Source organism: Siniperca chuatsi, linkage group LG10 (assembly GCF_020085105.1).
Source record: "Siniperca chuatsi isolate FFG_IHB_CAS linkage group LG10, ASM2008510v1, whole genome shotgun sequence".
NCBI classification, from domain to species: Eukaryota; Metazoa; Chordata; class Actinopteri; order Centrarchiformes; family Sinipercidae; genus Siniperca; species Siniperca chuatsi.
The window spans coordinates 14052398-14124486 of record NC_058051.1 but is presented as its reverse complement, the minus strand read 5'-3'; the positions used below and the strand labels follow the sequence as shown (position 1 = coordinate 14124486).

At 38.9% G+C, this 72089-nt stretch overlaps 1 long non-coding RNA gene across 2 annotated transcripts; it reads left to right on the top strand.

The window, feature by feature from the left end:
* Window positions 1-15418: 15418 nt before the first annotated feature.
* LOC122882815 lies at window positions 15419-56108 on the top strand. Of its 2 annotated transcripts, XR_006379464.1 has the most exons (5): window positions 15419-16563; window positions 18204-18260; window positions 41516-41563; window positions 51628-51713; window positions 54799-56108. It is a non-coding gene; the product is annotated as an uncharacterized LOC122882815 (long non-coding RNA). The 2 variants fall into 2 exon arrangements; XR_006379465.1 differs by lacking the exon at window positions 41516-41563.
* The last annotated feature ends 15981 nt before the right edge of the window (window positions 56109-72089 follow it).

The following is a 72089-nucleotide window of genomic DNA, read 5'->3' as shown; positions in this document are numbered from 1 at the left end:
TGGCCGACCCGTCTAGCCTCAACAGTACATACTTTTGTTTTATGTCACATATAGTTTAGGACCAGACAAGCTTTCTTTGTGACTGTTCTTGTGAAATGAAATTCTTTCCCCTGCAATGCATGCAAGCAAAAGGAAGGTGAAAATGACATGTGAGCGCTGAGATGGATAAGGAGATGTGAAGAGTACACTAGAGATTGTTCATAATTATCATATATCATATAGCGACATTCTCTTTCCCAACTATGCTTTATTTCATTTCCTGTTTGTTTGCACCTAGAAAAATGTGACTCTTTCAGTTTTCTGCTCTTTTTTGTATTGCTTTCATGAACTGGTGTGGGAATTGAGAAATAAAGTAAACAGTCAGGCTCAGATTCCATTTCTTATTTAAATGCTCACATTGTCTGCGCCAAAACCATGATTTCCCTCCTCACTCTGCTACACACAAAGCCCACCTTCCCAGGTGCCTGCTACAGATGGTGATAAAAGGTATTTGCTTTTTGAAGGCGTTGTCTTGGGTTTTTGTGTAAATCCATTATTTAGGATTTCCTTGGTTGGATGTTTATTGTTATGAATTTTGAGAAAACTTCCTTGTTCCTGGTGGTGTGACGCATGAAGGAAAGGCCCCCCTGGATATTTCATCTGTGCAACTGTGCAAATTCAAAAGTTTTCATGAAAAGTGAGACAAGAATGAGAAGAGTTTGATTGCAGTATTCCTGCATCACTGAGGCCCTGCAGGTTTTCATCCTAACCACCAACACTGCAGCTGCTTATTTAGCTGATTGACACAGTTCGAACCAAAGAGAGGGGATATCTGTTAAAATCATCTGGGGTTTGGTTGGAAAATAAACTCACAGCTTTCTGGGACATAGTGGCACATTGCTGACACACAGATGTAAGGATCAAATTGTCCTGGTGGCTAATTTGGCAAAGGTACTTACCATGCAGTTTGGATTCAGAGTATAGGACCTTTGTCACGTCCATATTTCCTCTCTCTCTTTGCTGTAAAGTTGCCAAAAAAAACCCCCAACAGAAATGCACCTTAAAAACAACTGAATAAGAAGAATAACATTCATGCCACAAAAACAGATTATTTTGTAAGCGTCTCTGTTAACAGGGGCCACACAGACTGAGTGGCCAAGGGCTTATTTAGTGGGTCGGGCCCTTAACCAAAATCTGAATTTAACACCCATTAAGCCCTGACTGTCAGAAAAATGTGTCTTTAGTGGATAATTTAACCAGTCACAGATTACCCTGCTGGTACCTTTTTGAGAGAGGACACCTGATTTTTCACATGAAATAGAATTAAAGGGATATTTCATTAAATATTCATGGAATGTGTCCTTTAACACAGCTGGCAAATTCTAGTTTACCAGCCTTCAGAATTATTTGAGTGTCACATATTTAACTTAAAAGGACTCTCAAAATCATTTGTGCAAAAATGTCGCAGCAGTCTTCTCACTCTGTCTGCACATTATTCATCCCATTGCATCGCCATATGCTCCTACACGGTTTTCAAACAAGCTGTATTAACGCTATAGCCTTAAACATTCTTTCCGTTTTGAAATAAGAGCAATAATAAGAGAGGAACTTGGTCAGATGCTTGACGAACCATGCAGGGGAGCTCTGGTACTGAGATGCGCCAGTGGGAGGCGCTTTAGCCGTGTTGTACTCAAACTGCCAGTGTGCAGGATGGAGAGGTTTTCTCCTCCAAGTGGGAAAACTTTTTTGACATGCACTTCTTTTATTTTGTACATCTTAACAAATATATGACATATTCATTGCTATTATAAAAATGTAGCCTCATTATTTAGGATATAGGTATCACAGAGGAAAACGACAAGACAAGACATGTTCATGAACACTTTGCGATACATTTGTTATTGTTTGTGTGGCGCAGAGGGAGATAATCGGTAGTTTTCATTAAATAGATGTAACTACACTTAACTAAAAACAGAGGCGTTTGCTATTTTATATGCATGCTGCATGGATGAACACACATGCATCACAGACTACAACTAAAGTTTTTCTTTTCAACTGTCTCCTTATGTACGCGAGTTTTACCATTTAGCAATGTTTGCATCAGTCTCGGAGAAAAGCTGCTGCGGGCTGCACAAGTCTGTTGCTCAAAAGGTAAATCGTTTTGACAAAAAACACATGGCCGTGCACAAAATGATGTAGATCCAAACGCCCAAATATTGTTTATCCAACTGATAAAGTCTGTGCAGCTGGTGACGGATGGGCTGAGGGTCAAGGTGCTGTTTCTCAAATTTCAGTTAATTTGCACAAAGACAATCAGGCGCCTCGACCCACTGCGAGTCAATATCGTTAATAACAAAAGGACAGGATCCTTATGTGACAACGCCTTGAAGTTGGATATTTCTCTGGATAAACTCGCAATTCTGGAGGGGCAAAAGCACACAAGCAGAAATGCAAGGCTTACCCAGTACTGCAAAGAAAAGGGAGTATTAGCACCAAAAGGAGACTCTCCCAGGACTCTTGTCATTTAGCTGTTTAGCTTTATCACAGGGGACCTGCTGCAAATAGCAGGGAGGGGAGAAAATAGCTGAATGCAAACGATCTGCTCTCTTCTTGTTGGGTATTAAACACTTTATAGAAAATTAAACCTTTCAGAGGTAGCAGTAAAAGACCTGGGTGCATCTGTCTTTTCTCAGCTATAATAAGGCATTGGTATCCAAACAATGCTGGGATAATGCATTTAAATACAAGTCCTATTATTTTTTATTGTTATTTTGCATTTTCTCATTCCCTGCTTCGCATCTTTGGCTACCAGATGTGTCTCCACATTGAAGAATTATTTCTCCTCCCCAGAGTCAAATAAATGCAATCAATATGAGTATTGCTCTCAGGCCTTGAAATATTACATTAATGTTCCATGTGGTGACATTTTAGCTGGAATTTTCAAATACATCATGAAGGCTCAAATTAATATTTATCAGCAAGAGGCTTTTATGCTTTGCAAAACAGTATTAGCGTGAACTCCAATAATCTTGTCCTCTAAGCAGGGAAATGGTGTCTGTATATAGGCTTGAACAGACAGGTTTGGGATTTGATAAGCCTACCAGATGTCTCATTTAGTCTCATTTCAGATAAAGTCATAAAAATTCAAACAATAATAAATGGGTTTTTGCATGTTTAACAGCAGCACCTATTCTGAGGTTCATTAATTAATATTTACATTTCACATACATTTAGTCGTTTTCGTTTATTCCCTGGAGGTGGTGAGAGTCAGACTCATTTGACTTAAGTAAGGGGGGTGGGCGTTCAGCATTGATATTATTATTTATTCAGATATGTTAAACAATTTGTCCTTCCTATCTTTGCTGATCAGAGCAGAAAAGCCTAAGAAATTCAGAAAAGATCAATCTCTGTGAAATATGTACTTGAACTCACCAGATAAAGGCACAGAGCCACCAAACAGGGCAAGGTGTGTTTATGCACACACATGCCTAATATTATAGCGTGTGCTTTGTTTCCACACCCACATGTGCCCGAATCATTGGTAAAGCTTTAGGAGATTCATCCTGTCAATCTAGAAAATTGTTATGCATGTGTGACCATAGGGAATAGCATTCTATCGTTTATAGATCTGTTTTAAATTATTCTTGTCATTGAGCCCCAAATTTATGCTACCATTGATCCAGCAAGGAAAATATGAAACGAATTGGGGTTGTTATTTGATGACCCGCAGGTCAAGGAGATTTTAACATTGGTATTATTGAGCGTGGCATCTGTCGTTTTTCACCTGGGCCGCTGCCCTCTTCACGTTCCCTGCTTTCCCCTGCCAGAATGAAAACAAACGCCTTCTTCTTCAGTATGAAAGCTCCAAATCGGATGCCTGCGAGGTGACAGTTGTATCTGCAAATCAAGAAAGAACCTCAGTTCATTTAAAACATATTTAATACTGAGGTGTGGTACAAAGCTTTTACACCTTAGTGGGCTACAGTCACGATAAGTTGTATTAAACTGTGAACCACATGATTTGGTGCTATAAAGCATTCATTCATTAATTCATACATTTATTCAGTCAAGTAAATCATTCATCAAGCGCTATGCAGGGTATTTACTTTTGATATTTTTTCAAGATATAAAGTCCATAAGTCATAAATCGGTGAGAAAAAGACGTAGTTGGTGTATTTATTTAAATCATTTTTTGCTGATTTTGCTATATTAAAAACTGGAGTAATTATAAATGCAGACATAGAGCAGAGGCTTTGTATGACTTCAAACCTGTGTGTGTTCAGACTTGCACAGTACATGCATTGTACATCCACTACTCATTATTAACACAACAGATTGTTGCTAAAGTTTCCATAGAGGAGTTTACATGACACAGTCCACGTGAACAGTCGATCCCATACTATCCTCGAGCTGTGTGATTTTCAGTCAGATAGCCAGACTGTGGCAGAGCATCACCGCTCTGCCTCTGAGCTCAGAGCAGAATGAGCCAGGTGTTGTGGTAACAGACTTCCCCTGTGGCCCACTGATGAAGAACATCTGGAGTGCTTCTGTTCCGCCACTTCTTTCCTGTCCCCAATATGACCAGGCGATGTAGCTAACAGTGCGATGCATGTCGACACATGGCTCCAAGGTCCCTAGATAGGGAATGAGATGCTCTGATATTCATACCTGACAGAGCTGCCCCATTGACACGCTGTGCACTCTTTCCATATGTGTGGCTGGTGTTGGGTGCAAGGGTGGTGGGCCCTTAGTCGGAGAGTTTACAGGTAACTGCTCCTGTAACGCTTTCAGACATGAAGGGTGAAAGACAGCAATGCGCAGAGATGTCTGACAAGGTAAACTGTGACATTTTGTCACCAAATTTCAAAGTGAATCAAATTAGAGGGTGGAAACTGTGAAACTTACCAGAACTAACTTTAAATATCTGAAAATATAGCCTTGTGTTTTTTAATCACACATTAATATTTGTATGGCATGTCATGGTGCATTTTTTTTAAAATAACCAGTGGCTGATGTTGTTCAATTAAGTCTTGTTTTTTTTACTGGTTGAACTAAAAACATAAGTCCTGAGAGGTTGTCTACAATAGTCACATTTTTCAGCTGTAATTAAATTGCAACCAACACTATGGTTGCTTCACCTGCTGTACTTTTAAAATATTGTAACTATATCCATTTTGACAGCCTACATTTACAACATGATTAATAGCTGGGAATAAAAGTCGAAAGCAAACAAAGTGATGCAATAATCCAACTTTTCTTTTACGATGTTGCAGTCGAGTCTGAGTAGATGGCTCTTAAATCATCAGGAGAGTTCACTGGACCTCACTGCCAGGTGAGTTTGTACATTTCAAATGCAGATACAGTTTCAGCTGAACACCTGCAGCACAGGGGAAAATCTCAAATGTGAATTTTGACACTGTTGAATGACTACTAGAAAATCTATGGCTCAAAAGAAATTATTATTTTGAAATACAGAAGCATATTTAATCAAGGCTAATTATTTTCACAAGCATGGCCTGAAGTTATTTATATTTGCGGCAGTTATTAGTCCCTGACTTTTAGATATGCATATGTAAAAGTTCTGTCCTACTTTTATTTACATGAACGGTGCATCTAGGATTGTTTTTGTCCTTCTCCTCTCTTGACAGCTGTAGCTATAAAAGAGTTAAATCTGCTGGAACCTTGCCCTGCTGGCCCATTGAATGGCACGCACAGTGATCCAAAACACCCTCTGCAGAAATAAAACAATATATAGAAATGTGCAATACAGGGATTTAATTTTCCTACCACCATCCATTTATATAATACATGAAATGAACCTCAAATTAATTTGCAGCGAGGCTCTACAGTAACAATGTAATCTCAGTGTTATAGCACAGTTGAAAATGGATTTCTGTCTCTTGCAATTTTATAAGAAGCACTCTAGGGGTCACCTTAAAAGATGTCACTATTTTTTAAAAGCCAAAACTATCCCGTGGCCTGTCAGCAAAGGGAATCTCTGTAATGCAATCTGTTTTGTGCCATCGATTTGTCTGGTATTGCGCCTTGTCACATGGTTTGCCTGTTAGGTTTGCTGGTATTGGCAGAGATGACTAATATTATACCCAGATGTCTATAATAAAGTGTGGAGTATCTGCTTACTTGCGCGCAATCTGGTCCTTACAACTTCCTGACCAGTGCAGAAAGACTTGAACCCTGCTAAATGTTAAAGGAACAACATTACATTACATGGCACAGCAAGACTGACGGAGAGAGGGGCTCAGCAGAATATGATAATCCTCCAGAAGTGCCCTTCTGCTGAAGAACCTGAAACAGATTTCTGCAAATTATACTGGATTGTGACACCTCTGTATACTGAATTTGTTTATATATTCATCTGTTTTGTTAGATGCAAACATTTTACATCAAACATTTTTTAAACTTAAGGTCAAGTTTCTGGTCAAAAATATTTTTTTAGACTCAGATTAATATACTGTAACACACTGTAGGTATCCAGTCATTTCTAATAAAAAAAAACTAAAGTTCCCAAGCACTGAAAAGTCATAAAACTTTCACATTTCAAAAGGGCACATCTGACACTTGTCAAGCAGCACCTGTCATGCGATCAGTCGTGTCAGGGCTCTCCCCCACAGCCATAATGTATATACTTCAAATCCACTCAGCATTTCCAGAACTTTTTATACGTCACATGAGCCCACCCAGATATCTCCTGGGCCATAACTCAGTACCTAAATTTAGGCAATATATTAAGACGATCCCCTCTGGACCCGATCGTGACTTTTGCCTTTTTTTGGGAGCAAAGCACAGAGTTTAACAGAGGCTGTCCTTGTGTAGTGTTTAGTTTTCAAATTACAAAGACTCTGTGAAGGTCGCTCAGAATACACAATGTGACGTGATTTAAAGAGTGTTTTCACGGCGGTAGCAGTTGAGAGCACAACGCTGCCAGAAAATACAGTTGACCCACACAGTATAGCTGTAAAAAAGACAAAATACAGAACTTTTTCATTATATCATTTAGGTTCATGGGTAAAAGTGTATTGTTTGCATTGTAGACCTTAATAATGTCATGATAATGACACATCTAGATTTGCTTCTGCGAGGAGATGACTTTGTTTTACTCAGTGTGATTGTCCAAAGCTCTCGTCCTTCGACCGAAATGCCCTGCAAGTCCCCCGGTCAGAGGGCTTGTTAATTTCCTCATTTCAGAGTTATATGGATTTTCCACTTGCTGCTGTGTTCATAAACAAGCATTTCAGCTGACCTCCCTCACTCTTTGTGTGTCAGCGTTTTCTCTGAAGGAGGAATTTAGAGCTCAGAAAGTTTATAAATAAGCCTTCTATCAAGTTCCACAACAGGTGTGACCCCTGTGTCCTAAAACTGAACACTTTCAGTGGGCGCTGTTTGGCAAGAGAGGAGGGTCGGACAAACTGCCTTAACTGCCCTGTCATATAGAAACCTCGCCTTGGTATGTGATAAGTAAAAAAAAAAAAAAAAGGTTTTCCTTTTTTACACCGTTTCTAAATTATGACAAAGTGTTAAACGAGACCAGTTTGACTACACAATAGCAGCTGTAGTGAGGACGGACACGTCAAGTTCTGTCCCTGTCAGGGGAGTTTGAGGTATTCAATAAAGCTTTCAAGGATAAACGCCATATCAGGTGATATAATGTACCCAGCAGCACTCGGCATGACACGCTGAAAAGAACGCATCTTGTCCCTATGGTGTTTCAACAAAATGCAGTAGGAGGGGTATTGCCAGAGACGTTGTGAATGACCAACTTCTTTTCACCATTTAGCCTCAGAGTTAAGCAAGCACCTATTTACTGTTGCCACAGCTCCCACTATTGCTCAAGGTGTAAACAGGCAAGGAAAAACTAAATGAGAGTTTAAAAACATAATTCACATGTAGAACGGCGAAGCAATTGGAGAAGAATTACCAATATGCAGCATCTAATATAACACTCCAGGGCAAGCCTGCATACGGGGGTCATAGGATGTACAGAACTTTTCCAAAAAAATGTCTTTTTACAAAATGATAAAACATTTATTGCAGTTGAACAATTTGTAACCTACAGTAGTAGGAATAAATAGAATTGCACAGTTCCAAGACCTAAGTGGAGCGCAGGTGTGCCTGTATGCATCTGTTAATGACACCTGGAGTAACAGGAGAGGGCTTCATGTTTTCTCTGCATCTATCAACCTAGAAGAATTTTTTTTTTTTAAATACACCACAAAACTGAAAAAAGCATTTTTTTTCATGCTTTTCTTATGCTTTGATTTGAATATAAGCAGGAAAGTTGAAAAATTTAATTTGGAAGGAGCCTCCAGATCCCAAGGGAATAATTATGGTCAATCATAAAACTTTATCACAGTGTGAGACAAACACAGTGACAGAGTCTGAGCTGATTGCTCCAATACAGTCTAAACAAAGGCGCTCAGTCATGCACGACTGATGTGCTTTACTTTTCAAACCCCTAAAGGTTATCAGTTATACACTTTCCTATCATGAATTTACATTTCTCATGTAGCCTTGTATATAATGTGCCATACTTAAAAGAAAGTTGAAACATTTACACTCAAGCTTGGTGTGCAGTCAGAATAAGCAGGATGTGCTGTATATACAGTACAGTAGTTGTGGAGAAACCTGCCTAAAACCAGTTTACCAACATTTTTACCTCTGAAACAGTTTGCTTACTGTAACACGCAAACTTACTGGAAATTATTTTGACATGAATTCATTGTACACCTCAGATGAAGTAGCAGCAAAGTGCTAGATGTTATGTTACATGGATAGCTTCTTTTTTGCTAGTATTGGTGATCGCGTGCCTCATGATGATTGCAGACAGTTTAACACACCATTTTATTTACCACAACATCGCTGGTAAGAACAGTCGAGAAATAAGAGACGATGGGTAATGGTGGGTAAAATGTGCTCCTCCATGTCACTCCCATGTCCTTAAATGTCCCTCCCTGTCCCCTGTCAACTGAGAGCAGTCTTAGAATTAGGTGCAGGTGAGCCAAGAATGAAAGCTGGCTGGATTACTTTACATTATTTCAATCAATTATTCAAATGTCCCCATTGCCTTCATGATGGCTTGATGAGGTGTGCCAAATAATGATCCCTCCCCTCACACACATGCTCGCAAGTAAGGCTGCTCACGCTCACTTACAAATCCTCAGCTGAGCATGAAAAATTCACATGTGCAAGCTCCCAACAACAGCAAAACATTCATTTCAGTCCTGTTGATTGGGCCCAACTGTGGAAAGTTGTCTGTGTCAGGTCGACCTGTGTGAGGTCAGCACCAGTGCGTACTAGAGCTGGTTGCATTTAATGTCTCTGTCACCGTAGTTGCAGATAAGCAGCAGAAGCAGCACAGTGAGGAGGGGAGGGGAATAAGTATAGCCAAACTAGTGCAAGAAGAACAGGGTACCCTTTGTTCCAGACTGCGACTTTAAAGAGTGTCAAAAGCTAATAAATATTTTAGAATTAAGTGTGTGTCAGGGGCAGGCCCACTCTATCAGGCGTCTGCTCTGTTTACTCTCCCAGGGAAACAGGTGCAGTCACATGAAGGAGAATTTGATTTCAAAAATAGCATTTAGCATTTTACTCCTCCTGGAGGCCTTCTCTGAGAGAAATTCTCATGTAATCATACACCATGGTTACTGAAAACTTCTGAAGTTGATCCACTGAGACATATGGTGTCTCAGGGAGGGGAGGAGCCGCAGGGGCTTGAGGGACATAAATAGGATTTAAATGTTTGGTTTGTGATTATTTGCGAGGGGCTAATTTCTGTAACAACTACATGAAATGACTTGTTTTGCTGTTTCATAATCCAGCTCTTAAAAGTAATAGTTTGCAGTAACTATGATACATGCCATCTTAAAATATTCATCTTTTTCCATTGGATCTAAAAACATATTAGTATAAAGCATCTGCAGTACAAATACCGAGAAATATCAAAGCTTCACAATGTCCTGTATCCAGAATCTTCAATTACAGTATTGTAAAATCTTCGTCATTTTCCTGAGATGGCTTTGTGGAGAGAGCCTGTTTATTTTCATCATTAGAGGAGTGTGCTGTCTCCTGAACATCCAGGTCGAGCTCACACTCCCTCTGAGCCTTTGCATCTTATTTTTGAGCTTTTCCATTCGCGTCATCAAATACTGCCTGCAACATAATGAGAGATGTGGCAATTAATTTTCTTTTAATCAAGGTCGAAATGAAGTAAATTGGTGCAGCTTGGCGAGCCCTCATTTTCTATTTTTGCAGTGATGCAAAACAAATACGATAAAATTATGGCCCTCCTCACCTTCTGTAATTAGAAAGCATGAATGATCAGAGGGAGATGATATGTACTATACAGTACCTTCGACTATGCCTCTCCCCCGAGAGATCAGATTTCAGCTCTTTTGAAACAGATGACCATGTTTCCCTCCCCTTGGCTCACTTATTTGTCTGTTCTTTTTTCCCTCTGCTGGAGTTACAGACAGAGGGAGCAGCTCAACATGACATTGACTGCAATGTTGTTGTATGCCTCTCAAATCTTATTAAAGACCACAGCTGTGAAAGACCTTGCTGACTCTACACATTTCTATTAACTATGTTGTTTCAGTAGCCCTCCAAGCTGATTAGGAATTTATTAAAATTAGATTTTACCTGGGCATATTATCATCACCATATGGTGCGGTGACCGGCACAGTTGCAGATAGCATTCGTTTGTAGTTTAGCCATGTGAGCTTCTGTAATGATGTTTTTAAGCAACAGCTCTTTCCTGTTATCATTTCACACTACGAGCTTTGAGCACAGACCTACATTTCAAATGACTATTTTGGATTCAAAAATCTCTTACCTCAGAATATACAGTTTGTCTTGAGAAAAGTTAAGATTGGTGCAATACTGCAGTTTTCATGGAGGACCCACACCTTAATTTCCTGTTGAAGTGATTGAGGAAGTAGCCACCTACCTGTTATTATCCGCTACCCAAACATGTAAATAGCTTAGATGGAGAAAACATATTGCCCTGGGATGAAAAACAACCAGGTTCATAGAGACTTTTAACATTTATATCCATGTATTTAATTTGGTAGAAGATTAAAAAAAACTGTAGGAGAAAATATCTCCTTGGCAATGTCATATTTCACTGAAATTCATGCTTAACCCTGAAGTTCGACAGAAAGAGTAATTCACAAGGCCAAGGCATTTCAGCTCTTGCCCTCTGCTGCTCATGTGCTGCGTACATCTGTCACACCAAATGTGTCTCTGTGCGGCCTCAAACACTAGGTGTACACAGTGTTGAAATGCACTGGAAAAATATATACAAAGGCTTGATCGAGCATTAGCTCTAAGTCAGCACAGTGAGGTGGGTATGGCGACAGCTGTCCAATCTTCCCCTCACCCCCTCCTCCCTCACCAGCCACCATCACTTTTCAAAAATGCTCCCTGTTTACCATACATAGGCAGCTGCCACCACCGTTAACTTCCATAAGACAGCCACCTGCTAAAGGACATTTGTACATGTCTTTATTTAATTAAGGTGAATGCCAGTTCATCGGCCCCCTCATGTAATGTGACTGAAAATAAGTCGACCTTGATAAGGCTCCTGCCAGTGGACGGTTTGGAGGCTTGTGTAGGGCATGTGTCTTCTACATTGATTAAAACGTCAGTTTTGCCACAAAAATGGTACATGGTCACAACGTTTTTACAGCGACTCTTGTGTTATACTACCTTCTACAGCCCGATACATATAGTGTATATATACACTACATATACATAAACTTATTTGCCCACTGTTTTTCAAACTTTTTATGCCCTGGCACACTTTATATGTATGAAAAAAAGAAAAAAAGATCCACACACACTCTATTCCACTAAAACATTGCAAAATCTCACACCCATGTGTTATTGTGGCCTACAAAACTACAATATCACTTACTTTCAGCGTGAAACCCAAGCTTTTGATGAACATAAAACAGGAATTTTGGTCAGTTGAGAACCTGCAGGCAAAGTACTGCAGTGGGTGTTACAATTTGGGCTGGTACTGATGACAAGCACAGACAGAGCTCTTGGTCAACTGCTCAGCCTTTTTCTGTTTTTGTTTTATATGTAATTCAGTCTTGAAAGTTGGTAGGTTGTGGCTAGATTGCAGAATTATATTTCAGACCATTGTATTCCAGGAGCTGGTACTCCAGCTATCTTAGAAATCTGTGCAAAAATGCTAGCGTAGAACAGGCGAGAAGGAGAATGTGATGATGATATGCTATCACATTGTGTGCCAGCAAGAGCAGCAGCAATGACATCATTTTGGGCTACTAAAAATGATCTACTTGCACTAATTTACTTTATTTATATGGATTTTCACAGTACACCTGGGCAACTCTAAAGGCACATTGGCTGAAAATCATTGACTGACATTTTGGAAAATGTGTAATCCGCAATCAGATGATAAATTCGAAATCAATTTAATCTCAGTGTGTCCAGCATTGATATAGGTCAAGCCAGGACGTAATTAGACCAGCAGCAGGGGGTAACAGTTAGCCTAGTGAAAAAATATCCCTTCTAAAAACTCCAAAGCTATATGTTGAATCTCTTTTTTTAAAAGTGTAGAAATGGAAAATTGAGACATTGTGACTTTAGCAGCAGTTGTGTGTCTGAGCTATTTCTTGATCAACAGCTGCTGGAAGCTATGACTGCACACAGCATCTCAAAAGTCCTTTGCTCATAGTGGGGTTTTCTTGATTGTCTTGGTGACTAGCTTGCATGGCAACAAGACAAATCATATGAAGTAGTTGGAAAGCTAATGTTTTTTATTTTTTATTTTGATGGAGCTGGGTTTCCAGTTTTGTCTGTGCTGAAATTAACAGTATCATGTGTTGCTATACACTTTATCAAGAGTATTTATATTCTCTTCCTCTCTATTCTTTATCAAGAGTATTTATATTATATCCTTAATATAAATACACCTCATGTTATTACAAACTTCTGTATAAATATGACTTTATCAGTGAATCAAAGCTATATATTAGCTTTGATTCTCTCAGGATGAACTGAACCCTTTAGTTTAACCAAACTGTATGTCTTTTCTAACCTTGGACTGCCATGTGATTTGCTTTTAATGTTTTATAATTAGTAGTACCAATGGCAAAGAGTCAGCAGGGCAGAGGTGGGGTGGGTACGCCCTTGAGAACAGGCCTTATGAATCAACGGCTGGCGATAAATGGACTGGATCATTACTGAATCAAGTGATCTGCAGAATAATCTATTGATTTTCTAGTCTTTCTTACTTCTTTATTATTCTGTATCACAGTATTGCAACATCAGGAGGAACCCACTGATGGATGGGATGCTTGGACCTCTGCAGTGACCGTGGGGGGTTTGCTTAAGAATGTAGTATATATAACACATTCCAGGGTATTGGGCATAAAATATATACAATGACACATAGATTTATGCTTCATAAGGTTCCCTTTTTTAAAATTTACCACTGACATTCTTAAATATATACAGAGCAATAATGTTTTTGCGTGAGTCATCATGTCGCTGTTTTAAGTGGTAGCAGAATTGGTGGAAGACATTGGCTGTAAGGCATCAGCATTAAATATGTACACTATATAATAACATAGAGCCACAGATAATAAGAGATGGTTCTGAACTGTGAACAAGCCCTACAATATTTATCAAACATATTTTTTAAGGTGAATTTATTCAAATCGAATAGCGGCAGGTGTTAAAGGCTATCCATTCATGAGAAAAGTCAAAAAGCCATTGAAAAACTTTAATCTCCTTAAAAAAGCACGAGGTAAAGTTCTTGAGTGATTTTTTTCAGCCTAACCTTCAATTTCCGTGTATTGGCCATTTTAGGTTCCCTTCCTCATTTCTGAAATGAGGAAAAGATGGTGATGTGATTATAATATGACAACTTATTTAACATATATCCTAAACGTATTGGAGGTATACCAAGCAGTAGGTCACAATCCTTGAATCCTAAACCATATAAGGAAGGTAGAGGTTAAAGCACTATCTACCTTGTTAGTTGACTTTGCTATCGATCCTCTCAATTCTTTATTATGTACAACAGGACACATCACAAAACTGCTAATTGGCAATAATCTGATTGTCAATAGTTCACAAGACTGCAGAATTTAGATAAGGAAAGTTCAAGTTTAAAATACATTATCACAGTCCCACTATTCCTATGGGCTTTGCTTGTGGAATACCTTCAAGGAGTCTCATGCTCAGAATATTTTACAGTACATTATTGATGTATGGTAGGTGGTACGAAAGGTGAGAGAGAAGGAAAACAAAGAGAGGAGGTGACATTAGTGTTCTCTCAATAAGAAGGTAAACTTTAAATGGACTCACTGGAGAACACTGTAAATAGTGGTTGATTAATTGTGAAACTTAAACCGCACACATATAGAAGTGCAATCCTTGTGAAATTATAGAAGACAACATGTGTTGGATTTTAATTTGAAGTTTGAAACAATGCATAAATATCAATTACACCACTAAAATAATCATGTTATCTGCAAATAATTAATGGCTGATTAATCCTCAGCCAAACCGTGACTGGACCTTTCATATTAACAAATGACTATGTGTACTGTGAAAGGGGTCGCTCATAGTAAAGAACCCACAGAGAATTATTACTGTGGGTCAATGCAGCGCCCCTCAGTTTGGAGTGTTTTAGCGCCTTTCAGCTCATTGTTTTGGTACTAAGGCCCTCAACTTAACTGTTTAGCTTCAGTCTCACTAACCCCATTTTCAGCCGCAGCAAGCAGCTGTTTTCAGCTAAAAAAGTTCTGATAAACCTACTGTATGCCACCTGCCCAGAACCAAGCAGCAGACAGACAAGGTTAGCGACTAGCTGGTGCACATACTGTAGTGGAGCATTTAGTTGCTAAAGACTCAGATATCTCCCTCAGGAGTTGGTGGAGACCAAAACAGAGCTAAAAGGAGAGATATTGGATTCATCAGGTGTCCAGAAACAAGACTCTAAATGAATGCTAATGTTGCTGCATGTCTTCTGAGTGTGTAAATAGGCAACTGGTTGCTAACACGTTCTTCATATAAGGATAGTACGTTAGTGTGGTGTTTACAGCTCTTTCCACTGCCTGCAACGGGTGGAATATTTAATTTTTTTAAATTTCTGCTTTAAAAAAGTAATTTAACGGGTGCTAGTTTTCCTAAGACCATTGTAAACCAAAACTCATAACTAATTAAATTTTTAAATGTATTTATTTTAACTTTGCATGTAAATATACAAGAAATTTTTACATGTTATTTATATATTTTATTATGAGAGAATACAATCAAACCAAACCAAACCAAGCACTTTGTATTGCTTTGGTTATGCAAACCAACAGAGCAAAAACAGTCATGCCCATAGACTGTATAAAACAGGGTCATGCCCCATTTCCTTGCTAATCTATTCCCCACTAGCTTGTGTAGGTTAACTCACCAGCCTTTCTAAAAAGCTGAGACATGGGGTTCCTGGGGTTTTCTGTGCATTTTCTGAGCTAAACGTGTCTACTAATGTATTTCTGCTGGCTAGTAAAATTTGAGTACTACATCATTTGAACAAATATTTTAAAATCAGTTCTTTAACATTCAACAACTACAACTAGCATGAGGCCATGACAGGAGGTAAGACGCTGTAGGCTACTTGGTTAAAATGACAAGGTGTTCATATTTTATGATCCACTATTGTAGCAAATACCCATTTAGCTGAGAACACGAACAAGAAAACCCAGTGACATGTTTCAGCTTTTCATAGTAGCTGCGGATGAATAATAGAGTGAGTGGTGAAGAAAGTCGCAGCCGGCCAGAGATACAGATATTTTTTCTCTCTTAAATTGGAATACCAAAACAGAGCAAATTGTCGGGAAGTAATGGCCTTAAATACAGCAGGGCGTCATAAATACAAGTACTGTAAGTTAACTGAGGTAGTTGTTTGCTAACACGTTAAGTTAGCTAACATTACAACAACTTGATAGGCGGAGGCTTACTGTGAGTTTTTTTGTCCCATAGTGCTGAAAAATCAGTTAATGCAGTTATGTGTCATATTTGCTGGCAGACAAGTGACCATACCTGTCACCACCACCACCAATACCTGGGCAAACAGGGACAATATGTGGGTGTTTGAATTAATTTGAATGGGACGCTCTTCAGGCTATACCTACTTAGCTAGTGATTAAGGGTGATATATATTAAAAATCTGGCTTTGCTTGACTTTATTAATTGAAAACTCCTAGCATACCTTTTCTGAAATAAAAGATAGTAAAAGAGCAAACTGTTTTGACACGCTGTCAGCTGAAATGGAGACCACCACTGAACTCCAGTCCAGGTTTTCTAAGCAACACCTGCTAACCGAGAAATTCAATTAAGGACTCCTCTTCCCACTAGGAGCCGGTCTCCAGGGCAGATCTTCCGGGCGACTCGCCCTGTAAGAAATTAGAAAATGCTACAATAAAACCCGAAAAACTGAAAAAATGTGGCAACTTTAATAATGAAAGCTCTCACGCTATCCACCGTAAACACACACGTCCCTTTAGTTGGAAGTCACCGAAAGACAGCGAAGTACCACAGGTAAGAGTTTTCATTTTCCTCTCAACTACTGTAGCCTACATGCTCATTTCATTTCCAAACATATCATTTTCTGCAGAAAGCGACACGAAAGTGTTCCTCGATGCAGCAGTGACACTAAAAACGAGCATTATTAAGCAGTTTTAAACTGTTAAGAAATGACATTAAAGGATAGAGACTTGATGACTTAGATGTGAGGACTTGTCGGTAAACACGGTGTGACTCCCAGCCTCGATGCAGCGGCAGCAGCAGCGCCGACAGCAGAAGCAGGTCTGGAGCGATTCATACAGTCTGTTAGTGAACCTACTACACCTTTGAAAATGCCGGCGGATCAGCCTTTCCTAAAACTTTGATAATTTACATTACGGTCAAATTCAAAGCCGTTAAAGACCGGATGAAAACTGCAGGCGACCAAATGGCCAGCCCTGTTACAAAGTTGAGACAGAAAGGTGCAACTTTTTCCCTCAGTTCGTACTTTTTGCTCAGTCAAGGCGAACTGAAATACTCCCATTCCCGAAATATAAAGCGTATAAGAGACAACGTGAAAACAGGACTGATATGACGTATTATTTATTCATCAGCTCAAACATACAGTATAGGTTATTACGTTCCGCTGACACTTCCCCAAAACTGCAAAAACGACACAAATGAGCGACTTTTGGCTGCGACTTCAGCACCGTATGTCCCGGTTTTTGTCGAGAAAAACTTAGTGAAACTCTTTTGGTTGCCCCTAAACAGGTAGTAGCCGTCATACAGTATCATTTACCGTAAATAGAGGAACTACTATAAATGCAATCAATATTCAAAGCTTGAAGTGCGGAAGTTCTGCTTTTGAAGATTGTTTGTAAATTACTTTTAAAAATATGTTTTTCTATGTCTTGCATGTGTACTAGGTTAATTGTGACAGATAGTTGCCAAAATTGCAACATGCCAAATGCATTTCTCTACTTATTATTTGGAGTTTCAACAGGCTGTACATAGATACCTTCATAAATATCACATCATATTATTAAACCATTTGGAAAGCCTGACCATTTGCCCAAAATGTTGTGTCAACTGTTGGCAGGTTATGCATCTCTCTGACACCACACACACACACACACACACACACACACACTCTCTCTCTCTCTCTCTCTCTCACACTCTCTCTCTCACTCACACACACACACACAAACACACACAAACTATTTGCTATGGTAAATATGATTTTTCTGCAGTTCCTGCTCTCAGTGGCTGTAAGGCAGGTTTTTTTTACTTCCACCTATTGTTCTGTGTTTGGTTAGTTGTGATCTCTACAAAACACCACTATGATGTGAGATTTAATTTAACATGCTTTTGTAAAGGGTCACTGTTTGTTCTCTAGTGCATTTATAAATGTCTGTGCTGCGTGCTTGCCACTGTGTTTGTTATCATTCTCAGGGATGAAGATGAGGACAGGAATAGACCACTGGCAATTTAAACCCGGAGTTCTCATATTCTCGCCGGATCTTTCTCCTTTGCTAATTATTGTGTTGTTTTCAGAGCAAATATGTCATATCCATGGCGACCAGGCAGGTTTATTGTCTCTCCCGTGCAATAGCTCACAAAAGTAATTAATTATCCTTTTTTTCCCCCTCCTCTCTCTCCTGTCTTTGGTTAAACAGATCATTCATGGAAAGCCATCTTCTATATTAAAGATGCCACTGCTAGTACAACACAAGGTAAACATGAAAGTTCTTTTCAATTTTACAGTTTTGATGTCCTTTTTGTGCTTTGTTTTTTTGTCTTACAAATTGCTAGTAAATTAAGAAAATGTATAATGTAAAAAGATGCATTATGCGCAGAGTGTGTGCTTTTGAGGTATTTTCCATAATACCCTCATAATGCAGCAGCTGTGCAGCCTAACTGTTGCAGATGTATTCATGCATGCAAAGCAAGCTCACACTTGACACTTAAACAGGCGAGCTTAAAAACTCATGTTTAGACATGAAATCAGCTTCCATTTTGTGTGATTTCAATTGCAAGCATTTGCCACACTAAAAGTATGTTTACTTTATTTATTTTATGAGGTCACCAAAAATGATAACCAACAGCAGGTAGCACTACAGGGTAGAATAGTTCACCTTAGTGCATTGCAGGGGTATTTTACATGCACTTCTATACAATCTGTCCAAAGAGTACTGTAAAGTGATCAGTTGAAGCAGTTTCCAGCTCTTCATCCTGTGTGCTCCCTCAGAGTAACTCTGGAATGTAACGGCATGTGTCTGCTGTCCGGAGGTCCATCTCTTGCTGGACACCAGCCAGTCTTCACTGTCAGACTGGTGGTACAGGTTCTCATCTCTGTTTGGCATTGATGAGACACTGCAATATCCATCTGTCAAACACACTGCCCTTCTTTCTCTACCTCTGTTTCGCTCGCTCTCTGCCTTTCTTCTTTCATAATTTTTCATCGTCACTAAGTGAAAGTAGAGCTGGGTAAATGTCCTGAGCCGAGAAAGCAGAGATGCTAATTGTCCATTTGTGCTGTTTTAATTGCAATTTGGTTTGTGTGTTTAGTTCAGTGTTTATGGATGTGGTCCTCTAGGCCTTTTGATTGGGTCTCTCTCTCACTTGAAATGTTGCCTGTAGTGCTGTGCTCCTGGTTCAGTCGACTAGTTGAGAATCTCATTGGTTAATCAGTGTGCGATGCCTCCAACATTCTTATTTCCTGCAGCCCTATCAGTCAGTGAAATGCCTCATGTCTCATAAGTACCCATCTGCATCTGTCAAGGGATGTGTAGAATTAAACCCATGTGTATTCCTTTTCTGTTTGACCTTGGCTGTGGACCTCAGGTCTTTGATGTCAAATAAGTGTCAGTAATCCCAGGCGGCGTTTGACAGGCTTCAGGAGCCATTACTTTTGTTTCCCAGTACATAAGTTTTATCAATTGCCCTCAGTGTAATGATTTTGTATACAAATTCACACTACCACAGCCATAGTGTTTTGCCTTGTAAAAATATACTGCCTTCTACACATACTGTTATACCAGCGCAAATAGCACACATGTTTTTTTAATCATCATTATTGTTTTTATTTTAGTGCTAAGGAAATGTCCTTTTTGCATGCTTGATCAGCCAGTAGAGAAATCCAATATAATGGAGGTTCAAGGTGAATTGCATCCCGTGCATTTCCCCTCTTCGACTGAAGGAATATTCCCGAGCAAAATAAACAAATCACACAGACAACAGTAATATAGGGTTGATTTTGAAGGCATGAAATAAGTATCGATTAAATCCTGCAGTTCATAGATGAAAATGGCCTTTTTGGTAATTTGTCCTGGGTCCTTTCAATACGATGGAGAAAGAGAGAGAGGCATGGACTGGGGGATAGAGAGAGACTGCAGAAAAGGTGGAGAGGAAGAATAGAAAGAGGAAGAAGACAAGTGAATAGCGAGAAAGACAGAGAAGAGCTTTCACAGAGTCGAGAAAGGGACATGCTGCCCCTTTCCGAGCTCATTATCATTCTTAATAAGTCTTAAGGAAAGAAGGAGCATTGAGTGTAAATGCACGGTAATCCTTACACTAGCCAAGGTTAGTAGGGACGTCAGCACATGTGCACAGTTCCCAGCTGGCCACTTTGGGACAGGGAGGGGACCAGAGGAGCACAGTTAAGGATAGATGTTCAAGGGGAAAGTGAGGACGTTTAGACACTGTATAAAGGTTAGGCCCTTTCCCCCAGCCTGTAGCTTTTCAGTACCTGCACCACCTGGCATTTAGTGAGTAAACAGTTCTGCATCAGATATTTGGCCGTAAGACCTGGTGTAGGCTATAATATATCAGAAGAAGGACTAAGAAATGACAGGTGAGGAGTCCAAAGCTTGATTAAAAATCTAAATAGGACCGTTTTGACTTTGGCACCATTCACCACAAGGGATTCAGTCTTGTACTCAAAGTAACTGTTGGCTGCAGAGCATGCCTAATTCACTGTTCTTTGGGTGTGGTCCAAAAACAAGCATTAAGATGAATTGGATGAACTGGTGACCAATTAACTCATTTGACAAATTGCCAGCCACTTGTAGTGGTTGTTCAACCATGTTACTTTAATGGAAATCCAATGCAGTATTTATTTATATACTATGCTAAGCTTACAGTCCAGTGTTGTGTCACCTTATACATTCTACAGGGTTAGTAATATTACAGTATTCCTGTTCATTAATCAAATCAAATGTGAGACATGTCTGGCACATTAATCTTAGTCCACAATGAAACCACAGCAGAAGATGATTTTCATACTTCCAGTAATTAGTAGAGTGAGTGGTTTTTCCTGTTACATTGTCAGATTTTAAGCTTTGTTTTAAAATTTACACAATGCTGTCTAAGAACCTGTGTGAAAAACTGTATACATGTTTAATGAGTGATATAAGTGTATATCTCATAATCAAGACACCATCTCTGTTGGATATGGAATTCACTTAGTCACTTAGATTTTTGTATTTTTCTTAATATAGCATACTAGAGAGTCCTGTCGACTACTACTAATGTGATAAAAGTTCTGCCCTGTCCACAGGTATAATATAATATAACTCCTCAAGAATATGTTTTGCTCTTTTATTAGGAGTAGTAATTAGGGGTGGGAATCTTTTGGAATCTTGGTGATTCAGTTAATAAAAAAGGCCCTATTTTCTGGCTCTTACTCCAGTGCACTGTGTGAACTCATGTTTTTAGTCCACTGAATTGCCATATGAAACAGCTCACACTTAAGCTAAATGGTCTCTGTTAAGGTCTCTGTCTGACTGAACAGAAAAAAAGCAGAGAAAAGTTTGTGAGAGTACGCAACATTTTTATCTACAAAAAGTTAGCTGCTGTAATTTGGAAGCATGTTACAGTTTTCTGCGTGTATGAGAATAATTAAATGAAAGTATGTGCCATTTTTTTGCTCTAAAAATGGTCACGATTTAAGATAATTTTAGCACACAGTACATGCTATTTGTATCTTTAGTCCAAACCGTAGTGACAAATTATCATTCAAATATTTTCACCTTTTGGAAAAGTTGTCTTGAAGCCACTTTGGCATGTTATCAGAAAATCTGAATTTTCCCACAGATATTTTGGTTATTGAAATATTAGATGAAGTTTTAAAATGTTGGGCTCTACCAACCACATTGACTATTGGAATAGAAGTTGTTTCCTGGTCTAGTTTCCAGCTTTATACTGCAGATGCATTCGAAACTTGATGATTCCTCTTGGGAATATGTTTGCTTAATTGTCCAAGAAGGGGACAACAGTCAAATAAGCAAATGAAATTGGAGCTGCTGGTGTAGAGTGGGGGTGGCCTTTTGTCTTGCTCAGTGTAATGCCATGTCTGTGCCTTTCTGTCATGTAAGGATGATTTACCCAGAGACAGATGTTCTCAGACCTTTGCTCATGAACCTGCACCATTTTGTTCTATTTTTTGCCCTTTTAAAGGTTAAGGAGTGAAATGTTTTCCCTGCAACATGTCAGCCACTTTTGATTGCTGTGGTGTCAGTTGCCCTGGTCCACTGTATGTTGAGTTTAGAGGCTGCACTGGTAGTGTACTTAACTCTGACTGGGCTGAAAACGTTGCCATGTTACACATGGAAGATGCTTTTAGGAACATCTCTTTTTCACCGTTCTCCTCATTAGACTGCGTTTTGGTTGAAGCTTGGTTGGCAAGCTGCTCCATAACTGCCCCCTCCCCCCACCACCAACCCTTCAACCCCCTCCAGGGATCCTTGGGAGGCAGAAAGCCATCACCATGGTGATCTGAACACAGATCCCCCACACACCGGTCCATTGTGACTGGCGTGCGTTGAGGTGAGAGGGAACAAAATGTCACAGCAACAGGTTTTTTTGTGTTTTTGTTTTTGCCTCAATTCTCGGTGGGATTGTGCTCAGATCCATGCGCTCAGTTACACTGCAGGGACTGCTGGAGAGACTGTGGGAGTAAGGGGAAACAAGTTGACTGGAGAAATGAATAGAGTGACATGGAAAAGACTGAATAAAGACTGTAAATACTAATAAGTCTGTTTTTGTTTTCCTTTTTTTCTGTGGTCATGTTTATCATCAGGGAAAAAACACAAAAGAAATGTCATGAGGGAGTGTCAAGCGTTAGCAAATTTTCCAAATAGGCATAGCCCAAAGTTAAACAAAACCAGCAGGGTTTTAGTAATTTTATGTCTTTTTACACTTATATGGTTTGAATTAGGCCTGCACAATATGAGGGAAATCAACGATGTGCGATAACTTATATTGATAATGTTCAATATTGCGATGATGATATGACTTGCGATAAATAAACAAATATTGAAGTGTGCATATTAGCTATACAGTTACTATGTCAACCTGGTTGTCTTTAAATTAAGATCAGGATTAGAATTTATTATTTTAAATATAACAAAATGTTGTTTCTAGAGCAGCAACAGTAAAGTGTACTACAGCAATGTCACTATATAAACTCAATAATAGCTCACTGGAAACAAATAAAAAATGTCAATAAAATAAATCATATTCCTGACATTAAAATACTGAGCAAAGTTTAGAAAGAATGAAGAACTCAGACATCAGTCAGTATCAGTCCTTCCTCCTGTCATCTGTCCTTGTCCCTCTGCTGCTGCTGTGATTCACTGCAGGTACTGCTGGTAGAGAGAGGAGGGGCTGGTTTGTCTAAGCAAGCAGCTAAGTTTACAAGAATTTAGACTACATACAGATGTCTTCATTTTAGTTTGTAACAATTCACTTTTAGCTGAGCTAGCGTGCTGTGGTTGTGTAAAACATATGAGGGACTGCAGACAGAGCAGATTAAAATATTGCTTTTTACATGTTTAACTTATGCTTGTTGAAAAGGTGTATTGGCTTTTTACTTGCAAAGATTTTATTGCACCTACAGTAACGAGCGTAGTTGTCCTCAACTCGAGTTATCTTCGCTTCACTGTCTCCACCACGGCTCTGCTGGCCGCTGTGCAAGGAGCTCAGTCCAACACAGAGAGCAGGGCAGAGGCTGCAGCGTGATAATAAATACTTTAGCCTCGGGGCCCGTTTTAATACCGAGTTTCCGTACCCATTCTGAAATTCAATGATTTTTCTTCATCGCGTTTCAGGCAGTCTTTTGCGTTGTGACATTGTTCATATCGCGATGGTGATGAAAATACGATTTATCGGTCAGCACTAGTTTGAATCACACAATATTAATTCAATCAGCATCAGATCTGGTGACATTTTATGCAGTTTGGCAGTATGTTTAACAACATTGATAAATTATATATGAAAAAAACAAAGAAATGCTTTCTCTGTCGTCAGTAACCCCCCAGTTGCAGTGAAGTTACTCTTTCTGACTGGAATTCCTCCATTCGGCTACGCACACATTACAGTTTGTCCACAGAGGGCAGCGGGGACAAGTTCAAAGAGCTCACACTTTTTGACCCCCCTCAGTCTTGTCGAAACCCAACACAACAAACTGGTTAGATTGAGTTGTTTCAACAAAAGTGGAAATAGCAATTCCCTGGACTGCTATAAGTCAATACAGCAAAATGATTAAATCTGAATACATAATATTTAATAACATAACCTGAAAGTACACAGTTTTCCTGCCAGATTTGCAATAGTTATGCTGGTGGCAGATAATATTGTTCACAAGAAGGCCTTTTATACCCCAGGGTCTAACTTGCTCAATGCTTCACTGTACTTCTGCCATAGTGGCTCGTGATTAGCTTATGGTAATGCCCTTCGAGCTCTCAGTTTATGCTGACATTTGACCTGTCTTGATCCAGGCAACATGCTATTGGCTACAGGCCTTGTAGAGGGAAGGGAGCTTATAGATCATGTGGCATTGAAGAGGTGGAGCAGATTTTGCCCCCAACCCTGGAGAAGATGTGGGCTGTGTCCCATGACAGCTCCAGGGTTGCCCTCAGTCCCAGAGGTTGGAAGGGAGGGTCAGCCTGTGCCAGAGGGCACAAGGGTGGCTTCAAACTCACAACCCTAACGTCTGGCCCAATGTCTGGGCCTCCTGCCCTCTGCTCTGAGTAGGACACCACCCCATAGCTCCCATGATATTAAGTATTAAAGTGATTGTCTTGTCTTATCTCAGTATTTCCATGCATACATTTTATACATATCTTTTTTTGTTTTGGAGTCAGTTATGCAGTGTGTATACTACATACATATACATTAACTCCCACAATAACCTGTTTTATTATGCAAGAACCAGTAGTCTCATTAATATTTGTTGATATGTAGCTATAGCAGTAAGGTCTTTTTGTGCCAAGTCTGTTAGAGTCTGCCATCTCCGTTCCCTGAGCAGATGCAAAGGTGCAGGTCCTGAGAGATCCTTTTATGTTTGGAGACCTCTCCTTGCTCCTTTGACTGCGACCTCAACCACAACTCAGTTCCGTCTCAATTAGCTCTCTGCTGTAATCCCACTTCAGAATTCCTCTTGGCTAAGGGAGTAAATAAATTTTTCAGCGTTTATTAGAATACAGCTTGCCAGAAGGGACTTCTCTCTCCTCTCCTATAGCTGCTCCAGTAATTAGCAAATTGATTAGGAGAACTTCAACACACCTCCTTATCTCCCCATTCTAGGACAATATTGCTGTGCCATGGGACAGCGTAAATATTTTAAGGGAAACCCTCAGTGAATCTCATTAAATGGCTATGGGGCAGAGCAGCTGTCTCCTACTGAAGGTCCCAGCCAATTTTCGAAACTATGATTAAAGAAAAGTTTTGGATTATTTAAACATGCCATGTCCTGTGGGTTTCTTTCAGTGCCACTGAAGACCTCTGTGATTCCCCCACCCCTCCGTGCCAGGACTGCTCCTCTCCCTTTGGATCTATTAGTTTGAAATCGTTTGGGTGATGACTCTTTGAAAGTGGTGGTCATTCTGGGATGCTGTGTTCAAAATGCAACAAAGACCTCTCTTTTATGCACAAATGCTAATTAAAATTTTTACCCCCCATCCCCAAGCTGCAGAGGGAAAGACTTGGTAGCAATTTGGCAGATAATCAAATTGCATTTTAAATGGAGCCGTTTAAAGATGACTGGGGTCTGCTCACAGGAAGACACAGTGGCACAAATTAAGCTTGAATAAGCTGCTATGTGCACAGAGGAACAATACAACAAAATTCACATCACAATAGGAAGCTGCATTTATGTAAAGGGACAGCATGCAATGTTTGATTTGAGTTTTTTTTTTAATTAGTTAAAAGAAAATCAGGTAGACAGTCAGATTTGTTTTCTCCAAATGCATGCATGTAGGAATTCTGTTTTTCTTTTAATTATGATTTCCCGCTTGCTAAGTGGCATTTTTTTCATAATGTGTCCTTACAATTTGACCAGTTGAGGCAAAATGCTAACAAGACATGATTTGTTAACAGTTGTGGTGCTTTGGAAACATTTTGTTCTTAATTTTAGATTTTCAGCCTGACAGAAATGGCAAACTGGGTGGAAAGTGTTGTCAACAGCTATGTTTGTCTACAAAAATCTGCGCTTAGAAGCTGTCCCCCCACATTTGGTATACATCATTAAGTTCTTCGTGGCCCATCAAATTGTCTATTCACACAGCATTCCAGTACATATTAGTGACATCTCGTTAGCAGAAAACAGAAAACTGACACAAAAAATTTGGGAAACAGGCCTGAATTGTTTATCTCTCAGAATAAGTAGAAAGTGTGATTCTTATGAAATGATAGAATTGGATCAAACGTGCAGCTCTCAAAGTCTATTTTATCCTTTCTCTTTGTGTACCTGAAAAACTGAACCAAATGATCTGTTTAGTTTTCAACAACATTCTCATTCACATTTCCTGTAAAGTTTTAACATTCATCACAAGACCAATACAGCCATCAGAAGTGCTTCATGTCCATAAAACCCCATTATGGATAGCACAACAAGTGATGCTTGACTTGTAAGTTTAAAGGGTTCTTAATTGGCTGTGATTTGCTGTGCTGTACAGCAATGACTGTGGAAGTGGCATAATGATCCTCCTTGGATGATACATTACTTTTCTGGCAAGTTAACGCACCTTAACACTGCATGTATCTGTCCTTTGTTTAAGTGTTGCCATCATCTCAGCATCATAACAGACTGACATAGCAATGGTTTTGACCTGCACACTACAGGTTGCACATAAGTAGATATAATGTTAACCTCCTCCACCTTCTTTACAGATATCCACATCCAGAGAAAGTCCCTTGAGATCTTTTACATTGATCCCCCAAGGCAGTGTTTTCACTTTAGATTTGTGGTTGAAAGCAGCTGAATGCATTTACAGAACTATGAAGCACCAAAGCAGCTCTGCCTTGCAGTATTTGATGCTCATTATTGAAGCATTTATCAGGCCAGGAAAAAAATCTTCCTAAGATACTTAAGACCGAAGTACCTAAGATACTTTTTGATTTTGTTGTTTCACAATAATCAAAAGAGTGTAAACATAAAACAACATTTCAGTTTTCTTTTCTGATTTTACATTACACTTGAAGAAAGATGTGTCACTGCCCATGTTCGTTTTTTGTTAATGATGGAACATTATCATTAATTCCTTCAAACTGCCTTGTTAATGTCGAATAGTTTCAGTTCTGAAATGAACAATGGTTATTCAATACAATTTAAAATTGGAAAAACACTGAGACTGTATTTTAATTGCCTGAGCATTGTAGTATTCTAACTTACATTTCTAATATTCTTATGCTGCATTACATTTGTGTAATAAAAAAAAATCCTCATATTTTACATTTCCAGAAATCCATATGGTAATCTCAAAGTCAGCATTTTTATAAACATGCATTTTTTGTAAAAGCAACAGAAAGCAAAATGTTTCCTAATTGGAGCAACACAATCCTTGTCTTATGATGTTGATTGACAAATATTGTTGCAAAGTTAATGACACAAGAGGGATTTGATTAATTGATTGAAGTGGGTGACTGATCATAAAACTGCGGTCAATATTTGGCTGTAGCTTTATATCCCCCCTGAACATCAGTGTGCCAGGATGTCTGAGATGTATGGCTAGACACACAGCAATGGCAAAACACATATTTACACTTCAGTCTCTCCTGAACATGATGATGCTGCCTCTGTTTGCCATACAGTAAATAATATCCCATCATGCTAAAATGAACAGTCTTAGAGTATTTATTCAGTTGGAGCAAAGGGTATTGGTTAAAGCTGACCAATTTTAGAGTAGTTGGGATGAAAATCTCCCCCTAATTACTGCACTGTGTGGATCCTTTGGTCCCAGTCCCTCCGCTGCAAATGGTGGTATTAAAAAGTCTCTTTTATTTATAGAAATAACATTTTTGCTTCAGAGACAATAGGCTAGTTCTGTTTTACGGTACAGCAGACTTTATCTTTTTAATAAAAATTCCTGACTTGGTGAAAGTTTAATTAATAAGGGACTTAAAGCTAGGGGAATGAGCAAGGGAGTTGGGTCTTTAAGGGGGTACTTATTTTTCCATCTGGGCTATCCTCCAAAAAAACTGTCAATTAGTGTGTTAAGCTGAAGAGACAAAAAACGTCATTAGTTCTTGCAAAAAGAATAATGGGTTTTAAAGGTTTTGCTTTAGAGGCAGGCGAAAAGCACAAGGGTGAGTCTTGTGTTTTTTCATTTATTTCCTGCAATTATCAAAGTTTGAAGGAAGGCTCTATTGTTCTAAGGTGCATGATTTAGGAAGCAGACACAGTGGGTTGTTTTTCTAAGTAACTATGTACCTTAATTGTCTGAGATAAGACAAATAAAATTAGTTTATATTTGGTGGAGTGAATCATGCTGTGTAGAATATATTATTTTTCAGTTTTCATAGTTTCCTTATTTGCAGGCAATGATGTTGTTGACGATTAGATGTCTCTGTGTATTGTATATCTTATTGTATGTGTGTGTCAGTGTATACTGGCTTCCCTCGGAGTAGTGGCCTTATTTCAAGGCACTACTGTGTATGACTGCTTTGGTAAAGTCCCTCACCTGCCATGTACAGTCCTCTTAGAAAAATGAAATAGCAGTTACGGTTACAGAAAACTCTAAATCATGAATTTCAAGTAAATAAGAACTACTTGGTTTGGTGGTCTTGCCACCAGTTTGTAAAGATGTAAAGATAAAGCAACTGTTAAGCGCGTCCCTCTTGTTTATTTACTTTTGATTCGCCATTTTTATTTCCTGGTTCAAATGTTCTCCGCTGAGTAGTTGTCGTAATTAGTATCGTCAAGAGGAGGAAAGCATTATGTAATACTGCTCTTCGCTTGGTGTCGCTATTGATGTGTGACAGATGGATTGTTTGATTATCTAGTTAGCTAGTTGAGAGAACAGGGACTTGCAAACCTCTGTGTGGCATTGAGCCGTGCATAGAACATTACAGGAGAAGTCTGTTTTTTGGCAGAATTTTTCATAAAAAACGTATTCCTTATTCTAGTTGACAACAAATATGCATATTTGTACATGTCATGCTTTTTAGCCAGGAAACAATACAAAACCAAGTGGGCTTGGTTAACAACACTTAGTACAGGATGCAACACTCCGATTGTTGGCATTTTGTCGAGCTCAGCAACAGGGGAAGTTTTATAAATGAATTGTGAATTGGCAGTGATGGCACATTATTTTCATGTTTGTTTGTTTGTTTTTAAACTTTTGATGTGTTGCACAGTACAAAGATTAGTACAAAGTCCAAAGATTATTTTAGATCAACTTTCAAATGAATTAACCTTAACTTTTGGATCCTGTTTTTTTAGGAACATTTATTCATACCAAGATATAGTGTTGAAACATAAATCCTAATTTGTCTCAACAGTACAGCTCTTTCACATAAAACTGGTCCAAGGCAAAGTATCCTCAGTGTGTTAGACCATTTAGAGCATTGAGAATAAAATGTATTTCACCTTGAAGAAATACTTAGTAAATGTGATAAGGTAACCTGTAAATGAGCAGGGTCCTTTTGGTAATGAACTTCCTACCTTGAAGATGGCCATTTGAAGGGCAGAAAGTGTGACAGTGGTGCTTAGATGAGGCTTACATAAGTGGTCATAGTGCAAGAGGTTTCAGGCGCTGAGCCCAAAATATGTCATTGACTTGTGCCACACACAACAGGAGATGGCTTTTGCATCACAGTGTGAGTGCTAGTAAATGATTGGTTACAGGAGATTCTCCAATAAATTAATTGTTTCCACTTCATGGTTAAGTATGTGCTACTCTTCCAAATCGAGTGCTGGTACTTGGTTATTACACTTTAATAGCTCGCTTGCCAAACTAACGATATATTACTCCATGTGCTGGCTCAGATCAGAGAAGATGAATTGGCTATTAATTAGAGTTGCACTGAGAGGGCACAGGGGAGAGACTACTCATAGCCTTGCAATCAGTGTCAACGGGGGCCCTTTTCTGACTAGGACAGCCAGGGCAGGCCCAGGTCACTGAGTCCTATCATGAAAACCACTGAATCTGTTGGAAGAAGCAGCATCAAACATGGCCACCATCTTGTTAAGTCAAACAAAGGACAAGAGAGTTTAACATCGCACAGCTGCAATTTCATCTGATGATTTTAGTCAGGAGTGCGGACGGAATGGCAGAGATGTGTGGGAGGTTGTTTGGCTGCATGAGGTTCCTTAACAAAAGCCTCACGTCCGAAGGACTTTGAATTAGAAAGTTATGGAGGAAATATTTGACGGGCAGAGATGATTTGTGGGGAATATTATTGTTTGGCTCACTTTTCTTGTGCAGCCTCTGAATTAGCCCTTTTATCACAATTAATTAAGCTTGCCTATAGGAGATGTTCCATCTTGAGCTCATCCACACAGGATAAATAAGTCAAAGCAGCAGGATATATGTCCTTTTATTGGCTGACTTGATCTCGGAAGCATCTGTAGTGGGGGGAAGCTGTCTCTGTGGTGCGACTTTGTGGAAGAGTCTTTGCCATCACTCACTTTGAATGCTTCTTTTATGACTCGTTTTGTTAAAAACCTCTTTTTTTAATGCAAGGTATCAGGAGTTATGGCCTGTCTATGCAAATTAGGAAATTTTGACAGTTTGTTATTCATGTCATCGCCTTTTTAAACACTTAAAGGCAATAAATTTCACAGTGACAGGCTGCTCCGAAATTGCCACTAAATATTATTAAATATTTTAACAAGTTCCTTGTAAATATGCCTTAAATGTTTGAACGATGGGCAGGAAGAAAAATGGCTTTGCATCAACTTATTAGAGGCTATAAAAGTGGCAGTGATTTATCATGGATGTGGAGCAACTCAGGCCATCTTTCTTTTTGTTTTGCTTATTCTGTTAGCTTGCTTTGTCCTGATGTGCACATTAAAGAGATAAGCATCATGTTAAAAGCCTGCAATTTCACAAGTCATGAAAATGTTAGCAGCCGATATTGTTGTACCTGTGGTCCTTGAAAGACGATATATGCAACAGCATTTTAAAGTTTTAAAGGTTCTCGTACCCATTTACAGTTTTACATTTTGTGATCACTGGCTGTAACAGACTGCGTTTATCAAGAAAGTCAGTTGATTTGATGTTGCACGGATTTGGTTTGATATATGTCTGAGGTCAAAATTCTGTTAATGCAGCTTTTAGCTTTTATTTTACTCTAATTATTTTCGGCCACATTTAAGTGACCTGGTTTTCAAGGTTCAAGGTTAAATCTGAATATTCTCATGAGCATTTAAAGGAGGCAAATTTTCTGCAAAAAGAAATGTAATCTGTCAAATAATCTGTCACATTGTAATGCCTCTGTCCAGTGACGCTAATCAGCAGATGGTTTGATATGAATCGGAACAAAATTCTGTCTGTTGTGTTACTACTACATGTTTAATAATCAATAATTTTCTTTGGTAATGCTACAGTTTGGACATGAAGTCTCAAATCTCTTTAATTACAAGTCAAGCTACAAAGAGAAACTGAACTGTCTAAAAATAGTTTGAGATGTGACACAGTCTTGTGGTTTGTGGTCCACCTTTCCATTGGTTAGGGCTGGGAATTGAGCATCAAATCAGGGTCATTCAGAGTTACATGACTGTGTTCCAGAGGATTTATGTTTTACACTGGCAATACGCAGATTCCTTCATCAGCCACATTCCAGGCTTTAAATTCAGAAGTCAACTTTTTTCTGAGTAGCCTATCATTTTGTGACTTAAAGTGGTTTCTTAATTTATTGCACTTCAATTACTATTAAGTTCGTCTTTATATTCTTTATTGACTCTTAAAAGAGGAAATGATGTCGGCCAGGACCCACAAAGAGAGAAAAAAGAAATAAAGAAAAACAGAGGATCACGACTTAAAATCACAGGACAAAAAAAAACATTAAATGAAAACAGTCATATTCAAAAATGCTGACTGTGCCGTTACCTCAGTGGTTTTAGTAAGTAGTGTCACATGAAAGAGCTATCAAAAAAGCCTGGTGCATATTTTTATAATATGCATCTACTCCAGTAATGCTTTCAGAGCATGCGTGTTTGTTCATTATTTGCCTTATTTTATGACTAGTAGTTCACACATTCTCTGCAGACCTGACTGGCACCTGTTACCTTACATGTGTTTGAAGCTGCTTCATGTCCTCAGTGCGCCAAAGATGCACAGCAAGCACCAGGACAGAAAGCTCTGCACTATTGGGCCTTGTCACCAATCAAAGGATATTCAGTGTATTTTGGATTTTGTTTATTTTTCAAGGTGCACAAAATATTACCTACTCAATATTACTCATTGCTGCTGATGCGCATTAATGCTCATTATCATATTGTGTCTTGCTGCCTTTGCTCCTTAATGCTCCTTTTGTAAATATTTAGGTATAAAGAAGGCAATCATGGGTCATGTAATCCACAAACCCCTCACTGTTTTGGCTAGAAGCCACTACAGTACTACTACAAATCTCAGTGCTGTCTGTGCACATCACTCTTACTGGTTAGTGTGACGTGACGGCTGCCATGTCAGCAACATGGCACATCTCTGTTCTCCCTCTCTGGAGCCCTCTGTGAGTTTTCCCTGGGGTTGGCAGAATACGAGTGCCCCCTTGTCTGACTGGCTATAACCTTGCCACCAGCTTGTGTGTGTGTGTGTGTGTGTGTGTGTCTGTGTTTTTTCCAACTCTAAAGACTTGAACAATGATGACTCAAGCCACGCAGAGTACACCTCAGGGAAAATACAGTAGAAATAAAAATAACAAGTGGCTTTTTGACTGCAGTCAGATGTGAGAGGAGGCACGCTGGCACTGGGCTAAAAGCCTGAACAGATTCTGCCCCCCCAGTTCATTAGATTAGGCTGTCTCGTGTTCAGGAAGTGCTGAAAGGCACTGCAGATTGTATCTGCATGAAATGCTGTCCTTACGTCTAGAGACAGTTGCCAGTCCCAGTCTTTGAAATTCCAAAGTAGTTCTCAATCCAGTTAAGGCCCAATATTGTGATTGTGGCCCTCCTGCTGAGGGTTCTTATTAGAAGGGTTAAGTATGAGGATGCCTGTGATGGTATTTCTGCGGTTGCTCATCTGCGCATCGCACATGAATTTCTCTAAATTATTTATTTTCCTGACACCACCATATGGTGCTGTGACTTGTTTGTCTTGGAGCATACTGGAGAAATGCAAGATCTAGACTGGATTACTGCTTGTGTGTGTATACATGGGAGACCCTCTTCAAACAATGCCCGTTTTTTGTTATTTCTTTTGCTGGGTGGGCTCTGTTGATGCAATTCTGTGCAACCCTCTACAAGAGTTCTCTTCTCATCTACTTCAGAGCAAAGAGATAATAAACATAATCGGCCAAAATGTGGAGATTTTTCAGAGATGCACAGAGTCTGATGCTGTTGGTCTGCATTTGATGGGGCAACTGAACAAGAAGCTTGAAGGGCCTTGGAAAAATGGGGTCCTGATCTTCTTTGAAATGCCACAATTAATTGCTATGCGTTGTCCCCAATGCATGGATGATTAAATGTGCTCCTAAACTGCCCTGATTTGTGGGGGCACCTTGCCGATTTTATTTGCCACTGTTAACATTTTCATTCTTGCATTATGCATGGTGCTGTGGGGCAAGGAAGTGCTGCAAACAAATGGCCTGAGGGATCGGCATAAACACAGCGTGCCATAAGGGGGAGAAGACTAACAGTTCAGCACTGCCTCCGTCAGCCAGTCTTCACTGACAAACTAGACAGCCCCTCTGCATCTTGGCTTTAGCTTAACAGAGCAGTACAGTGTGGTTATCAATGTCAGTAACATCAGGTATTCAAAAATGTTAACTGTGAATATAGTATATGGAGAATGTAAGGACAGGGTTAGGGTTTGATAAAATGGAATATGCTCATCTGTATCTTTATTAATCAACAATGAATGCATGTCTGATGGAATATTTCTATCTAACTAATTGAATATGATTCCTCCTCCTTCAGCATGTACAGGCTGAGGTCACTTTCACTAGTTAATACTGACAGCCAAAGCAATGTGGTGCTGGTTCCTTTGTGTTTAGGGATTTTAATTCTTCATTGCAATAATCAGTGACTGATGGAAGCCCTAGTGTTTTATGAAGGCATGCCAAATGACATGTGCTCCCTTTTGAACATGAAACACTCACAGTAGAAATATGAATTTTCACATTAGAGGCATACTAACTCTCTGATTAGGATTTACTTGATCTGGGATCTTGGCTGTTAGAAATGCAACGCTGCACACATGGCCTGCCCGAGTTGTCAGCTGTCATGGCATTGGCCCAGAGCCTTACACTTGGCAGGTCTCCACCCTCTCACCTCCAGCTGACAATGCAAATACAGGCAACGATGTGTAGCCACTGGACAGCTCTGTATACACTTGTGTAATTCCATATGGATAAGAAAACTTCTGGTGTGGTGTACATGTACTTTTCACAATGATAGTTTGCTGTTTTGACAGTGGAATCAGTTCTTCATTTTAAGTCATAAACTAGTCCATATTCTCCTGTTCTTGCCAGTATATGCAGTTTTGATTTTTAGCCCAGCTCCTTGCCATCAAAATGCTCTGCATGGCATTAACAGTAACTAATGCACTAGGCAATGGAATGAGGGCAGATATTGTTTTTTATGGCCTGACCTTTGAGACATTATTATTTTTTTGATGAATAACTGTTTACTCTGAATGCAGGCATTAAACAAGTTTCCTTAAGGTTTGCAGTTATTGCCGCTGACACAAATGGCAAAACAAAAACATCTCATCCTGTTCACCGGCAAAGTGAAGCATGCTGTCAGTGGATATGGAAAGTCTTGTTTTAGTAGACTGGAGAGTAGTGTTAAATAGGTGGCAACCAGTTCATTAGGATGCCTTTCAGAGCATGAAAAAATGACCTTTTCCCTTGTAATTGTAGTCTGAGTTCATCGATAGTTGACTGGAACCAGAGCATACTGTACATTGACAAGGATCACTAGAAACAATTAGCATTGCGGTCAGTCTTCAAGCAGCTCTCATTTACCACTTTTTTTTTTTTTTTTTTTTACACCTTCTTGCTTAAATGCCATTCTGGTTTGATTATATGTGACAGATACGTAAGACAAATAAGAAAAAAACATTATTTAATTTATCAGGTGAACTTCATGTAGTACTTTTGTATCACAGTATGTCTTAGAAAGGGTACTTAAAAATAGTCCAAAGTGTAACAAAGTGATTAAGTATTGTCATACAGTATAGCCTTTGATGTTCTACACTGTAATTTTATTTATGGGAAATTCACTGCATGTATTTTTAGTAAATTGGAATGCTACATAGATAATATTTTATTACATAATATTAGCCTTACAGTGTTAAATGTATTTGTAGTCACAAAATGATTAGGTGCTAGGTCCCACCACGTCTAAAGTGGCTAGTTGGTATGGCACTAAATATAAATATTTAGTAATCAGATAAATGTAAAGGCACAATTCATGGTCCAAATGTTATCAAAAGTGTAGACCCACCAACAAAAGTCAAAACACAACATTGGAGCCTTATTGATTAAAACATTTTTAATACAAAGAATAAAACTGGTCAACAAATCTAAATCTAAACAATTTTTGTTTTCTAATACTGTTAAAGTTTGTTGTTTACATTAGTAAGGTTTGTAAATATATGAAGAAAAACATATACATACATACATACATTAGGGCTGGGTGATATATTGAATATATTGAATATATTCGAATATCAATTAATGTGCGACATAGCAGATGACCATATCGTCATATTCGAGTTTTCAGTGTTTCCGCTGGTCGCCGCTGAGGGGCAGTTACGTTACTTTTGTCAGCCATAAAGTGTGTAGATAAGCTCAGGTTGCAGTATAATGGTTACTAAAAGGCTGTGAAGAAATAAAAAGTCCCTGTTTATGTAACATTACTAAGGTGTCTTCTACTCTTCATAGCAGATTTGGTCCAGACTGTGAAAAGCTAGCTAGTTAGCAGCTTCGAGTTATTGTGATTTTGTTTCGCTGTGACGGGAAAAAAATCACAAGAGAAAATGCACTCAATCATCTGATCGCTCTGATTACTCTACCCGTGGCTTCCAACTCCGCAGCTCCGAAACTTATTTGGGAGACCTCCGGTTTTAGGCTATTTTAATTGACTTTAGCCTGGCTCGTAGCTGCAAACTAGCTAGCTAGCTGTTCACAGTCTAGACTTATTATTTATTTTTTGTGGCAGCAAACAACACACAGCCTTTCAGTAACTATTATAACTTTACTGCAACCTGAGCTTATCCACACACTTTTTTTCACAACAAACCCACTGGATTCTGTCACACACACACGTTACCCACAAGGCCACCTTCCTTAAAAGAGAAGGCTTGGGCGGTAACACACAGGTGCAGTTAGGATGTGGGTGTGCTAACCAGAGGTGGAAGAAGTATTTAGGTCCATTACTAAAGCAAAAGTACTAATACCAACCCCACTTACTACAAGTAAGTTCTGCATTCTAAAGGTAAAAAGTAAAGGTAAAAGTATGTATGTATTATAGCAAAATGTACTCATAGTGCAGTAAAATGGTCCCTGTCAGTGTTTGATTACTATATATGATGTTTTTGGATTAATATTACTGCTACATTAATGTGTATGTTGCATTTTACTGCTGTAGATGTTTAAGTTTGAGCTAATTTTAATGACTTTATATACTGTTGGGTAGGATGCATCATATTCCACAAGATCATCATATGTTTGCACTATTTGAGAAATTACTTAATTATTAATAATATTAATATTTTAAAGAAAATGTGTATATTGAGATATATATCATATATCGCGGCATAGCCTAACATTTTCGAGATAGTATTTATAAGCCATATCTCCCAGCCCTAACATACATACATACATACATGCATACGTACATATGCATATCACACACACCCATATATACATATTTATCATAGTAATGTGTGGTTTTCTACAGGTTAATGGCAATTCTAGGTTTTTGTGAGGCATTTTAAAATCACTAGTTTAATCATGACTGATTGTACCTCTATGCACCACAATTACAATTTTTCGATTAATTTTACGTACATTTTGGGTTAATTTACTCCATTATATTTACAGCTGGCATATAACTCCTGAGACGTCTAATGTACTTAAACTACATTAAAAGAGATACAAATTTTTAATGTATGCATGTATGTCTTTTCAACGTGCTCTTCTCAAGCTGACATTAATATGAACCTAGAGTCTTACGGGAGTGCAGTATATTTATGACACTCAAAAATGTGTTAGTCAATATTTATGTACATCTTTAGTTTGGCAATGTAAGTTGCCATATTCAGCTGAGGTTATAGCTAGGATAAAACCTTGAGATATGTAACAGTTTTGGTAAATTTTTTTCCTTTTGAATCTTCATTGCTGTCATCATCAGAAATTTCCCTCCTACTATGTGGTGTTTTGATAAGGCAAATGTGGTTGAAGAGACCAAATATTTAAGGTATCTGCAAATGTGATGCACATCTGTCAAACAGCCCAAGGGTGAAAACCAGCACATAACAAGGCAACAAATGCTGATCCGGGACTTCTCTGCGGCAAAATAAAATATGGCTCAAGTTTTCATTAAGGTGCTATTGATTAGCTTTTCCTGGCAATGAATTATGGACAACATTAAATAAAAGGGAAAATATTTTTATGACTTTGCTTAGGCCATGCCAGATTCCCCCTTTGCCTCTTGTATGCTCGCCCTGACAGGCATTTTGTTTTCTCTTGAATTCTTGTGGCTTTTGTGAGACCTAGAAAAAAAAGAAGTTATTTCACTTTGATTACTTTTCCCATTTTAGATGTGTGTAAAATGATTAGGAATACAGACTGCATAAAGGGTTTTAAAAATTTCTAGAATAAAACATTTTTAAACATTTTTAAAACTGTTGAAGGAATAATTTAGATTTTCAGACACACCCTCTTGTAATAACCAGTTTTAAAATGTCAAAATGTCCATAGAAACTTCTCAAACCAATCTTGCAACATAATCCAGGTTGCTGCTCTCACTTTGTATGCTCAGTGTATTGCAAACACTCACACCACATTTTCATGGAAATTATGTGGTTCTTTGTTCTCTAAAGGTCCAAGGTTTCTGCCTGTACCTGGGGATAGTAATTGCCACTATGAAGAGTTTGTCTACTTTGATTACCTTAAAAAGATATTCTTGGTACAATATCTTGGAATATTAAGTCCAGTCAATTTTTGCCATTAGTTCTGGTTAGGGCTGTGCAATATTACCAAAATCTCATATCCCTATATAGGTAATTTCATATCCAGATAACAATACATATACATTCTGTAAATTCAATGAATAAATACTAAATAAAATGACCATATGAAAAGGCCCATTTCTTATTATATTTTGAATGATATACTCTATAAATAAAAGGTACTTAGTCATATTTTATTATTTTTCTCCTTTTATTTAGAACCTTTGTGCAAGCCGTTATCTCCTTCCATCTTCGTGATTCTTTGCCATATGGTGTGCTGCGGGCAAAAGCCTCTTGCAGCATCTGAGTCTAGGGTTTGTTTTTAGCACTCGACGGTACTTTTGTGGCTCTCATCCACTCTGTACTGTTTGACATGATTCTTGCGTAGGTGGTAAAAGAGGTTAGTGGTGTTTGAGTCTACCTAAACCATGTCCATGCGACAGAAGTAGCCCCTCTTTTGGGTACGAGCTTCTCGTTTTGTCTTGGCCGGTCGGAGTCCTTCTCCTGTTCGGAATTACCCCGTTCTGTGTCATGTAAACTCTCCTCCACGTTTGTTTGTGTTGCCTTCATGCAGATTTCCTGCCTGCGTCCGTGCCATGCGGAAGAATGCAATGCGTCTTCCAAATGATGAAAATATCGGCGTAAAGACTGTGATTTGCGACACAACGAAAAATAAACGATAGAGCATAATATGAAACGATAGACGTTTTTCTATTGTCACATGATCGTCATATCGCACAGCCCTTGTTCTGATGAAGCCACTTGGATGAGTGAAGAAACATCTTCAAGTCAAAAACTTGATTTAGTGCCTTTAGATATCCTTAATGACTGAGAATCTTTATAGTCCTTTACTACACATTTGTGCTGCTGTTACCTGAGTCTTCATCTTACTGTACACCTTCATAAATGTTGCTGCACCCCATGCTGTGGCATCAGCTATCTTATAAACAGCTTCTGCCTCTTACAATTGCGCAAGCATTCCTCATGACCTTTTTATTCTCATTCTCATCCAGTGCTGAGGCGCTGCCTCTGGTGGCCAGGAAGAATGAAATAAAACACATTCATAAGTTTTGTTTCATATCAACTTTTCTGTATACATGTCGTCTCCCTGCCATATGTGTTGGAGTTGGTTGGAGGGGGGTGTTTCTTGTGATAACTCTCACCAAATGCTACAGCTGAGGGAAAGTTATTACACCAAAGTTATTAAATTTGAAATTCTGACACATGGGGTCAAATGCTATGTTCATGACATTTTTTGTTTTCAAATTTCTATATGTATAGTTTTCCTGGGATAAAAAGAACAAGAAACATATTTTCTCTTACTTTCTGTCATGCACACCCACATAGGAACAGCAGCGTTCATATTCTCTCAGCGTACACAATCTTGGCATTAGTTTTGACTTTCCTATGTGTCACTGGAATGTACTGACTGTTGGTGTTGATCACTTTTATTAGAATAATTCTCTCTACAGTAAATGTTCAACCTGTCTGTCCTGTTTTGTGTTCTTAAACACATTTTGTTTTCCAGCATAAATTGTCTGTTTTCTTAAACAGTACAAGTTGCAGGGCTGGTTTTCGCAACTGGAATATCTTTTTTTCTTCTGTCATTTTTTATCCTATACTAGTTGTGAGTCGTTAAGCACAACGTAGCGACTGCTAATATATGGAGCCGTAAATTTGTTAACACATAAGTCATTTTTTCAAAATTTGGTATTATTTCCGTCGTGAATATATTTAAACCAAAAAAAGGATGGAAGTGCCCTTTAGTGATATGAAATCTGAGAAAGATATTGCAATAGTAGTAATAGATACATATGCAATAGTGCATAACTATTTAGCCCACTTGAATTTGGCCAACAGGTTTGCCCATCCAGGCTTTGTAGAGTAAGGCCTTTTATACTACATGGCACGTAAAGTAGAGTCATTTTTAGAGGCATGTCTCAGAATGAGCATTCCATACATACTGTATGCTTGGTTTCAGAAGACACAGAAAACCAAAGTATGTCCCTGGCATTTGCGTCATCAAAAAAAAAAAAAAAAAATCTTACACTGTGTTTTTAGAGAAATGCAGCCACACCTACATGTCCTTACAGCACATGCTGTATGAGCTCTTATGTACAGTATGTTCTCTTTACTGTCGTATTGTTGAATTTATAGGGAGATATGGATTTCAAAAATACCATCAAAAGCATAACATTGTGTTTCTTTTGTGCTAAAACTAGTTCCTCAGGGGGAAAAAACATGAAATAGATGTGAATTGAGTAGTTTTTTTAAGGCTGCATACAGGTGGAAAGTACTTTAGTTCCAGTTAGACTGACATAATATATTGGGGAATTATTTGATTTTTCACAGCCAGTATATGTTTTTTTCATTATTATTCATTTAATTTCTGATGGCTGGACAGTAGTAAGTAATGCCAATAAGATCTGGTAGTTTGTTACTTAAACAGCTTTAAAGGTAGTGACATGTAAAGCCTGCAATGAAACTTGCCTCACCTTCCCTCCATGCGGTACTAATCCATCTACTGTACAAAATCCCTTCATTTTGAAACATTTTAGGCATGAAAATGGGCAAATTTAAATATACTGACAATTGGCACAAAATATTAGCCATTGGTAAGCAATGGTTGCCATGTTGCCATTGACAACCATTTTGAGAAATTGGCAACAAATTCTTGGCCTTTGATTGCCATCAGTAACAACCACCTTTCGATTTTCAAAATCGCCTCAAAATCAAAAGCAGGATCAGCGATTCTCCCAGTATTTCTTTTCTACTCGTGCTCATCTTAAGAAAAACACTACTTGTGCTCATCTTAAGAAAAACACTTCAAAGAGACACAGTGTAGCTTACCGGTAGCCTGCAGCCGCACTTTTCGAGACACCCAGGGACACACACATGGAAGTGGTCAGACTGTCCGAGAGTGTAGTAGTAGTCTAACAAAAAGTTTAAATCGAAAATTTGTGACAGGGACAGCAAAACGTGCATCCCAAAATAAATAAATGTTTAATACTACATTAGTGATATTTAAATATTGCTGTTACAGTTGGAACCGGAACCAGACAACGCTGCACTTGCTTTGGTGCGTTTACTCACTCGCACACACAGGCATCTGTTTCAGAGACAATGGCGAAGCAAATGAAGGGGTTTGACTGTGGGGGGAAAAGTACGACTAACCCGTCAACATCACAAACGAATGCTGGTATTTTGTATACCAGGAATTGAGGGTGGAGTTTACAGTTACTGTAATAAAGCTTTTAAACATTCTTTTATGTCACATTTTCATTATTAGGCTGACATATAACTGCATAGAATCTTAATTACTCAAAATATAAGGTGACTAAAAGTGGCAACCATATTTTCCTTTTCAGCAACCAAAAGCTGATGCCTGGTCGCCAGCCTGGGAACCACTTTTAAAAGTAAGTGTTGAGCCCTGCTGCATGGCAGAATGGTGGACTAAGAACCCACTGATTTGAATGATGTTTTTAAACAGATGGCTATTTTATTGTTTTTGGTAATTTACAAGGTAAAAGGCTTTGAAATCTGTCTTTGGTAGTTCATTAAGTTGCCACATAATGACAATCAAGAAATGACAAGCCTCTTATAAAGCTGCAGTGCACAGTTAATAGTAAATGTTTTAGATGTGACAGTGCTTTATAAAAGAACACCATGACTGCTAGCTGCTCTTCAGTGTTCAGACTGCAGACACTTAGCAGCACCAGGTGTTTTGCCCAAGATTTTTCCACAAGACAAATGGAAAAGTGCCATATCCTTTAAGCATCCCATTAATATGTCTTATAAGACTCCCCACAACTGAGCACCAAAAGCTCAATTTTATTACAGTTTCTTGTCTTTGTCAGGCATAGCTTCCAGTTTACGTTTTCAGGTAATTATAGCGCTGTGCACACTAGAGTGGCATAAATTAGCACTTTGGGGGAAGAATCAGTTGGCTGGATGCCCATCATTGCCTGTATGGCCTGGACATGATAAACACACAAGCACAAATGCCTGTAAAAGGCCCCCAAAGTGTGCGTCAACATTTTAATGGAGGATGTGTCTTGGCTCTGCATGACTTTGATTCAAGACTGAATCAAAAACTTACCTGTCTTTTAGCACTGTTACAGGACAGTTCTTTCTGAAAACAGAAGACAGTTCTGTAACATTATCTATTCTGATTTTATACAATAGGGTAACATTGTGCTTTCGTGACAGGTGAACCCTGAAGAGTTATTTGTTAAAACAGGCCATTATGGAGGCAAATGGTCTTAGCCAGAGAAACTGGATATGAGACAGGACTGAGCAGAAACATTATCATGGATGAGCTCAAAACACAGATAATGTCAAAGGATGTTCTGTCCTAAACCCTCTAGGTCAAGTATCTTTTCAAGTAGTGTAACTGTATGTAATGGCTATATTGCCTCATTTTAAGTGGATGCACTGAAAAAACATTGTTACAGTAAATGATGAAGTGAGTGGACATCTTACGAAAGGCTGAGTCTTTAGACCTTGACTGTGCATGTGCTTAATGTGCGAGGAATCATATGAGAGGTTTGATGTGGTCTGAAGAGTTTTTCTATCACAGATGCCATGAAAGAGACCTTATGGCTGCACTGTATGCTCTGACAGCTGAAGCTCATGGTAGGAACTGGAGGAACGATCCATCCTTATTACATTTGGAATTTCCTCCCAGCTGATTGAAGTATCAGCATATTGCTGCCATATTCCCTTCCACAAGAGCAGAGTTTTAATAATTTGCAGAATGAAGGGGGCAGATGAGAGGTTATCAAAGTCACTTACATTTGTTTAATCCCTGAAGCACTGCCATTCACTAATTTTTCTAGAACAAAAAAGAGCAGTTAGTTTAGTTTTAACTAAAGCCGTATCAGACAGTCGGCATTTATGTACACTATTTACCCGTTGTGTATGTACTATATGTATACAGTAATCAATACGTGCCAAGAAATACTATATGTACTGTGTTTACAGTATGATCATGTGGAGGAAAAATAACAATAAGTAATCTCATGTCATTTAGCTGTTCTATGCAAAGTTAATGTAATCCTCTAATGTTTAGTGTAACGCATCAATCATGCAAAAATCTATTGTTGCATTAGCCTTGAAAGAACAATAATAATAAAAATGCTATAATGGTTTTAGCTTCCTTTCCATAAATCATACTTGGAGGCTGGGGAGGGGGCATCTTAACTTGCCACTTCAGCTCATCTGAGCGGTTGAAGGGATGCTGAATACTGATATGATATTGAACAATAACCAGAGCCGCGGTTGGTCACTTTCAAGTGGTTTGAAATACTGCGTGACACAGTCAGTCACTGCTTCTAACAGAAGTTGACCCAACACCATCTACAATGACATAAAGCAGTTTCTTGTTCGGTAGCCACTCAACAAGGGACTGTAAATCAACAGTAAATGCATAAAAACAGTGCATAGTGGAAGATTTATTGCAACTTGCAAATCCTTTTAGACAAATATTAAAATATGTCCCAAATCAGCCGGAACGTCATTTAACAGGTCATGCTCACTTCAGTTTTGAGCTGGGCCGGGGTAGCTGACATGCTGTCAGAATTTACATCGATATTAACATTTGATTAATAACACAGCTCTCACTCTCAAGACTGGTTATTTTCTTAGTGTATATGTCTGTGATGTATGAACAAATGCAAATAGAATCAACACATGATTGGAGCACAATGTTCTTTCCAATGGTTAAACAGCACATTAGGATGCATATATAAATGTAAAAGTACAACAGTTACGCAAATCTCCTGTTCAATAATGTGTCATTATACAAACAGTCACGTAGCCAAACACATACATATAGAGAGAATTGCTGAAGAGCACAGCTTTCACATTTGATATGTGGAAGTGCATTTCTACTATGTGGTTTCAACCTGGGACCTTTACAAGTGCTTGTCAGAGTAGTGCTCAGAGCACTGCCTGAAGAGGCTTTTCGATTTCACAGAGAATACACACTTCCCAGGAAGTGGGTGGAGAAGATAATTCTCCAAAAGAGGAAAAAAAAAAAGAAAACTAAAGAATTAATAAACCTTTTTAGTCAGCATAATCATTCATTTTGAACTTAAACTGAACAGAGCAACAAAACAAATCATTTTTGGGGAAAGAATACATGTATTTTAATGCCCTCAAGCAAAACTAATTAAAGACGACACCTCATTTACATAAATAAGCATTATAATTTGCATGCAGGCACCAGGGAATAGAGTCAGAAAAGAAAGCAATATTTTGCAGTCTGCTAATTTCATTTTATTCCGGATTTAAGCTTAATAAAGATTCATTTTGGAGGGGAAAGGAAAATAATCAAAGGGGAAATTTGAACTATCTCCAAAGATGCAGAAGCCTTCTATTGAAAGGGCTCTTTCCGAGTCACCAGATGACTCCTAATCTGGAGTGGCACTTCCTGGCCCAGCTCCAACACCAACTCCTTGAAAGGTAAAAAAAAATTTTAGAGCCCAATTTATTAGTATGCAGTTCTGGCATCGGGTAGAGAATTAATGGCGGTGACTGATAATGACTGTAATCGTGGCACAAATGGGGTGTTGAAATAGCAAACAACGGGCACAAGGCATGTAATGGGGATTTTATTAATTACCCGAGGTCCCTAGCATGAGCAGTCTCCAGGATTTACTGTGGCCATGCCAGCCGGTCGAGGAGGGGTCGGCCAGTCTAATCTGACAATGAAAGGGTCACTACAGAGACTGCAGTGTGGGCAAAAGGGAGTAAGATGGCATGCTAAAACTGCTTTATAATATCATGAGCGTTGCTAGTATTGAAAAGATGAGAGGAGTTGTATTCATTTGGCTTATTTATTGGGGTTTGGATCATATCATATTAGAATCCTTGAGTACAGTACTTTTTAGTGAAGAGCTGGACTATAGCAAAAAGAGGCAAATTTGCTCATACAGCCAAGTATTTAGTCAGAAAACAGATCAAAAGACCAGAAACAATTCAGATAAATTACCCTCTTTCTTCAGAGTATTTTGATTAAGTTATATAGTAAATGCAGTCACCTACAATGAAATAAGCTCCCTCTGTCTCTTTGTTGCCTGATAGAAAAAGAAATCAACATATGGTAGCACTGTCAGGTAGGATAGCCCATTCACACATCAACTCATCAACAAGAGAGGATTGATTAAAAGTCCTTTTTATTACTCACTGCATCCTTAATGGACGCTAGACTTTCAAAATGGAAGAAACAATTAGAGTTTTACTGCTTTGTGGGCACTACTGATTTATATAAATCACTGCACGGGTGTAAATTTTCCAATAAAAGAATGAACCACTCCTAGCATACATAATCAACATGTCCACACTTGGTACTCACTCTAGACTCGCACAATCTCTTTAAATTGGTAGGACTCAACAGTCACACCAATTCAAACACACCCAATCAACAGATTGTGCTTGATGAAATTTCTAAACTGTTTCTATATGCTTTACCACTACTCATCATACCCCGTGCTTTCACCCCCAAAAGATATCTTCCCAAGGCAAACAAACATGGCTATGACTATTTATATTTCAGTGTTGTATGAAGATGAAATTAGAATTTGCTCTAGTTCATTTAGAGCAGTTAATATGAACCCTGGAGTGATTTTTCCCCAAAAATCTGGTTTGTCCAGGCATGTGAGAACACTGTCATTACATTCGGGTGTGGAAAGCTAGAGTATTGAGATCTATTTGAGAAGTGAAGAAGTTCATCTGGCTTATGAAGGCAAACAGCCAAATCTAAGCCAGGTAAAGTGAGTGGAGGTGTCCTGGGTGATGTGGTCACTGTGATACCCTCAACTGAAACATGAAACAGGTAGAGCCATGCTGTGCAAGGCACAGTATAAAAATGCCACTCCCTGTTATATAGTCAATAATCTGAGTTTAAAATAGCATTTTAAAATTGGCTGGGTACCTAGATGCAATTAAAGTAATACTCCACCCTGTGTAGGCTTGAAAGGTCACTGTAAAAAAGTTTATATCCTCACTGAGAAAGCAGTGGGGGTCAGCTAGTATTTATATCAGTTACAATAGATCCTAATGGGGAAAAGTTTTCACAGAAAAAAAAAGCTATTAAAACTGAAAACCAGTATTTCAGCGTAGTCTACTTGTCTATTGTCCAGCCATATGCTCAGTATGTTGAGAGCCATTGATTTGCCTAAATATGGGTTTCTTTACATCAGAACAATCAGGAGAATGAACAGTGTTGTAATGTAAGCAGTGCACAGTTTTTTTCACCTTAAAACACGTCACTATTGGAATCCATTGTTTTGATTTGTACTAAATGTCCTGAGAATACAGAAAGAAAAGGCTTGCCCAGATTCTTATTTTCCTCTGTCATCTCACACAGATACAGACACAAACACACACACACACACACACACACACACACACACACACACACACACACACACTGAAACCAGGCAGCTGGATTTTATTTCAGAGAGTAAAACCAACAGTGGTTGGAAGACTTTGAAATCATTGATAAAAGCATGAATGAAACTGTGAGGTGGTATAGTCACAGGATGTGTCTATATCCACATTGTAATAACACTGAAAACACATGCACACATACAAAATTCCATTTAGATTGTGTTCTTGAAACAAACCTATACATTTAACATTCTTAATACTGATGTGAATAGTGATTTACATCACTATTCAGTGAGTACGATTCTTTAAAGCTAAAAGACTCTAAAGCAACACAAAAAAAGTCAGACATAAAATAGTAAGGTGGGCCAGCTGCACATGTATTGGAAGAGTAACGATAAACCTGGATGCCTTTTTGCTCAAGTCACATTGCGTGACAAAGCTGCGTGTGTATATTGTACAGTATATTTATCTGATATTTATGCCTAAGGGCAACTGTAGGTAACATAACCTCAGAAAATCTCACCATTCAGGTTCAGATTTTCTCTTTTTGTCATGCACTTGCTTTACGCTATGAGCAGTTTTGCACTGTTGCAACTTTTTGGGTAGACTCAAGCTCAGTTTTTTTATTATTGTTATTATTTTTACCATAGTTTGAGTATCCCGAGTATCCTAGGCTATAAGACAAAGACTTGATCCTCGCTCTAAGCTCATAACATTTGATTTGCAACAAAATAAGCACTAATCAACAATAATAGAGAACTTTTAACTCTTTGTAAATGCCTTGTGTTTAAGTAAAGTTTCCCTGAGAGAGGAATTGATTTTAATGAAACTTCTTTTGTTTTCATCACTTAACAAATGTTAATGAAACATCACCTGAACAAACGGCTTCATAGGGGCACAACAGTCACAGTCACTGAACAGTTAACACATTTCAGCTCCTGTGATTGCTGTTTTATCACCAAAATCAAAATATGCATTTTTTCAGAAACTTCCCTCATTCACATGTTCTAACAAGGCTTTCACAAGTGGCTTGGCTCTACGTTGTGTGTATATATATATATACCTTGTTGTTTAAGGGGATTGCGGACAAATTTCACCTCATAAAAACATCTGTCAAACTTACAAAGAAAGATAATACACTTAAAACTGAATTGAACTGCAAATAAAAAAGGGGATTTTTATATAACATGTTCCTTCCACTTTGCTTACTTTACTACATTAATAGGTCTTGTAAATATGAATGTTGTGTACAAATTTAGTTACTATAACAGGTCTATATATGTTTAGAACCGAACTTGTTTCTTTATGAATTATTGGCATAGTTTTTGAATGTCATTTTCCCAAAATGTGTTGCATTGCTTACTAATTTGTGTTTTCCTGTCCCAGAAAGAGTCATCACTCTAATTAAAAATACCAGTTTAAGGCAAATACCAGAAACTACTCACCCCATTTACTTGTGAAATACCCATTTTCCTGAAGCTTTTTGTGTTTTTTTTTAACCTCAAGTACCTGTTCCATGGGTGTGTACATTTTTTTTTCAAGTTGTGAGGTCATGTGTGAAAAATGTATTGAAAAACAGTCATGCCATAACATATCAAAACCTGTTTTTATGTAATGATCTAGATATTTAAAAAAAATATCAGCCCCATCTTAAAGCAGGCATTGAATGTTCCTTTCTTGTTTGTTTTTTTGGTCCTCGTCTTGTCCTGCCTCTGAGGTGAGAGGGAGAGACTTTGAAACTAAAGTTGGCAACATTCCTTGGCAGTGACACACACACAGAAGTATCATCTTATTGCTCACTTTTTGAACACATGAAAAACACAAAGAGCTGAACCAGATGTTCAGGTTCTGATCTGAAAACAGATAGTGTGTATTGCACGAAAAGTGTAAGCATATATTACTTGAATAAATTCAATGTTGTTTTTTTTTTCATCTCTTCGTCCAAGCAGTCATTGCTGTTGTTTTTCTGTGCTGCACTTTTCAGAGATATGTTTTAACTTAAACAATGGTTATTGGATATTCTTTTGACTATCTTTGAAGCAACTACAAGGAACTTTCATTTTGTGTTGATTTTGGCGGCCCCTGTGGATAAAAGCAGTAGTGTTTCCACCGTGTTGTAAAGATCTTTATCTGTTTAGTGCGCGCATTTGTTTTGAAAGTGATTTGTATAACAAGCTACATATCTACACAGTGTGGAGGTGTTGCGGTGGATGGTTGGGTCAAACAAACACAGGACTTTCACCCAGGAGACCGGGGTTCGTATCTCGTGTGAAACCAAAAGTTAACATTGAGTTATTTAAAGTTTTAGGTTACGTTACAAGTCACGTCATGTGACTTCACATGTCACGTGAGTTACGTCACTTACATCACATGACTTACTACTACCTAACCAAGTATTTTCTGAAGGTGTCTCCTACAGACGCTCAAGGGTACCTTGTGCGCTCAAGGGTACCTTGTGCGTCTGTATACAACGCTGAGAGGAGTGACAAAACATTGGTATTTGACGCCCTGGGAATGGGAATGAGTTGGGACTTACATACCTGTCTAGGAGGAAGAGGGCCAATTCTGGATCGGTTTTGAATCCTTTCAAATCTCGCAGTTCTCTCTATCTGTTGAATGACCAACCAAGATTGACTTGTGTTTTTGCCCGTGCTCTTTGGTCAATCTTTTCTTTTTCTCTTTGCTGATCCTGCCCCAGTATCAGCCATAACCACTAAATAGAAAAATCTCCTCCTGCTTTCTTTTAACTGCTTAACGTACTGGCTGTTCTGGTCTGGGTAGTGCGTGCCGTAAATCGTTTAGACTGATTCCCCGGGTGATCAGACACGGTGACAGGCATTTAGAATAACTATATAGAAATAGTCAGTCTTCTCGCTGATGGTCTCGTTTGCTTATGTAGGCATCAGTATTAAATTGAGACTGTTTCATAACCAGTTAAAAACTCCTTGTAGTTGCTTTTAAGTTCTGAGTGTGTGGAGCTATTACCGGTCATGGTAACCACTCAGCTCTTCTGTTTATTACAGATTTCCAAACTTTGTTGCTCCTTCCAGTACTCTAAAATCACCTCTCCTGTATACAGAACAACAAATGTCAAAAGCAAGAATACACTGAATTAGTATTGTGTGTATCAATCAGCAATAGACCAGAAAGCAAATATGTCCCAATTATGACTGGAACCCACTGTGAACAAGTTCCATGCTAGTCGGAAGTAGCAGTCCCGTGATGAGGAGGAGGTCCCTCTATGCTCCAGAGGTGTCTCAGACAGGCGTGTTGCCTCACCTGGTCCTGTGTTTACCTCAGATGGTAGGATTAGGAAGCAGCCATGTGGAAGATATGACTTTAATCCATCATGCCTTTACTTGGCACTCAGACATGGTCCTCTGCAACACTTCCGCTCTCCTAAAGGTAGAGCAACGCCCTTAAGGAATAAAAGAAATATCAACAGCCTTTTGAGACTCTCAGAGTGTGATATAGCAATATTTTGACATCTAGCTTGTGGAGGAGGGTTGCAGGTGGGCTGTTTGTGGATCAGAGAGAAGGGGTGTTATGTCTTATAGTGTTTCTCCAGCAGTCATCAACCAGTTGACAGATTCAGATGCTGATTCAAGATAGATCAGTGAATTATATACTCTCCAAAGCAGGAAATAACTGAACACTAGATTTGTGCATGGCCTCTGCCAAACATATTCTCATATTCCTTTTTCATTTAATACCTTATTGAATATTAAACTGTCTTCTAACCTACACTAGCACATAAGCTGTGCTTTAAGTCTCTGGAATGTTGTAAAAACCCTTTCCAATGAAAAGTACATCCATTCATATTTTTGTTAGCTGAAACATGTTTTTAATTGACTAGCCATTGCATGGAGACCCATAACTTGTCACAAGGAAGACTTGCCTCGATAACTTAACTGTAGGTACATCATTTTTGGTACATTGGTGCACCCCAGCACTTTATTAAGTAAAGAAGTTGAACAAATTGAGCTTCCACATTTACAGTGTTGTTCTGTCTGTATGGCTGCCTGTGTATCTGCCTGACAGTGTCTCTTTCTCTTGGATCTTAAGTTACATCACAACCACTAAGTACTGTATAATAAAGGCAATTCTTAGGAGGCCCAACTACTGTCCTGTTATAACTTAGTTTGATAACAGATTACGTTTCACACAGGGGCCATGGTCAAATCTATAAATTATTGTGCAGATAATTTACATTATCATTATTTTATCATCATTTAGGAGACTGTGCTACTGTGAGAGTTAAACAGCTTTATCTGGTGTGTTTTTGGTCAGAGAAGTTGCCCTTGATGTCGTAACCAAATCACCACCTCAATCACAAACGGTAGAAAGCAAAACTCTTATTTATCCAATGTGCTGATAATTAAGTCGTTCTCATTAGTGACATAATTGGAAATGTAATTAGCAATAGTAATAGTTATTGCATTTAATACTTTTTCTCTTTAGTTATCAGGCTCATTCAAAGTGGTAATTAGCAGTCATGAGAATTTCATACTTTTGTCCTAATCCATTTTGGTCACCAATTATTTGTGTTGTATTTTTCATCAATAAATCATTTCCACATTCATTTAGATTTTTCAATAAACATACAATCACTGTGCCTGCCCACTTTTTAGAGTACAAAAACTACTACTGTTTACATTTTTTTTTTATAATACCGAAGCACTATTCTATCTGCGTTGTTTCAGCGTTTCCTTAACTTCACTTACTGACCAGAAACAGGAAGAATGGGCTTTATGGGAGATATCTTAATTTTGAGAAACACAAAATGTTACCAGTAGCACTTTTTAAAGTTGACATGTTTCATTTGCTTGACCTTCATTAAACATGCCCCCCAGCGGGCAAAAAATGTGACATGCTGCCTTGGATACACCTGGATGAAAAACTGTGTCAGGATTCTTGGCTTTCCCCTGTCAGACTTTTTACCTATCCTTTTTACATCAATCTGTTTGCACCCGAGAGGTTGCTTTTCAACTTAAAAAAATTGTTCTCACAAGATCAAGTGATTTAAATCTCTAATTTCAAAGAAACTACATGTGATGGTAAACAGCTGTTTTATGTTTATCTACAGAAATCAGATGGCGGTAGAGTGAGCATTGGCCAGAGGCGATAACTCCTCAGCGGCTTCAGCTTCAGGACAGATTGTTCAACAGGAAGGTGAGTCTTAAACTTATATTTGTGCACATGGTATACCAATATTTGCTGTAAATATAATAAATGTATCCAGTAGCTAAGACAGTGATGGGTAAAAAAACATTTCAAGTATAAATTGGGGCTGGATTGGTTTTCCGTAATTGAGAGATCAAACTAAGTGATTTGTAATTCAGTTGTATGAAAAAGCATTTCACACAGTTGTCATTAATTTTCTGTTTCCGTCAGTGGGAAACAAATTATTGGATCATTGACTTTACAAAACACAAAATGCGGCTTGTAATGTGCAGTATTGGTGTCTCTGCTCCATGTTGAAGTTGCACCTCTGTTTCGATGAACAACTTAATTGTCTCAAACATGCACACATGCATCACGCACGAGTCATGATACCCCAAGGCCTAGATTAATTAAGCTATGGAAACCCACGAGCAGAGAGCATTCGACAGGTGCCTGTTTGCCTTGGTATGGGACTTGTTTTTGGCAGTGGTGCAGTGGCTCGTTATAAATCTATAATTAAGTTACAATTTTATTTGCTTTTTTTAACATACCGTCATAGGGGATCAACATGGCTTAAACTCGTGATTCTGTTAAGTGCACTCTTGGCTATATTGCAATTGTATCCTCTATTCTTCCTCAGGAATTATACTTTGACAAATATGTGAATAAGAGGCTGAGAGTGATACTGTGTATGTGTGTCACTCACTGGTTGTTGTCCTGTGCCGCCTACAGGTGTTCTTGTTTTCAAGAACTTGCTGTTGAGGCACATCTCTTAATTCATAAAATCTCTTGATTTGTTCTTAATCCAAAACAAGATGATCCCCCCCCCCCTTCCTCCCACCCTCTGTATCTCAACACAAAAACAAACATTGCGCCCTCCTGCTGGCTGAAGGGATGGTCCTCAGAACCCCCACAGTTCAGCTCATCCCTTGTTGGGGTGTGTTGGCAGCGCTAAGTGAATGCAATGAAGCGTCTCTCTCAGGCCAACGTCTGTTATTTTGAGTCACCTGCCAGCAAAGAGAGAGGGTGAGATGCATAGCAGGAGCATGAAGGAGGGATGAGCAGGGCTGTGGGAGAGAATCCCCCTGCCTGCAGGGTGGTCAGACTGAATGAGAGTCACCACCACGGTGGTAACATTTGCCAAGAGCTCCCTCAAGCTAACAATGTGGCCTGTGGAGGGGCAGATTGAGGAGGAAATTGAGGTTAACAACATTGTTACATATTAAATAGAGCTCGTCTGCCCACATAGGATGTTGAATGGCAAGTCCTTGAATAGTCAAGCATGTTATTTAGTAATGAAATCTGTAAAAAATAAATCAAAATATTTGCGGTTCTTTCTGGATGTTATTTTAAGGAACTAAGGATCAAAAAGACTTTAAAGTTCTAGTGAGCTTATATTTGCTGTGGAAAGCTGCAGTGCAGACATTGTTGAGTTTTTCATTTGAATAATTTGAATTCTAACTAATTACTGTTTCTATAACAAAAGAACAATCTTTTTCTTAAAACTCACCAAATTTCAGAATAGTTCCAAACAAATGCTCATATTTCAAGTACTGTTACCTTTGAGTGGTCCCAGAACAATGTAAAGGTTTTTATTAAAAATAAACCGTATAGTTAAATCTGAATCTAACAATACATCCACAAATTCTCTTCAAGTGAAGTGACTAGTCAGCAACTGTGAATATTACAATTGTTTTCACAGGTGCTAATTGTACATTACAGTACAGGTCTTGAGACTGGTTTTAACAGCTGAAGTCTTACTAGTGAATCTCACTGCTTTCCTTTACTCTTTCCCCCACTGTGCTTTGCCCAGGGGAGCGACGCCTTCTACGTGTTGTAATAAGGGTAGCTGATATAATGAAGGTCATTGTAATCAGAGCTAATGTGCCAAGGAGTCAAGACACTGTAGCTTTATTTGCCAGCAAGGCCCGGCATTTGGTACCCATGGGGATCAGGCTGATAGTGTTATCTTTGCTAACCTGACTCTAATACAGGCCTTGCTCCGCTGTTTGTGTCAGTGTCGGAGCTGAACTTTTCCCAGTGATCCCATCCATGTGCGGATGGGCATGGATTGGGCTCCACTTCGCTCCATCCTGGTTAAATCCCATCCCAAGGTGTTTGGCTTCTCTCAGTTCACATACTGTATTTAAAGAGCTGTGCTCTCTCTCTCTGACTGTCTGACTTGGAAAACAGACTGGGCTCACATAGGCTGCAATTGAATGTACTTGACATAGAAACATTACATTGGCGTCTGCTGAGGACTGGCTCGTAAGAGATGACCTCTAAATCTAATCCTGTCCCTCAGGATATGCAAATGTCCTCAGCTCAAATTTGATTTGTTTTTGTCAGTTCAGGACACAGCAGTTTGTTTACAACTGTTATCCAACACAGTGTAAAAAACGGATGGTGCACATACGTAGCTCTACTTTATAAGATATTTTACAACCTTGCTTACCAGACTGTTTTGATTAACGTCTTATATACATTTGCTTTAAGCTTTGGCATTGAAATTCTCTTTCTTAGCTTATAATTCTGCATGATGAGAAAAATTATATAACAAGGCTTAGCTAGATGAGATGATCCAACTACAGTAGTGAATAATTTACTGTAATTACTGCATTCAGTTATTGCTGAAGTTATTTGTAAAATTGTTTGATTTGAATAAGTAAACATAAGTAAAACTTGAACTGTCAGTTCTGCAACTACACTTTCCCAGCTGTCTCAGTCATCATTTTTCATCCATGAGAATTTTACATCAGAAGTCTGATGACCCATATGTGACTGGATATTTATCAGGAACCCCTTAGTCCATATAATCAGAAACAAAACCCATCTCTAGTGGGGATCCTCAGAAGAACTTGAAGGTTGATTACCATTTCTCTTATTTTTTATACTTGCCTTTTTAATGTGCCGCTTTCTGTAAGAAACATCAAAGGCCTTTTTTTCCTATTCATCTGAGCAACTCCTGGAAAAAAGGCTACCCATATCTAACCCCATGCAAGTCCCCTGGTTCCATCATTCAAACTTCCAAGCCTCTCTTTGTGGCTTCCTAGAGGACCACAGTGAAATGATCTCTTTTGTTTCGCATCATTAGTTCCATCTGTTGGGCGAGCAGGCCTGTCTGTTCCGGAGCATGGCAACGTGATGGTCGCCAGGGGCGATTGGAGACGCTACCGTCCCGGTGGCTTGTGGCTCGACCTCCACCTCCACCATTGCCTTGTCTGTGATCCCCGTGACACTCTCACACTTGCTTGACTGTTTTTACTTATTTATTCATACATCTGGGGAAAATAGAAAAACACGTATGCTTCATTTGCATTAAATACAGATAATATAGTTTAGTTTATGAAGGAAGGAATTTAGTGGTGTGATGTTGTTTTTAACCTTATACAGCATTATTGATAGACTGCAGTTGAAAAGCAGTTTATAAAGTTTGGGATAGTGAAGCACATATACTTTGTGAACAAGTTTTAATCTCTTAAGTGATTGTATGAAATTAAATACAAATCACACTACTTTTCATATTTACATTGTATGTCCACTCTGTGTTGAAAACATGCTTTAATAGGTCAGATTTGTTTGCTTATTTTCTTGCAGTCAGGAGTAAATGATGCACCAAACAGATGTAGCATTTTCTCTCAACAAGGAAATATTTTATTCATGATTTACATGAATGATAAATCTTCAGAAAGTCTTAGCGCTGATGGGCATACACAATTTAACATCTGTCTTCCTCAGAATAATTAATCGCATACCAGAACACTTGGGACTCAGTGTTGGATTTTTCCTTTCACTTTACTTGATCTAATTACTTCTTTAAAAGCAAAGCATTCTTTTAAGAAGACTGGAATGATAAACATACCAGCTATATACTCCGCTAAAGAAAAATCCAGGAAAGATGCCGGAAAATCGTGTTCTTGTAAAAACTGCTTTTTAGCCCTATCACTGGGAAACCATGCACACCCCACCATACCTAAGACAGGGAAATGTGGCCTTACATTATAATTATAATTTGTAATTCCCAATTGAATATTTCCTTAATATCTCCCGAGTGAATTGCTCTGGCCTTATCACCACAGTGTGAATGTACAGCACAAGGGCATCTGTGTGCATATCAATGAGAGATCACCAGATCATTTTCATTGACGACAGAGCCATCAAAGGTCATAGCCATCCAAATGACCTAACCTTGCAATGTAACACCTGGGTGTAAAAGTGGACTCATCCTATCTACTGGGATGGATGTAATGTACCTCTAATGTATAAAGTGCGGAAATAAAATAAGAGTTATAGGTTGGTGGAGGAGGTTCAGTGTGGGCTAGAGAATACTGTAACTGAATAGGATGAAATAGCTGTGTTGGTATCACCTGAGGTGACAGACTATTGCCAAAGTGCTGTATTTGTTGGAACCATTATGAAATAAAGTCTGCGAAAAAGGCCAATATTCAGTTTGAATTGATTCCTGGAAAACTCCAGAAGTGAATATGCTTTCATTTTGATACTATTACTATGGACAGAATGTGTTGTGTCAGTTTCACCTCGCCATTACTTTGCTCCATTAAGCCAAAACCGACTGATTTTATTTTTGCTCAGTCTATTTTCTGTGATAAAATGAAAATGGGAGAGCTTTATTAAGTCTGAGTGACACCTAAAGCTGAGAGCCAACAGGAAAATAAGTCATGTGGGATCTAGTTTCAGTTCATTTTTGCTCAATTCCCATCTCCTGATCAAATACTGTACTTTCCAGTAGGGGCCTAATGGGAGTGTCAAGTTCACAAAGGGCCTCTCTCTTCCTCTGACTCCATTACCTGATAACAGCACTGGTTTTGCCACTTATTTGCTCAGTGCAGTTAAGCTATGCTTGTGCTGTGCACATTTGTAGAAGGTTGTAATTGAAGCTATATTGAAGCCATTTTCTTAAGTTCTGCAAATCTTCCCTGCATATGTGTCCAAGTTGCTTTGGGCAGTAACCCATCTCATTTTCTTTCTTGTACTCTGACTATTTGAACTGTTTTTTAAGTGAATGCTCCTCCTCTTTAAGCCAAACAAACATGACCACTGATGTCTTGGGTTCAGGGCCTTTCAAACAACCTTTCAATAAAACAAGCTCAGCTGTGAGACATACAGGATCTCTCATGCTGGGCAGCCCCGCTGGAAATACCCTCCCTCCTGTTTCAAAGCCATCAGCTTTTGGTTCCCCCAGGAGAGCCAGCATTATCCTGCAGGGTTTATTTAAACTTGTTGGGGAGGTCTTGCCTTTTTTCATACAGTAGGTTATGTGACATTTAGGAGAACCTCACTACATATGAAACTGATTTTATTTGGCTTATGGATCCAAATTTCAAGACCATAGGTGCCAATTTCCTGCGGCAGGGAAATGGTGGCAGGTTTTTGATCTGGCCAGCGTGGTGCTGGGTGGACCATAGCTGCAGCTCATCTGCCTGTGGCATAAGCATAGGATGATGGATGCTGAGATGCCTGGGAGGCCTGCTGTGTTTGCCAGGTGAGTGGAGGAGCAAGAGAGGGAAGGAAGGAGAAAGACAAATGAGGAGAGATGACAAAGGCATCCTTTACAGCTTGATACTGAGGTCCCTGACTTGTTTTTATTGACCTTTTCTCTTTTCTTTCCCATATCTATCTACAGTATAAGATATGCCACTTAAATAAATGTCATTTGACCATATCTGGTTTCAGTGTCACACATTGACATGTGGTATTTTGATAGAATTCATTCCTTCATGTGGATAGTGTATTCATTCTGGCTGTATATAGAGCTGCATTTTCCTGAATATAGGCACTTGCATTGCATCCTTTTTTCATCACTCCTCCTTAACTGCCTCTTAAATAAAAAAACTGGTCAGTCTCAGTGTGTTACTTTTTTGTACCATCTTGGGAGGACAGCTATGCTTTGGCTGAGACATTATTGGACCATTAAACCACTGCCCCTCCCACTCTTAAGCACTTTCAGTTCTGTATAAATGCACTGGAACTACTTCCAGAGGGGGTGGTGGTGCAAAAAGACCACTGGAAAGGCTACTTATTCTCTTAATGATGTCTTGTCCTTTTAAAAGTCGTCATCTTCATTCACAAATGGATGAGTACGGCAGAGGAGCACCCCAGGGACTGAGGTCATCCCAACCTTCTTGTCCCAGCACAGGAAGTTACTTTTTATGAAATGAGGCAGGACAGTTTGCATTAAGAGTTGAATTTGTTGACAGGGGGTGGGGGGAGTGCAATGCCACATACCACATAGTAATTATTGTGGGGGTGGATTAGTTGGCAGTTATTTGTGATTAGTTTCCAGCCCACTAATAGGTGTGGCAGAAGAAACACTGTAAACACAATATTTATGTTTTTGAGGAGTGTGTTACATGTCAAAGCTGAATCCTTAACTGACAGAGGCCAGAGATCTTCTTTAGGAATGGCTGTGTTGATTGTTTTCATATATTAAAACTTGGCACCGTTATCTTCATACACTTTTTATAGATATAGTGTATTTGAATTTAAGCCTTCATTGTGAAAGAAGTTAGGAATTTTTCTCATGGGAGTATACAAAAAGATAATCCATCCATTGGCAAGCTAGGTCATTAAACTATCACCACCCATCTATTATGGTTTGTGTCATGGTTGCACGAATGAATTGTTGCTGAACTGAGATTTTGGACAAACAGTAGAATTTAAGTATAGATTTTGACTGCTAAAGCTAAGGGAGCTACTCTGTAGTGAAAAACCTATGGCAAGCAGCATTTTTTTTAGTAAAACAACCCAAAAACTCAAATATATTCTTAAGGATATTTGGCCATTAACTTAACAGTCTTAACCTCAATGTGTCTTAAGGCATGATGGGAAAGTGTATCCCCACACCAAGATAAAAGACCAAATGACTATACTGTCACCTTTTGTAACTGATAAATTTCCTTCTTATCTGACTCCGGTGAATCAGACTTTTACAAAAACTCTGTCCTATTGAACAAATGAATATCTGCATTGATGATTTGATTTAACTGGAAAAATTGAAAAGGTGAAAGTTTAGAAGCACAAGATGTATCTTAAAGTGTAGTTCACAACTGATCAAATTTTTTGAATTATACTTTTTCTCTTTGGAGGAGAGAGTCACTTAATACTGTTTTGACTTTTCTGTGACATAGGAAAAAGTATAAAATCAATAAAAACATAGGCCTAAGTAGATTTCCATGACTTTTTCAAGTTAGCTTAATACATTTGAAAGGATCATGTGAGTTTTAGAAGTAAATGAGGAGCAGTGCTGGCACAGTGATTAAAAAAAATACCACTGTAGATTTACAATATAACACGTTTATTTTTCAATCCCAGCACCTTTGGGCTGCCTACAAGCACACATCATGCGGGTGAGGTGTAGTCAGTGAGATACATGACATGCGTCTCTAAGGACCCTCTGATTTGTATAATATCCTTCAGACAAGGTCATAGCCGTGCCTTCGTCTTTGAAGATAGAGGAAAGAGAACATGTTCCCCCTTCATTGTGTCTGTGGAATAGAACAAACGTGAGATCACTGTGTCGAGGGGCTTCCACTCTTCAAAGTTGATATGAATCAGACATGAAACGTTTTAGATAAAGTGATAGTTATCTTGATTGCTGGCGCCGTCCGTTGAATAGACAGAGTAACGCGTAGGGAAGCTGAATAGCTGTGTTTTAGTGTGAAATCCTCGGGAAACGTATCCATCTGGTGTATGAATAATTTAGATGGCTCAAGTTGGTTCCTGTTGCTGTTGTGTTTGCGCTCAGCTTTCTCTCTCAGCTCAGCAACCCCCACCACCACCCTCCCTCCCTTCTTGACATCACTCCTGAGGCTTGTTTGTGATGCTTAAAGGGAAGTTGGGCCACATGAGGAATCATGGGGAGGAGAGACTCACTTTCCCTCTCTGCTGTGCTTTCTGTCTCCCTTCTTCTGTCTTTCCTAGACCTACACAAACCTCAGATAAACAGTTTAACACCCACAGACACACACTCACCGACACACTGGTACAATGCATGTAGATAAACTGTACATGTGCTCTGTTCTAAACATACAGTAACACCTTGCACACCTTTTGAAGTTTGAAAGGCTTGGATTTCAATAATTAAAATATGATCATTAGTGTGCATTGAGCATTGTGTTAATAAGACTGGATGTGACCGATAATAGATTTTTATGTGGCACTTATAAATGCATTATGCAGCACTTAACAGAGAAGCATCAGAGTTGGTGAAAGTTCTTCTCATATGAGTGTAGGAAGTTTAAAATGGATTCAAAGTGCTGAATTCCCTAACTGACCCCCTCAAGCAAACACACACTGACGCACACACACACACACACACACACACACACAATGATCCCACTTATACTAACAGGGTTCATAACAGTTGCCAGGTTTCCATTGACAACCATTTAGAGAAATTGGCAACAAATTCATGGCCAGGATCGGCGATTCTTCCGGTATTTATTTTTCTCTCCACCCACACCTACTTGCGCGTGTCTGATGCGCGTCCGAAGAAAAAAACAACAACACTTCAAAGACACACAGCGTAGCTTACCGGTAGCCTGCAGCCTTTTCGAGACACCCAGGGACACACACAGGGAAGTGGTCAGACCGTCCGAGAGTGTCCGTCGCTAGCCTGCCAACGGCCAGCAGCGCATCAAAAAAGTCAGCCGTTTGTTAGGCCGCCAGTCCTTACAGTCCGGGTCCTCTCGTCACCCACCACACCATATATTGTTCATCAGGGCAAGTTTGGTTATTAGCAAAATATCAAAGATATTTATGAATATTAATACAATTCTTAATATTATCAAAATTATTAATATAGATTAATAATTACGAGCCACCACTCTGGCATCAGGGACCGATAACTAAATGTGAAAAACAGTCTCAAAAGGTGGCTGTCTTACTATATTACAATAATAAGGTGGACAGTGAAAGGTGAATCTGAGCACTGACCGTTATTGCCACACATACACAAAAGAACCACAGGCAACTGCTCTTTAAAAGTACAAACTTGCACTAGGGATGTCCAGTTTTGCCGCCGACACCAATTGCCGATTGTCTATGAGCCATATCGGCCGATACATGGCCGATACGATTGTTTTTCTTGTTTTTATAGCAGCTGGTATAGCAGTGTTAAAAAATCAACAAAGTGCTTAAAAAGTCCTTGAAATTCAAATGATCCATATAACGCTGTCTTATATTTTGACCTAAGTTTTGTTCATCAAGTCATTATAATTAAATTGCTCAGAATCAGAAGTCACTCAGCTTTTTCTTTTTTTCAATTCTGATGCGTCACCATCTCTCCTCTCTGCCTCGTTAACAGCTCTTCCTCTCCTTTCTTCCTCGCCTTGATGAGCCCCTTACCGAAAACTAAATCTGTCAAGGAAATGTAAATTTAAAGGTCCAGTATGTAACATTTAGCAGGAGCTATTGGCAGAAATGGAATATAATATTCACAAGTATGTTTTCATTGGTGTATAATCGGCTGAAAATAAGAATCGTTGTGTTTTCATTACCTTTAGAATAAGCCATTTTTATCTACGGAGGGAGTGGGTCCCCTTCCATCGAGGTCCCCATGTTGCTTTTCTGTAGTAGACAAGAACAGACAAACCAATCACTGGCTCTAGATAGGGCTGTTTGCGTTTTTCGTTTCTCCTGCACGCTTGGAACTGAAGGATGATCCAAGCGGTATTCAAATCGTTGCAAACTGCAATTTCAACTCTAGATGCCACTAAATCCCACATATTGGACCTTTAATCCAGCATGGCTGGAAATTGAGTGATTGGCTTTTAACTGCTCTGTTATGCCAACTGCCGACTCCTACTCCTCTTAACCAGCTGGTAGGGACTGCAAGCGATCAACAATAGACCACATTTTGGCCTTTGTCGTGGCTCAAAAACTGACATCCATAGAAACGTTTGGTCTTAACTTGAACCGAAGCATCTGTAGATTAATTCCATATCTGATATGGTATGATCCACTACAGTTAGACATGATACGAGATGAATAAATCTCTGCGCAGTCGCCATATTGGAGAGGTCATGATCCGCTAGTAACCAAATACAATGTGCGTCCTCGATCGTTTTTCGCGATCGGCGACTAGAAAGTATTAATGTGTGCATTGTGTGTGTGTGTGTGTGTGTGTGTGTGTGTGTGTGTGTGTGTGTAGGTGTGCGTGTGATAAAGCACAGTTATAAGATTCCTCAGTGGCTAAAACTAACACAAATAAGCAGCCCAGCAGCATGGTACCGATACACACTGGGACGTGCTTGGCACGAAAAACACACATCAATATGGGACACGGCGGTCCGTTATTTCCCACAATAATGCAAAGCAAGATTCACAACAATGAAGCTTGGATGAAATAACACACAGTTGTTAACTCTATCTCTGCCCAGACACAAGCTTCTTACTTGGTATCGCTTCTTGATAGCGATTTGTTGAGTTCAGTCCGTTCACTTTATCCGGTGGATTCTCCTCAGGCTTGGATACGAACGTTGGCCGGGTCACGGCCCGTTAACAGCCTCATTGGCAATGCTGTTCCTCTAAGGAGGTGGGTGGTTCATTCTCTTCCGTGAAGAAAACAGTAAATCCGAATCTTCCTTCCGCAGGTAAAGGATTGTTATGTGAAATATAACAATCTCTTTCAGGAACCAAAATGTGTTCAGCAAACACAAAACAGTCTGTCCAGCGATTTAAGACCTCACCTAGGGAGTTTAGTTCACGTGATTTGTCCCCTGTAGCAACGGAGTTGCATTGGAAATACAGCGAGCAACTGGTGCGCTCTGCCTTTATAGACGTGATAACATCGTGACCAGGGAACCGGGGAGCTGACATATAACTGCATAATATCTTAATTACTCAAAATATAAGGTCACTAAAAATGCCGACCATATTTTCAGTTTCGACAACCAAAAGCTAATGCCTGGTTGCCAGCCTGGCAACCACTTTTAAAAGTTAGCGTTGAGCCCTGACTAAATTCGAATCTCACCATTCCAATTGCACACATAGACACATACACCTATATACCAAATGTGCACATATGCCTGCAAAAAAACACAAAAGCATGCAGTGTTTGTGGACACACATAACACACAAACATGGAAATCTACCAATATGTCAGGCTAGCTTTACTTGCCCTGCATTGATTTAATTTATTGTAAAAATGCAAACATGCTCAGGTTGAGTTGTGTCCTCTGGTGTAATCCAGTCCCTGTCTTTAAAGGAACCAGTCAGAATGAGGGGGGTGGCATTGAGGAATAAGAGAAGGGAAAGACAGAGAGAGACAGAGAGAGAGAGAGAGAGCAAGGGAGAGAGAGAGAGAGAGCAAGGGAGAGAGAGAGAGAGAGCAAGGGAGAGAGAGGAGGAGGAGGAGGAGGAGGAGGAGGAGGAGGGGATGTGACAGGCCCTTGGAATCTCAACCTCTCTCTCCTGGCGCCCGCACTAATCAACCCCTGTAATTTATGCAGAAAATATGATTTATATTTAATTTCACTACACTTGCATTGTTAATTTGAGATGTAATTAACGCGTCGCCACGGCAACTAATTTCTCAGTGCCGTAAATTATCACCGCCTTTTCATCAAAATTCAGTTACTTTGGCTCCTGTGTGCAGTGTTGTGATGCAATTAGGTTACCAGGGCAACCCCAAAGTGTTAATTTTCTTTTGTTATACTGCAGCGAGGCAGAAGTTTTTATACCACAAGTCATATTCACTTTTTTGGTGAACAAAGAACTTGGATTTTTTTTTTCTTAAAAAAGGGGGGACATGGGTGTTAAACGGTGCCTGTGGAAAATGCTGCTCATGAACACGAGTATACAATGCTGCATGCTGCTTTTCCCAACACTTGTTATACAGTTGTGAACTGATTGATTGCTGAGAATTCTCTGCTATTGCAAGCAGAGGTGTTTCAAAGTTGTCCTTTGGGAAAGGGCAAATTTAAGAGAGCTTGGTCTTTCTCCCTCCCACAGCCCCCCTTTCCTCTCTCTCAGTTTCTATCTCATACATACAAACACGCTCACACACACCACAGTGCATTTTCAGTACTCGCACTCCTTTTATTCCCCCAACAGCGACTGTGAAATGACTCAATATTTTAATCAACTGTATCTAATTTGCACTCCAGCAGAAGATAGGGCCACATGTGTGCTGTTGTTGCCCTGGCTGGCAGTGAGTATGCCCACTGGATGCCTCTGAGCCGCCCTGGATTGCCACGCTTGCCAGTCTCTGTGGCCCACTCGGCGCGTCCTTCTCCAATCCATCCCCCCTTAGCTAGTCTTCAGTGGAAATATCAGGTCATTGGCTGCTAAGCTCTGGTTAACTGCAAAGGTAATTAAATTTGTAAGCAGGCTTTTTGAATCTTTTTAGCCTCTTCGGTAATACCGGCAGGGATTATAGCGTTTTTGAAGCACAGCTCTATTTTGACGCCCTGGCAGAAAGGGGCCAAGTCCCAGTGACCAGATAGGGTTCACAACAGTCAAAACCCTAACTGACTGACAGATCCAGAGTCATGATGTCTTCTTTACTGTGGCGATACACAGGGAGGAATGTCAGGAAAATTGTTGGTTATTACAAAGACCAGCCCCTGCAGCCAGATGGAATTAATATGTGTGTGTGTGTGTGTGTGAGTGTGTGTGTGTGTGTGTGTGTGTGTGTGTAATTTGTTTTTCTAAAATAGTCAAAACAAGTTTATTTATTATTTGATGCCCTCTGGCACCCTCAAAATCAGTAGCCTAACATGTGGTCAATACTTTCATTTTCTTTTTGATTTTCAGTGGTGCTAATATGGCACCGATTTGCCTCATTTGTGGTACAGAAGAGAAGGAGACTACTGTAAGGCGGGGAATATCTTTTTCATACCACAATATTGTCCCTGCTGATTTTAAACTACAGTTTGACATTATTTGCAAAGACAGTATAATATAAGAGGATTCAGTGTATGCTCTCTGTAGGGGGGGGGGCTCTTCTCTTTCTTTCCGATATAATTTTGCCTGTTCTAGAGCATTATCTAATAAATGCGAAAGGAGTGGTATTGGTTCCTGTGTAGATTACATGGAAGCTATTTGATTGTAACTGCAGCCTCCAGTGCTTTGATCCCTCCCTGTCTGATCTTTTAACTATAGATTAACTCCACCTCAGAGTTTAAAACAAGCTTGCACTTGCCTTGTTCATCACACCTATGGTAAACACCAGGCATTAGGTAGAAACTCCTAAAATCTATATTGAATTTCATCAGTAATGTGTAACATATTCTGCATTATGTAGACAATGTTTCTTCTTCTTCTTAACAGCAGTACTGTATAATTCTGAAACAAAGTTAGCAGCTTGAATGTATGTCTGAGGCAGAAAGCAACTAACAAAGTCATTTGTCCACTGATGTCAGACTTTGTCTAAATAACAATTAGAAGTCACAATGAGGCTGAACTGCCTAATCAAAAGCAAAGTAATAGGACATCTAACCTGTCTGGTAAGTCTTGCTTGATTAGAACGAGATAGACAAAATATTCTTGCTATTGTCCTGGTGGATGCAAAGTACGAGTGTGAGGAAAGGTCATCAAGGAAGTTTTTATGTAACACGCTCTGTAAAAACACTAAGTTGATTAGACTTGTTTATTTATTCAGGTCCAAAAGAGTATTTGCTTTTGTCGCATTTATTCCCATTTTGCCAGCACAAGGGGCCCTGGAAGACGAGTTACCAAGGAACACAAAATTTTAATTAGTGTATTTTAATCATTCAGGCTTTTCAAGCTAATCCACAGACTCCTGAGAATTCCCAAGATGCAGCTCTGTGCTGCTTTACCATTTATTGTTGAGTCTATTATAATTACTGTTAGCAGGTGGGGGCAGGGAGACGTTTATTATGTTTTTCCATCTTTATTATAATTACTAGAAAAAATGAAAGGATGCTGTTTCATTAAGTTTAGAGATGATGCCATTTTCCCCCTGTTTTTCCCCTCAATCTCCTTCCTGCCTTTGTTCCATAAGGCTATTGTACTGGCTTTCATTCCAGGGCTTTCATACATTGCACAGCTTTATGAGAAAAAAACAACAAAAAGAAACAGATCTCTTATTAAGAACAGAAGAGGGGAAAGATGGTCTTAAAGAACTTAATTTCTGAGAGAGTTTTCCTCTGTCTTTTTTTTTTTCCAAATCCAAGCAGTGCTCTAAGAATGAAGTTGACGCATCCTCTGAAACACAAATGTTTAATAGAGTTGGACTGGGATCAGAACAGAAATGCAAAAAGTAGAATATGTTTGCCTCTCTTTCACACTCGTGAGTAATGACAGATAAGAGGACTGCAGTAAATCTTTAAGCCCCATGCTTTTGGTGCTCTGCAGGGATTTTAGCATCTTCCAGAAATATTTTGTTTGTCTGTTTGTTTAAATACTATTTTGCCACTCCCTCCTCCTCAAGTCCCAATTGTGTGGCACTTGTGTATCTGAAACAATCATGCAGCTGAAGTTTTGAACCAAATAAATGGGTGTTTTCTCTGTTAGATTTCTTTTTGTACCACTATTTGTAATACGTCTCGCAAGTTAAAGTATATAGACAACTAACTTTTAACACAATAGTCTTGCTTTTTAAATAAAGAGAGGCTGCATTTAAAACTGAATGTGTCTTTCTGTATGAGAGAGAAAAAGATGTCAACATGTTTCTGTGGATGCCATATGAGTTGACTAGTTGATCAGAGCTTGTAGTACGGTTATGTTGGAGTCAACTACATCACATAAAACTTAACGCTTGCCATCATTTCAATGTCTGTCAAGGGCACCATTTTGGCAGTGGATCTCATCAATTTTCTTAAGTGAGCAGATCTGAAGCTGTCACTTGGCTAGAAAGCAATATGCTAAAGAACTTTATTTCAGAATGATGTCATTAGACTTCCAGTTCTGTAAATGGATGCTATGCTGTAAGTCTTTGTTTACCCTTCAGGGTAAAATCCGTCCAAAAAGAGAATTTGTATTTTGTTGTTGACGGGTACAACCACATTTCTAGAATGTACAAATTAACAATTTTAACAGTTATGAAGATCATGCAACACACACATTTGCAAACCCGTAGTTCACAATAGCAAATTTAAAACACAACAATATTTCAGATTTGTATTAATTACACTCCAGCAGTGATGTGACATTTATGTATTATTGCCACAGGAGCTAAAATGGTCAAATCATGACAAGAGAGCCTTTATACTGAAGAGGCAAACAGACAGATTAACTCAATAGATAAACAGTGAAGCTTACTTTGTAAAGGACTAGGAGGCTGGGTTTGCAGGTGCAGTGTTATATTTTGTGGTTGAGTGGTTGTATTTGATCCGATGATTTGAAGAGAAGGATTCACACCTGTTGCACCTGCCTCAGTTTTCGTATAAGTTTTTATATGACATCTCAAACGTTCCATGAGATGGTTCTCTGGAATCAAGCTTGTTGAGCCAGTTCTTTGTATTCACAAAGAATAACTGACAATCAGTAACATTTGATATATAATATCTGATATGAGAGAAATTGGTATACTCCTTCACAGTGAAGCTGTTTTACAGGTCCTACAGTACATGAATCAGAAGGCTTCACGTGTGATGCTCTCAATTACAAACCCTCAGACCAGGCCAGTTTAGGCACTGTAGTGACCGTGCGTACCTGGCTGTGAGATAAGCTCTCTCTCTCAAATATGCTACTAAAAACAAGAGTTTGTTTTCCTGAGAAATGGGCACACACATACTGTAGGTACTGCATGTCCCATTACAATATACCAGATGAACATTGACAGTTTTTTACACTTTGGAGAAACAGGCAAAAGGACACACTTCCCCTTTATAGTAGCTTGTGAGCATTAGCAAACTATGCTAGCTATATTTAGCAGTCATAAAAATCCCTTTTGGCATTTTTTTTTTTACCTCCACTATCTGTAACATCTTGAGCCTCTGCCTATCTATATTGCGTTTTCTCAGTGGTGCATTCTAATTCATGCACATCTTCTTGACTCCAACAACATGTTATGAAATGTGACGTAATCCATAATGTCCACTGAGTGTATGTACCTTGTTTGGTTGTCTGAAATGTGGTTCTGATCTGTAGTGATGCTCCACATTGGTGAGAAGACATTTTGGCCAAGAAACATTTGACAAAAATCCACCATTGTCCACCATTCACTGACCAGAATACCTTACACTACTACAGCTGGCTAGAGTGATACAGAGAACTTTGGCAAGCATTGTGGGTAAATGTAGACCTGCCACCCTTTAACTAATATATTTTAAAAAGTGTCCCTTTTGAGTAGATTTATATTTAGGATTATTGTCAGTGAAAGGTGCCCAAAGCTGGTGCCAAGCAATTCTGTTTTCACTCCTGCTCATGAGGTTTCTTACTGCAGTTGAATGTTATTGTTTTGACCTTTACTGCTCTTAAATCTGCCTCTTGGACTTGAAACTGTCCTCTCTCAATCCATTTCTGAAATTCTTTTAGCTTCACTGTGTATTTAGCACCACATCATTGCTCTATTCTGGGATGTTTTTGAGGGCAGAAAGGAGAGGAGAGTAAGTGTCCATCTCAAGTGGATATTTTTCGTGTTTTCATGAAAAATTCCACATCTTCTTATGAGGTGGCTTTCAGGAAAAAAAGAGATATATTTCAGGACAGGCCCTAGGAAAAAATAATTATTAGACCTTTGAAGTGTGAAAGGCCATCCTAATGCAATTATAGAGTCTTTGTGAAGTGTCAGGATTTTGGAATTATAAAATCACTCTGGATTGGCAGCAGTAATTAGGTGGGTGAAAGAGACATTCTCTCATACCTTTGCTGATGGAGCCTATCAACTCCCCAGTCTTTCCACTATGTGTAAGGGTTTTCTAGTTTTATATGCTGGGCTTTGTAGGGCTTTGTAGTTTTGAATGATTTAAAAGTTATTTAATGTGTGTCTTTAAACACAAAATGTATAGTATAATGTAGCCTTGTTCATAATATATTTGACATGATCCAGGGCTTGTTTTGTTTTTTTCCTCCTCTCATGTACGTGTCTTTTTATATTTCTTTTTCTGTGTAAATTCATGACTTTTTGTTCTTTTGTGTTAAGCTGGTGTGTGTTCGGTTTGACTCTATTGAATAATCTATTTTACTAGTCATTGATACAAAAACTAGGGCTGTACAATTAATGTTATTTAAATTGTTATTTTGATTTATACCTTATTTATACCAATGCAATCTATTTTTTCCGACAATGTTCCTGTTTTGTTTGTACATTACCAAGGCGATTTGTACCAAGCACTCTTAAACTCCACCGATTTTACACATCAAAGTCTGGTTACCGGTTTTTGGGAGTACTACTGTATATGAAACAAATGTTGTACAAAGCATTTTGTTACTCCAGAGGGAGCTGTGCAAAGATATAATAAATTGCCTCAAGTGATGTCACTTGAGTCCGCGTCGGTTGGGGCTGAAGACTACACTAGTTTGACAATGAAAAAAATCTGCTAGCATAACCCACCGAAATCTCCGACTGAACTGTTGGTGGTCGAGTTACATTGTGGGTAATGTAGGTGTCAGGAAGACGAAGGAAGGAAGAAGAATGCGTGCAGTAAAACACATGATATCTCTGCCTCTGCTGCATCGATTTTGATGGGACTTGCACCAAAAAAGAAGAGTCACAGAGAATTGCGCAGCCAAAGGAAAGCGAAATGCTTCAAGGAATCTTGATGCAATATCCTTTCTAATAAGCCACTGTGAAACGGTGTAATCTAACAGTATCAGAAGTCACGATAAAGTTGCACAGTTCTTATCCAGGTTCAAAAAGACATTACTAATTAAAAACATCACAGCAGAGAATAAATGCTGTGTCTGTGGTACAGTAACAGTGACAGTCTTTATTGGACCTCTTAGTAGCATGGCCTTGATAGGCTTTGTGGAATAATAATGAGTGCATCTGTTCTTCACACACAGGCAGCCAGGTGATGTTTAGGTTTTTGTATGATAGTAGGGCAAGTGATTCCATTAGCATCCATGATGGGTCTCTTGGGGTTACTGAGGACAGAAAACCTGTATACTGGTTCTGCCTTTTCCCCCCACTTTTTTTAATCAGCTTGATGTCTGTTTCACCATGATGCAATACAGAGGCTCTTTTCCCAGTCTGATCCAAAGGTCCATGTGTTTAGTTTGAGTGAGGCAAGCTAACCAGACCTGATAAAAGTGGCATTAAACCATCAGACTTCTCCCCTCACACAGCACCCACGTCCACATCGTACAAATTACTGCCCAATTTGGCTGCAATCATGCTCTTAACATGGAGCTGGTTTGGAGAGGAGCTTTTCTAATTATGGGCAATCTGTAAAAGATTGTTGTTGTGATTACAGCACAGACATATGCCCTAGTGCAGAGTACATACAAACTAGACACCAGCATGCTAAAAGCCCAAAAGAGACCCTTGTTATTGCCTTACCTTTTTGAGTTTGTTGTATATATCATGTTGATATACTGTATATAGTGTTTATGTTAATGATTCTTATGAAATAGTATTTAAAGAAAATGTAAATAGAGCTAGAACAACGATCAACAATTTTCCAAATATGTATCTAGTTTTTCAATTATAATTTTAAACTCAAACTGTCAAAACTCCAAAACCAAACTATCAAACACTTTTTTTTACTAAAACACATTTGTAGTATTGGAGCTTCTCAACATATCGTGCAAAAAGGCACAGTATGATGCTTTATCGGGAGTTGCAATGATTAAACTTGGACACATTTCCTTTCAGCAATCATATCAAGAATAGCATAGAGACAAGATCAAAAAATCCTAATTATAATTACAAAATTACACAAAGCACAATGAGGGCATCCAGTCTGATAGCGATAATTACAGACATAAAGGGCAAATAAGAAATATGGCATTGTGAGAAACTCAGATTTGTCACTCAACAGATGACTGTCTGTTTTCATGTGTGTGTTCATGCATCTGTCTATACTGGAGTGTACTGTTGCTACTTCGGCTTTCAGTGCCCTGATCAAGAGAGGTTGAGTGAGCCACCACTACTTCTTTCAAAAAACTTTGGCTCCATCTTGCCTTAGAAAAAATTCTCATCCACCCAAACCGCCACACGTGCCCTTTTCCTGTCTCCATTTATTACACAGCCATGATCCTCTTACGAAGGCTTCCTCTCCAGTGGAATACCATATGTTTCTAGTTAAGCCCAATTTCTTTTTCTCATCATTCAAGATGAGCATTTGCCAAGCCAAAAGCATTGAGAAAGCCACACTTCTGCTATTCTTTCTACACCCCCACCCCCCGCCCCCAACATGTCTCAGAATATTTCAAATTGCTGAGGTTTTAAATTAATTTACAGCCACAACAAAAGAGCTCAGCATTTTAATAGCATTGTAAGTAATTTTTAGTTAATTCAGTAACCTTTGAAATAGAGTTCAGGCAGCCACTAAATTGTGGTTGCTGTTGACGAACACAGAGGTCACACAGAGGGTTCCAGCTTATTCATCAAAGGATTAGTGGGATATCATTTTGGAATTGCTATTTTTTATCCAGTGGCACTCAAAATGTGTCACCGATACACTGTGGAGAACTTAAGAAACAATTACTAATTTGGTTTAGATGATTTTTATAGCTTCAGCTTCTTCGCTTTTACTCATACCATTCATGAGCAGCTAGTGTTGCGTTCAGAATTAAGCAAAAGTCTTTTTACATCATCCAAGGAGTATTTTTTAGAAGCTTTCCGAGGTACATTATGCAGGTAATTCCAGTGCACGGTAGGAGTTGTAAATTGACTTGTGAGCCAACCACAGCAACTATACAAAACTGTTACAGAAGTCCTCTAGCATTCGATATATTATTTTGTTTCCATAGGGAGAACTCATCCTGATACACTGTTGAACATTTTAAACAGGAATGCAGCTTGTCATTAGTAACTGAGAACCATCTTAGTTATTCAAACTATCCTTTTTAACTCCCACAACACCAGCCAGTTCATTTCCTAGACAGTATTTTTTTAATCCTTTTTCACCAATTACTGCTTCACAACCAACAACATGAAATAAGTGGTTTCCCTCATAAAGTATTCAGCAATATGAGAGGATGGCTGTGGTGTCACCTCCTTTTTAGTGTGAATTTTCCCCCCACATTAAATGTAAGCTGTTACAGGGCCCAAAGGAGCTCAGTAGTCTATTTTCCAATGATGTTGTCAGCCATGTGGCTTACACCCCTGAGAGGTGAAGGTAATCAGCCTTTTCATCTCCAGAGGAGGGGCAGTGTTGAGGTCCTGGCAGACTCCATATTTTCCTCAGCCATCCTCACAGTGTCTGAGCAAAGCTTCACTCATTCTGGACTGAATCCATTTTACTTATGTGGACCATCTCATCTCTCTAATAGTGCTTTAGTATATCAAGA